The 54691-nt window shown below is 47.0% G+C and overlaps 2 protein-coding genes and 1 pseudogene across 4 annotated transcripts in view; all 3 read left to right on the plus strand.

Moving 5' to 3' along the window:
• The first annotated feature begins 1403 nt into the window (after positions 1-1403).
• LOC146050860 (5S ribosomal RNA) lies at positions 1404-1522 on the plus strand (annotated as a pseudogene).
• A 12604-nt stretch (positions 1523-14126) lies between these two features.
• On the plus strand, positions 14127-37662 carry SPATA7 (spermatogenesis associated 7). Its single transcript, XM_083167685.1, has 11 exons — positions 14127-14371; positions 17431-17505; positions 19228-19320; positions 24914-24961; positions 26246-26376; positions 31151-31578; positions 32293-32347; positions 34937-35028; positions 35350-35427; positions 35512-35569; positions 36547-37662. Exons 1-11 carry the CDS (start codon positions 14299-14301, stop codon positions 37321-37323), a joined length of 1908 nt encoding a protein of 635 aa, XP_083023811.1. The 5' UTR covers positions 14127-14298; the 3' UTR covers positions 37324-37662.
• Positions 37663-52036: 14374 nt separating this feature from the next.
• Positions 52037-54691, plus strand: part of KCNK10 (potassium two pore domain channel subfamily K member 10) — an 87612-nt gene continuing 84957 nt past the window's right edge. The window contains exon 1 of one of the 3 annotated variants that reach the window (XM_083167743.1): positions 52037-52516. In XM_083167743.1, coding sequence (XP_083023869.1) covers positions 52390-52516 — 127 coding nt within the window. In that variant the 5' untranslated portion in view covers positions 52037-52389. Of the gene's footprint in view, positions 52517-52629; positions 52868-54691 lie in introns of those variants that run through there. The other 2 variants (XM_083167742.1, XM_083167744.1) reach the window with 2 other exon arrangements.

Raw genomic sequence — 54691 nt, forward strand, 5'->3', positions numbered from 1 at the left:
CTGCACACCTCATCACTTGCCACTTCTGACTGGCCACACTACATGTCAATTAACGGCGGCGCCCAATGATTGGCCGCAAGTTCCGTCATTAGACGGGCTTCCCCCTTCCCCTCCACGCGTCAGTGACCAAGCGTCAAGCGAAACACGTGTCTGACGCGTAGGACACACCTCCCCGAGGACTCCCTCGTCACCGTCCTATCCTGGACACACCGCTCCGGCACCCGCTGCGTTCCTGCTACAGGAAGGACACGCCGCTCCGGCACCTGCTGCGCCTTAACAGCAGGAAGGTAAAGCAGGCTCGAGCCTGCCAGCCCCCACAGCCAAGGGGGACATTCCCTGGTATCCCCCACCCCAGGGCGATCATCTGTCTATGCGCCTTCATTCCGGATAGCCGGCCACCTTACGGGCGGTCATTCCCCCCGGTAGACAGCAGTTATCAGTCCCAGTACTGATAACGTATGGAACTTACATTGTATGTAGTGATTAATACCTATGAGCCTCCAATACCAGTGCTTTTACATGCCGCTTCTATGCATACAATTGATGCTTGTTTAAACGGGGTAGATGTGCATTCTACTCCAGCAGAGCCGCAATCTGCATAGGCAACAGCTGATCTGTTGCCCTGATATCCAATTTTGGCTTATATAATATACATGGATCACGCATCTGATTGAATATTGTTGATTGCTTATTTTTTGTGTTTAACAGCTTGTCTAATTGTCACTATCTATGCCTATGAATATGAAATTTAGGTGACTTTGTATCGCCTGCTGCTGCACCTTAAACTTAACCATTCTATCCTGTGACATCACCGTATTACATGCAATTTAACCCCACAACAGTTTTTTTCTGTGAATCTGGTGGCTTAAGCAGTGCATATGTATATGCGGTTCCGGATTAGCATGAAGCCTGCATGACCAAATTGTGTTGACTGCTAATTCAGGTGTCCAACAGGATGTTTAACTGCCATTTTCTCCACTTGTGATTAAATGTGACTTTTTATCACCTGGTACTATATCTCAAACCTAAACCAACCAATCCTGTGATATTACTATATTGTTTGCTATTTAACCCCACAACAAATATCTTTTTGTGAACCTGGGGCCAGTATTGCATATTTAAGAGACTATCACAGGGTGTGGAGACTGTCTCAGGGTGAATACTACCCCCAAACAGAACCTCCTTTGCAGGAACCCATTTGTGGATCAAACCAATATTGTTCTGTTCAATAAACAGTGTGTAAACAAACCCCGGGGTGAACCAGGTGATCAGACCTTCCAATTCCTGACACCTAGAACACTATCTTTCATTGGACCGAGGGTACATTCATCCCCACCTCTCCCTCTCTCTCTTTTTTCACTCCTACGCTTACTCCCACCAGCGCTACTCTCTCAATTATTTATTTTTACAGCCATACCCCACTGAAAGCGCCTGGTACCATCCGAACCCAGAAGCTAAACAGTGGTGGGCCGGCCCAGTACCTGTCTGAGGAACTAACAGGGAAGAGTCGGTGCTGTAATCTATTCTATCGCTAGAGGTTAAAGCGCGGTGAGAGTTAAGCCCAATTGCTATTTCTTCTACCCCAGTTTCTAATTATATACCTGCTGTCCCCCATTTTTCCCTTCATTTCTTTAATTTTTACATCCTCAGAACACCTTGGGAGGTGTGTCCTGCGCCATCACAACTGTCACTTTCCTCCATGATTAACAATTTTCCAATGTCAATATTTTGCAATGTAAGAGGAACAGTTGATATATAATACGAAATAATTTTCGCTGTACGTATTTATAAACCCATTATCAGTTTGGGTTTCTTTTGATTTTTCCCTCGAAGTGGAGGGACCACATCTTTATCTTAAATGTTGTATCATTAAAAGTTACGTTTTAATATGTAGACACTATTACATTTGCATTATATATTATGTTGATTATTTACAAGTGTGCCCCAAAAAGCCTTGTCGGGTTCCCTTTTGAGTCACCTCCAGACTCCTTTCTTTCAGTTCTAACATTGAACTCTTCTTTTGGGAGCACCACCAACCGCAGACCACAGCCATAAAATCCTAGAGCCACGGTGTGCATGTTGGTCACTATAGATTCATACTGACCATTCAGTTCTAACTTTACCTGTGCCAATCCAACCCAACCCCACATGAGCTGCACAGCACCTAGTCAGCCATCAGCGGCACCACTGGTCATTGCAGCAGCCAGGTAGGTAACAGCATAAGCAGAGACAGTACAGTTATCACACAGGGAACACATACCCGCCAAGCTGCACAGTGCCTAGGCAGCCATCAGTGGCACCACTGGTCATTGCAGCAGCCAGGTAGGTAACAGTATAAGCAGAGACAGTACAGTTATCACACAGGGAACACCTACCCGCCAAGCTGCACAGTGCCTAGGCAGCAATCAGCGGCGCCACTGGTCGTTGCAGCAGCCAGGTAGGTAACAAATATGCAGAGAGTTCAGATATAGATTTTTTTTGCAATGCACTAGACAGGGGAGACACGGGGTTACATATGGCTGAGTGCACAAATGATTACCGCTTTTAAAAAACCCTGGAGATTTCTTACCAAATCTCTCACTTAGGGGGTTGTTTTGGTTCACTCTTTCTAACAAAATCCTTCTTAGATGGACAAAACCAAGTGCACTGCGGGTGGGGCAGATATAACTTGCAAAGAGAATTAGATTTGGATGAGTTATTTTGTTTCTGTGCATGGAAAATACGGGCTGCATTATTTTACACTGCAATATAGATCTCACTTCGATCTCACAATATAGATCTTACTACTTGTGTAGTAAAATCCTACACAAATCTAATTCTCTCTGCACAAGTTACATCTGCCGCCCTGCAGTGCACATGGTTTTATCCATCTAAGAAGGAATTTGACAGAAAGAGTGAACCAAAATAACCCCCTCAATCTCCTATTAATCCTATAAAATTTCCCCCATGTATCATATATTCTACTAATGCTTGAAAATAAAAGGAGTACTTTCATATCATGACATTGCACCGTTAATCAAGGTCTCAGGCATACAGTAGATGTTCACAGGAGAGTCGCCTGAGAGTTCACAAAGAATATACCATTGGGTCTGTTTCATTGAGTAATGTATTTTCTGCCTTAGACATAAGGGAAATGTGGATATGTAACTTTCCCATGCTGCAATTTTTTTTTTTCTTAGTGTCTCTACTTCTCCAGCAGATACTCAGAGTTGTAATGTTGGGGGTGCTGTGTCGATCCATGTCTGCAGCATGGCCTTCCTCACAACAGCGCAAATTATTAAAAGCAATATTCCACCCGCTGTCCCTCCAGAAGCATTCCAAACAATGCCCAGGAATCCCCAAATGGAACATAGTTCACTAGGTGTTCCAGTGTATATTTCCTGACCTTAAGCTAAAAATCTAGTTTATCTCTTTTTAAGGCTAAATACACCTGCCCCACTATTTGCAGTGTTGACCCTTTTTCAAGACCTTTGCAATGTGCAAGCTGTCAATCACCTTCTCAGCCACATACTGACCGAGGGCCGCCCATTCTAGGCTAATCAATGCTTGGTGTTTGTCAGAATTTGTGGGGTTTTGTTTGCCCGCCCGCCTCTTGAGGATCAACCACAAGTTCTCAATGGGATTAAGTCTCGGGAGTTTCCTGGCCCAAAATTTCAATGTTTTGTTCCCCGAACCACTTAGTATGCTGGAGAAGGCATATTCCTCACCAAGCTGGTCTTGAATGGTTGGGAGAAGTTGCTCTTGCACCATTCTTTATTCATGGCTTGTTCTAAAGCCCTGTACACATGCTTAGATTTGCTTTAGATTTGATGTTAGATTCGATTTTCTATTAGATCTGGCATTAGATCATCCCATTCGATTTGGCATTAGATCTGTACTTTTGCATTCGATTTCACAATGTAGGTACAATGTACTCATTTGATTTACTGGATCGAATTTGAGATTTCCTTGGCTGCACAGTAGATTTTTCTATTCGATTTTGAGAAAACGGGAGCGCGCATCGAATCGAATGCAGATCGAAAGTGTCCTAAAAACCATTCGATGTGGATTCGATTTTGCTTATAGAAGCAAAATCGAATAGAAAACAGGGAAAAATCTAAGCGTGTGTACACAGCTTTAGGCAAGTTGACTCTATTGAAGTTCTTGATGATTTGATTTGCTAAATGATTGAGGTGCAATCTTACTAGCAGCAATACCCTTGCTTGTGAAGCCCTTTTTGTGCAAAGCAATGGTGACTGCACGTTTCCTTGCAGGTAAACATGGTTAAATGATTTCAAGCACCAGCCTCCTTGTAAAGCTTCCAGTCTGTTATTATTACTCAATCAGCATGACCGAGTGATCTCCAGCCTTATTCTCATCAATACTCTCACCTGTGTTAAGGGGGAATTACTGACATGATAGCTGTTTATTTTGTGGCAGGGCTGAAATGCAGTAGAAATATTTTTGGGATTATGTTCATTGTCATAGGAAAGAGGGACTTTGCAATTCATCTGATCACTCTTCATGACATTCTGCAGTATTTGCAAATTACCATCATAAAAACTATGGCAGCAAACTTTGTGAAAATAAATATATTTGTGTCATTCTGAAAACTGTTGGCCATGACTGTACAGGATGCTGTGAGGGAAACACCCTGGAAACATGTGTAGACACCCTTGCCCCGTGTCTGTGCAGAACCCCTTGGGCACCCCCAATTAGGAATTTATAAGTCCAATTAGGATAATTTTGAAAATAATGAAATCATTTTTGGGAGTATAAAAAAATAAGTGGGCTCAGATTACGCCAAAATCAACTTTTTTGTTAGAATATGTGCCCCACATTTAGCGAGAGCACATTTATGGGAGCACAATGGGGCAGATGTATTAAGCCTGGAGAAGAGATAAATTGGAGATAAAGTGGAGATAACTTGGAGAGTTAACGCACCAGCCAATCAGCTGTGTTTGAAATATGACAGTTGGGATCTGATTGGCTGGTGCGTTATCTCCTTCCACTTTATCTCCAGTTTATCTCTTCACCAGGCTTAATACATCTGCCCCAATGGGAGGGTCCTTAGGGAGGCAAAGAAGTCTTAAAAATGTTAGAGCCGCCCCCTGATTTAATTACAGCTGTAATTCAGTTCAGGAGCACATAGCATACCTCCCAACAGTCCAGATTTTAGCGGGACAGTCCCGATTATCAGGGCCTGTCCCGCTGTCCCACCCGCGGGCGGCAGTGTCCCGCGGTGTGGGGGGGCTGTTGGGAGTCCCCCTGTCAGCTGCTAAGCTGTGGGGAATAAACGCTGTGCACAGCCAGGGGGCTGGGGGCATGGCTAGAGGCTCACAGAGCCTCTGAGTCATTCCCCCATAGCGGCAAAATGGGGGCGTGGCCTCGCGGGAGAGCCGCAAGTATAGGCCACGCCCCCAAATTAGCCCCCGAAAATTTCGGCGCGCAGCAGCGTCCCGCCTGCTAAGCTGCCAAAGTTGGGAGGTATGACATAGGGTTTACATTATTAAACCGTGTACACACTGCAGTGGTGTTTGCTGAAATCGCTGGCAATATGGTCGCTGGTGACCATATTGCCAGTGATGGGAGTGTGCCCCGGGGATAAATCGCCGGGTGCGCGCTCCCGTTTTCAGCCCCGTTCTAATCGCTGGTCGCAGGAGCATGCTCCTGCAACCAGCTGATTACCTCTGTGGCACTGCCGGCAGAGATTCCTTTTCATCAGCGACCATCTCTGGTCACCGATGAAAAGGGGGCATTGAGCGATATATCACTCGTTGATATATCACCTGGCGATATATCGCCCCGTGTGTACGCACCTTTAGAGTTTGCAAGTGTCTCTCTGATGGGGGTGAGATGCACAGTTTGAACCCAGTATAAGTAATTGAAGTGCCCACACATGGTGCGTTATGGGCTTGCGATGTGGGCTCCAGCACACATCACAACGCAAAGAAAAAAAGTATGTGCATCATGTACATTCTCTTTCAATGGTTCTGGTGACACAGCTCAACACTGGGATGTAGGAGGGTCCGAAGGAGCCAGGCACCTATCCTAAAGCTTTTAGTGGGTAGGCTCCTCCCCTACTGCATCCCGGACTCTTCAGTTCGTGTTAGGTGCCCACTGGAGTGGGTGCTATTCTAAAGGGCTGCGGGAGCAGCCGAAGAATTAGAGTAGTTAGGGTATTTTTATTATTTTATTAACTTTCACTCTAGCTAGGTAGGGTGGTTGGCGCCAAAAGTCACGGACCCCGCAGCAGCAGGGACTTGGTCTCTTCCCTCACTCTGTTTTGGCGCCATTCGAAACGCTTGCAGCGGAGCTGAGCTGGCTTACAGATCCTGACAGAGTGTTTGGATTTCCTGGGCATCGTTTCCCCGCATCTGAAACCAACAGACAGATAAGTGGCTGGGTGCATTGACTCTGTATAAGCGCTGTTGTACATTGTATGCACTGTGTGGTTACTTTACATCATGTCTGAGCAACAAGCTGTGGTTTTGGGGGAGGGAGCCCTTAATACACTGAGCGCTTGTAATGTTTGTACACAAAAATTTGTACCTGAGCAGATGGCCAAGGGGGGTTTGTGTATTGCTTGCGCTGCTGTGAGACCCATGGGGAGTTAACCCCAGAGGGCAGAGCAGATTGAACCCACGTGGGCTAGTGCCCTGGGCAGGTCGGTTAATGCTTTAGTGCAATTGCTGGACAGACAGGGTGATGCCTTGGTAGAATCTCAGAGACCTATGTCATCATCTCAGCAGTCCTCTGGCTCCTTGCCTCTTACCCAGGCAGATCCTGCCTTCATACAGGTGATGCAGGATACTGCAAAGGGGATCAACAGGTTTAGTGACTTGCTAGACAAAATTGATGTTGATGCTGTAGGGACCCCTAAAAGGTCTTACTCTGTGCCTTTATTGGTAGATGAAGAGGAGGGAGCATATGCAGACATTCCCTGGGAGCAGGGTGATGATTCTGAAGATTCCTCAGCCGCAGGGGTGGAGGATTTGATTACAGCTGTTAAACAGGCTTTAAAACTTTCAGTGGAGGATAAAACTCCTGCTAAAGGTGTATTTATACGGCAGCGTAAGGAAGCTGTTACTTTTCCTTCTGATGAAGGTTTACAAGAATTGTTGGAAGGGGCTTGGAAAACCCCTGATAAAAGGCTGCAGATGCCAAAGAGATTCTTAAGTCTGTACCCCATGCCAGAGTCTCATGCGGAGCTCTGGGAAAAAGTGCCAGTAGTCGATGCTTCTGTGGCGCGTCTGTCAAAAGCTACTGTATTACCAGTGCAAGGGGGCGCAGCTTTTAAGGATCCTGTGGACAAAAAGCTGGAGGGTAATCTCAAAGCTATATTTGAAGGGGTGGGATTCACCCTACGTCCTTATTGCTTCAGCCTGGGTCTCTAAGGCCATGATTGAGTGGGCCAATGATTTATGCACCATTTTACATGCTGATCCTTGTGTGTTGTTGCTGGCGGAGAAGCTTAAGGCAGCTGCAGAGTATGTGTTGGAAGCGGAAGAGGAAGCTCTCAAAATGGCGACCAGAGTTTCCACAGTGTCTATCAATGCCAGGAGAGTACTCTGGCTTAAGGCCTGGGAGGCAGATAATGAGTCTAAGAAGGCCTTAGAAACATTAGCTTTTAAAGGAAAGCTATTATTTGGATCTGAATTAGAAGAGATTATTAAGCAGGCCACGGGTGGCAAGAGTACCTTCCTGCCTGCCCCCGCAGCCAAGCAGACATCAAGATTTTCTGCTTTTAGGCCGTCCTTTCGGCCCTCCCCTAGAGGTGGTGCGTCCTTTCGAGGACAGTCATTTAGGGGAAAGTTTCAGTCCTCCAGGGGTAAGGCCCCAAAGTCAAAATTTGGTTCCTTTCACAAGAAACCTATCACCAAGGGAGAGGACAAACCCTCCGCATGACTGTCAGGGGATTTGCCCGGCAGTGGTAAAGGTGGGGGGTCGTCTATCACAGTTCAAGGAAGCATGGGCTTCTCTAGACCAGGATTCCTGGGTGTTAGACATTATAGCCCAGGGCTACAGAATTCCCTTCAAAGGTCTTCCTCCGAGAAGATTCATTCCCACAGCTTTACCAAAGGAAGCTCAGCTCCGTACAGCTCTCTTAAGAGCAGCTCACTCTCTGTTAGAGAAGGGGGTGGTAATCCCGGTTCCCAGGGCAGAGTGGAAGAAAGGCTTTTATTCCACTCTGTTTCTGGTACCCAAACCAGACGGGTCTTTCAGACCAATACTGAATTTAAAGTCACTAAATGTCCATTTGTGGGTAGACCATTTCAAAATGGAGTCTCTACGGTCAGTGCTGCTAAGCCTGGACCAGGGAGAAATTTTGGCGTCCATGGATGTCCAGGACGCGTACCTTCATGTCCCTATACACCCAGAACATCAGGCCCTGTTGAGGTTTGCGATAGGAGACCTGCACTTACAGTTCCAGGCGTTGCCCTTTGGTCTGGCCACAGCACCAAGGGTATTCACCAAAATAATGTCTGTAATGGCGGCTGTGCTTCGGCAGAGGGGAATCACAGTGATACCTTATTTGGACGACCTGCTGTTCAAAGCAGAGTCAGCAGACAGGTTGCAGAGTCACTTGGCAGAAGCCATCAGTTTTTTGCAGGCTCACGGCTGGCTTTTAAACTTACAAAAGTCTCAGTTGGTGCCGTCACAGAGACTCCAATTCTTGGGAGTCATTCTGGATACCCATCTACATCGGGTATTTTTTCCGGAGGCAAAGGCCAGGGATCTGGTTGCCTTAGTCCAGGAGATTCTCAGCTCTCGGAGCACATCAGTGTGGAGGTGCCTCAAGCTGCTGGGGAAGATGGTGGCGTCTTTCGAGACGCTGCAGTTTGCCAGGTTCCACTCTCGGGTGTTCCAGTGGAACATTTTGACGGCTTGGTCAGGAAACACACAGACCATGAAGTCAGAACAGATAGTGCTGTCTTCGGAAACTCAAACCTCCCTGAAATGGTGGACAGACGTGGATTCCCTTCAGTGGGGTCGGTCACTGCAGTCCTGGAGCTGGCTGGTAGTAACTACCGACGCCAGTCTCAGGGGCTGGGGGGCAGTAGTCTTGGACCTGCGGCTGCAGGGCTTGTGGACTCCAGAGGAGTCTGCTCTACCGATTAACATCTTGGAACTGAGAGCTGTCTGGAAGGTGATTTCTCTGGCGGGAGACAGGCTACAGAGACTCCCTTTAAGGATTCAGACCGACAACGCCACAGCTGTGGCGTATCTGAATCACCAGGGAGGCACACGCAGCAAACTGGCCATGTGGGAGGTGTCCAGAATCCTCCTGTGGGCGGAACAGAATGTTCCAGCAGTATCAGTTATATTCATACCAGGAGTGGAGAATATAGAGGCCGACTTCCTGAGCAGGGAGGAGCTGAAGGAAGGGGAATGGAGCCTAAATCCTCAAAATATTTAATCAGATTACCTTGAAGTGGGGAACTCCGGATGTGGACCTGATGGCATCCAGGTTCAACCATCAGGTACAATTTTGAAACAAGAGAAATTCTGGGCTGAGTTTTTTTCAATTAACCATTTGGCTGAATTCACAATACACAATACACAGATATAGATATTTTAAAAATATATTAATTTTTTATTTTTGAATAGCTAATATTAAAACTTTTCTACATGTATATCACTATAAAATAAGATTAAGAAAATATACAATTAGGTGGCCACCTTAATTCAATACATTTACAAAAACATATATATAAAAAATACAAAGAAATATTCAATACGTTAAAAATATTTTTGTGTATATTAATATTGGTAGACTGCTTTAGATTTTGCCATACAACCTGTACCAGGATAGATCTCGTATACTTTCCAAATAGGGTCCCAATGAAGAGAGTATTGTGATTTTGATATTCACAATATAATGTATGTAGTGGTCGATCCGGACACCACTAGCCGGTTGTAATTTGTATCCAGAGTCACAGTAATAAAGGATATATGATATGAGAGTATTGAGCGAACACCACGTCTCTCACCCGCGGTGTACTCACTCTCTTTTCTGTCAAAATGACGGTTGTACTGTCCACCGCTGTAGACGAGCCGGGTCTATGGATGTTAGATGGCAGATGGATAATGCGGCTCTCACCCGCAGTGCCGTGACACTCGATATCCCCCGATCGAAATACTTCCCACTCGAGGGGTGCTCTAGTCGACAGGCTGATGTGGACACAGTAGTAGATGTTACAGTAGCAAAGTAACAATTTGATTGTCCGTGGCTGTGGATGAGCTGGATCTGAGTAGTGCCGGGCAGCAGTTGGAATATGCGGCTCTCACCCGCAATGCTGTACCCCACTCTTATCTCTGACCTTGTACTTCCCACTCGTGGGGCGCTCTAATCGACAACTCTATAGTGGACACGATGATGAATATTGCGGCAGCGGATTGAATTTGGCAGATCACGCCCGCAATGCCGTTGTGCTCGGTAGTCTGATACTTGAGTGTTAGACGCTGTTGTCTCCTGCGTCTCTCACCTCAGTGTTGATAGACAGGTGTGTCTAATCTCCTCGTGGGGATCCGCCAAATGGAATAGCTGTGGATATAAGCAATCTGGTAAAATATGATGGGTGCCTTGTATTCCTTAGGTATATGGCCGCAGTTTCCCAATATATAGATAAATGATGCTGAGCAAGACCCCTAACGCGTTTCGCTCATCTGCTGAGCTTTTTCAAAGAGTGATCAACCATCAGGTACCCAGGTTTTATGCCAGGACAAGGGATCCACTGGCAGAAGCAGTGGATGCCATGACTATCCCCTGGGAGGGGAATCTTCTTTATGTTTTTCCGCCAGTTCCAATGCTGGCGAGAGTGTTGAAAAGGATACAGGCCCAGGCAATCCCAGTGATCTTAGTGGCCCCAGATTGGCCAAGGAGGTCCTGGTACTCGAGGCTTCAGAGATTGTCTGTGGACTTGTGGCGTCTACCTCTGAGGTCAGACCTTCTAAGACAAGGACCGTTCAATCATCTGGATTCATCTCGATTAATTTTGACGGCCTGGCTGTTGAGACCACCATTCTAAGGAATAAAGGATTCTCAGAGGCAGTGGTTAACACCATGATAAAAGCCAGAAAGTCAGTGTCTTCGGCAAATTATTATAGGGTCTGGAAGACCTATATTCGATGGTGTGAGAGACGGAAGTCACATACATCACGTTTTAAATTGACAAAAATGATGGAATTTTTGCAGGATGGTTTTTCCTCTGGGTTAAGCCTTCAATCTCTAAAGGTGCAGATCTCGGCCTTGTCCATTTACTTCCAGAAAAGGATTGCATTATTGCCGGAAGTACAGACCTTCCTACAGGGGGTGTCTCGGTTGAAACCTCCCTACAAACAACCAGTAGCACCTTGGGACTTATCACTGGTTTTGGAATGCCTTCAAAAGGCACCTTTTGAACCATTAAGGTCGGCTGACCTTAAGTTTCTTACATGGAAATTGGTATTTTTGTTGGCAGTGGCATCAGCAAAGAGGGTGTCAGAGTTGGGAGCATTGTCATGCAAGTCTCCCTTCCTGATATTTCACGATGATAGGGCGGTTCTTCGGACGGTACCCCAGTTTTTACCTAAAGTAGTCTCTGCTTTCCATCTAAATCAGGAGATAGTTCTGCCTGAGTTTCAACCCCCAGAGGGTTCGAGAAAAAGGGACAAATTGAGGAATTTGGATGTTGTGCGTGCCTTACGCATTTATGTGGACAGAGTTAAGAGTGTCAGAAAGACTGATACCTTGTTAGTGTTGTATGATATACACAAAATTGGTTGGCCTGCATCTAAGCAGACCATTGCTAGGTGGTTGCGCTCTGTTATAGCGTTTGCATACACTAAAGTTGGTAGGCCTGTTCCGGCCAGGATTAATGCGCATACCACCAGGTCGGTTGCCACCTCTTGGGCGGTTCGACATGGGGCAACAGCTGAGCAGGTTTGCAGAGCTGCCACTTGGTCATCTGTTCATACATTTGCCAATGTCTATAGGTTCCATGAGTTCGCGTCGGAGGACGCATCATTCGGGCGAGCAGTAATGAGAGCTGCAGACCTGAGGGTACCCACCCAAAGGACCGGCTCTGGAACGTCCCAGTGTTGAGCTGTGTCACCAGGACCATTGAAAGAGAAAAAGGGATTTTTGTAAGAACTTACCGTTCGAATCCCTTTCTCTGATATGGTCCTGGTGACACAGCGATCCCTCCCTTACGCTCAGTAAGTATGCCAGGTTCATGATGTTTCATGTTATTTGGTTAAAAGTTATTGTTGAAAAATGTGCATATAATATGTGCAGGCGTTTGTACTGAGTTAATGTATTCCAGTGGCTTTAAAAGATTGAACTGAAGAGTCCGGGATGCAGTAGGGGAGGAGCCTACCCTCTAAAAGCTTTAGGATAGGTGCCTGGCTCCTTCGGACCCTCCTACATCCCAGTGTTGAGCTGTGTCACCAGGACCATATCAGAGAAAGGGATTCGAACGGTAAGTTCTTACAAAAATCCCTTTTTTGGCATGGTGGCTGTCCCTGTCCCCCTGCTGCAGCCTGGTCCCCCTGCTGCGAGCAGGTCTGCCGGCTGCCGTGACCTGGTGCCTGGCTGGTCTGCCTATTGCCGTGGCCTGGTGCCGATATGGTCTACTTGTTGCTGTGGCCTGGTGCCTGTCTGGTATCCCTGCCATGCCCTGGTGCTTGTTCAGTCTCCCTGTTGCTGAGGCCTGGTGCCAGTCTCCTTGCTGCTGCAGATCGTGTCCCCCTGTTGCCTTGGTCTGGTCCTGTCTATCTGTTGCCTTGGCCTAGTGTCTGTCTGGTCTCTCTGATGTGGCCTGGTGCCCGTCAGGCCCCCTATTTCCATGGCCTGGTACTAGTCTAGCCCCCTTATAGCTGTGGCCTGGTGCTGGTCAGACCCCCCCCCCCCCCACCTTTGTTTTCCTGGCTTATTGCCGGCCCGGTCTCCCTGTTGCCGTAGCCCGATGTCTGTCCGGTCTTCTGTGTCCCTGCCTGGTACTGGTCTCCCTGTGGCCTGGTGCCAGTCCATTCTACCTGTTGCCGTGGCCTGGTTCTTGTCTGGTCTCCCTGCTGTGGCCTGGTGTCTGTCCGATCTGCTGAGTCCCTGCCATGCCTGGTGCTGGTTCGGTTTCCCTGTTGCCATGGCCTGGTCTCCCTGCTGTGGCCTGGTGTCTGTCTGGTCTCCTGAGTCCCTGCCATGCCTGGTGCTGGTCTCCCTGCGGCCTGGTGCCAGTCCTCCTGTTGCTATGGCCTGGTGTCTGTCCGGTCTCTTGAATCCCTGGTTCTGGTCCTGTCTTATCTGTTGCCATGGCCTAGTGTCAGTCTGGTCTCCCTGTTGCTGTGTCCTGGTGCTGGTCTCCTTGCTGTGATCTGGTGCAGATCTTATCCCCTGTTTAGCTGGCCTGGTTCTGGTCCTGTCTTATCTGTTGCCATGGCCTAGTGTCTGGCAGGTCTCGCTGATGTGGCCTGGTGCAGGTCAGGCCCCCTGTTTCCATGGTCTAGTGCCGGTCTGGTCCCACCTATAGCCGCGGTCTGGTGCCGGTCCGGTCCCCCTTGCGCCGTGGCCTGATGTCTGTCTGGTCTCCTGAGTCCCTGTTATGCCTAGTGCTGGTCTCCCTGTGGCCTGGGGCTGGTCTGGCCCACCCTATAGCCGTGGCCTGGTGCCGATTCGGTCCCCCTCTTGCCGTAGCCTGGTGCCTGTCCGTTCTCCTGGTTCCCTGCCATGCCTGCCTGGTGCTGGTCTCCCTGTGGCCTGGTGCTGGTCCACCTGTTGCTGTGGCCTGGTGCCGGTCCACTTGTTGCAGTGGCCTGGTGCCTGTCTGGTTTCCCTGCTGTGGCCTGGTGTCACTGTCCAGTCTTCTGAGTCCATGCCATGCCTGGTGCCAGTCCCCCTGTTGCCGTGGCCTGGTGTCTGTCCTGTCTCCTGAGTCCCTGCCATGCCTGGTAGTGGTCACCTTGTGGCATGGTGCTGGTCCCACTGTTGCCATGGCCTGGTGCCTGTCCGGTCTCCTGAGCACACAATGCATAGTGAATATTATTTTTTTCCCCTAATAATAAAAACACATTTCATGTAATAAAAATCTGGGTGTGTGGTTGGAAGTGGGCCACAGAGATATCAGTATACCCGGGCCCCAAGATTTCTGTTGACGGCCTTGCTGCCTGTTGCCGTGGGCTTGTGCCCGGGATTTGGGAATGATAGAGAAGCAGAAGCTGGGAGCATGGAGACGATCCCGGGTCCGGCCGCCAGGGGGAGTCTCCTGAGCATCCGACGCCTTTCCGCCGGTCCCGGCACAGCAGGAAGCAGAGAGCCGGTAACCAGGAGACGCAGCAGCCATGCGGCCCCCTCCGTCCTGCGGCCCCGGAGAGCGCCCGGACCCCCGCAGCCCGAGCGCCGGGGAGCGCAGCGGTGAGTGTGTGCTGTGTATATACAGTGTGGGTTGTGTGTATACAGTGTGTGTTGTGTGTATATATATATATATATATATATATATATATATGTGTGTGTATATATATATATATATATATATATATATATATATGCAGTCTGTGTGTGTGTTTATATACAGTGTTTGTGCTATACATATATATGTATGTGTCCTGATGACAGCACTCTAGCAGCCCAGAAATGTTGGTCTCCTTAGTGATTTTCCATCACTACGGAGACCTGGAGGGCAGCACTTTGTGTATGTATGTATGTATGTATGTATGTATGTATGTATGTATGTATGTGTGTGTGTCCAAACACTATTGTCAGTATGCAGTGGCACCCAGCCAGCAACGTCAGAGCATGGACACCCCCCCAGGGCTAGGGGGTTGCATAAGCTGCCTCACCTCTTCATTGCACCGTGTCCCCTCGCCACAGGTTCCTGTTCCCAATTGGTGCCACGTAAACAGTCGGCGGTCCGATAGATACACGCGGTGCTCCCACACGTTACACGCAGGGTTCATAGCCACTTTCACCCGCACCCCCTTATTCAATTCATCTACAGCACAGCTTCCCAAACTCACTCCTCAGGGGACTAAGTAAAAACCGGACCCGGATAAGACACCGGAACGCCGGACCAGACATCAAACTCTGCATTCCGGAGCTTATAGTGTCTGGTCCGAGGGGTGTCCCATGCGGGGGGTGTCTTGTCCGGGGGGGATGCCTGTGATTGCTCACACCAGGGACATGGGGAACGGGAGATTACAGCCTCCCCGTGTGGTCTGGACCGTTCCAGTTTTTATTACACCCCCGGACCATGCAGTGAGGCTGTATTCTCCCCCCTCTCCTCTCCCAGGTGAAAGGTGCGAGAGCAGCCTCATCAGATGGAGCACCCCCGGACAGGACACCCCCGGACCGGATACTACAAGCTCCGGAATGCAGAGTTTGATGTCCAGTCCGGCATTCCGGTGTCTTATCCGATTCCGGATTTTACCCATACCCCTCCTCAGGGAGAACTAGCAGGCCATGTTTTCCAGATCACCTGTGGTTGTGCCCCTGCTGAGTGATTTGTGTGGGTTCCCGTGGACTGAATTTGGTAACCACGGACCTGTGTCATCATATCACCAATGTCCTATCAGAACTACCTGTATTAAATATGAAACCACAGAAGAGTTGCTACTGTTTATTATAGCATGCCATTAGCGTTACACGTATCTGTATGTATGGGGCTCAGGGGTGCGCAGTGCCCACACTTTACTGACCCCAGAGCCTGACCTGAATGAAATCAGCATCTGTTTGTGTGTCTGGAATGTGTACATGTCTGCAGGCGTGTGCATGTTCGTGTCATGTTCAGGGCATGGAAGTTGCCATAGATCTGGTATTAGCGTGTAACCAAAGGTGCACATGAGGACGGATGCGGATCTCGACCTGTATGAAGAAGTGACCGTGCCCTCTCATATGAGGCTGCCCCCTATACATCCCCTTGCAAGAGCTATCACGATCCCTATCTGCACCTGCCCCAGCAGGTATAATCTCATATTGCAGTACATTCCTGGGTGCTAATCTTGCACTAATATTGTTATTGATAAACCGGCGCCTAAAACACACCCCAATTTTCAGGAGCGTTATTTCCTGCTTGGGCATGCCAGCTTTCAGTAGTAACAGCTGTTCCCGCAAAGCGCGGAGAGAGATAAAGTTCCAACCAATCGGTAGTGTTACGAGGTGTGTATGAGAAGTTATAATTGGGTGCTGATTGGCGTGCACTTTATCTCTCTCCAATCTTTGATAAGTCTCCCTCAAAGCACCCAAATTAAAAACCATTCAGTCCTTTCGGTTTCATCCGTGTTCTTCTGTTGCCGGACGTACGACCAGGACACGTCCTCTGGATCTGCTTGGCCGCTGTGTAGAGAAGGGTAAAATAAAGTCTTGGGCAGAGTATAATCCGTACAGGGCTGTGGAGGGAGGTGTTGCGGTGAGGACAGATGGGGATTTCATGGTGAATCAGGGCCGTGTATGGAAGATTAGCTGCTTACTCATTGTGTGTACTCTGACAGGTTGTGTCTGACACCCTCCTGCACAGTTCTGCACCACACATAGCCGCCTTTATTATTTATATCGGTAACTCGAGCCGCTGTCAGGGCACCATGCGCCAGCATGCTGGGATACAGCAGGAGAACTGGGAACTGCTGGAATATTTGGTAATCAAGAATTTATGGGGGTAATACGAGATGGAGCAATGTGGCAATGGATGCCTGCGCTGTATCCGGCTATGCACATTGCGGTTTAAGGCAGGAAAACCGTGTTTGATGTGTGACCATTGCGGTATTACTCTGCCCTCATTGCTCTGATTCCAGATCCCCCCCCCCCCCACATCCGGAGTCCTAAATTATTCCAACACCAAGGACAGCGTAGGAGACTTATTCAGTGGTAATCCATTGATTGGCACGGACAGCCCCTCCTGTGGCCCCCAGCTCCAATGGGCCCCCAGTGTTCTACTGCTGCAGAAGTCAGAGTTGAGTGTGATCGAATCTGGTGCATCCACGTTATAGCAGTGGGGGTGCGCAGGAAATCCTGACTCACCGCAAGGTTGTTATTAATAAGTGGTATGTAAGTGTGCATTAGTGATCATCAATTGTTAATTACTGTTGCGGTCACGTGTGGTCCTGGTGACGGGCATCCCTGCTGTCCGAGTGGCGTTTTGTGACACGTGATGTAAATACACTCAGTGTGGCTCTGCAGACAGGACAGGCCAACATATGTGTCTCCAGCTGTGAAACTACAAGTTCCAGCATTTCCTGCCACCGTTTTAGCTAAGGTAATAAAATAACTATGCTGGGAATTTGTAGTTTCACAACAGTTGGTCAGGTCCCAGCTAGGAAATAAAGGTTGTAAGAGCTTATCTATAATGTCCCATGTCACCAACTTGGCTTACTGAAGGTAAACCTATAATTATATGTTTATTCTGTATATAAAGGTTTCTCCAGGTGGAAATGCTGCTGATAAATCCATCACATATCTCACACATCTTCCTCTTGTTTCAGTGTCCCGGGCTCTGTCCATCCCCCGGTGCGGCGTATCAAGTCCATTTAAAGGACATTTAAGTGTTAAGAGCAATGGTAAGTGATCACAAAGCGTCTGAATCTGATTGTACCTACTCCCTGCGGTACTTGTTTCCTAGCACGGCGCCCCCGATTTTGATCAAAGTGCATCTCATCGCATCGCATGCAAAATAGTGGCATGCGATGTGCTTCGATTTTTTATTGTACAAGCACCCTGATGGGTGCTTACAATGTTAAATGCACCCCCATTGTAAACGCCACCCCCACTATCAATGCCAACCCGAAGCGTGGCGAGCCCAATAGTGGCGGCGGTACGCGTCCTCCGACCTTTTCATACTCCCACTATCCACGTCGCCGTGGAGTTGATTTTAGATAGTGTGGCGAGCCACCGAGCCCGAAGCGTGGCGAGCGGACACGGATTACTTTACATGTATTCCGCGTCCCCTCGCGGGGCTCGCTGCGCTCGCCACACTATATAAAATCAACTCGACGTGGATAGTGGGGGTATGAAAAGGTCAGACGCGTACCGCCGCCCCTCGTGGTCTCGCTGCGCCGTGCTAGGAAACAAGTACCCTCCCTGCTGCTCCACGTCTCCCCCAGTCACTCACAGACCACACTTAATGAGACCAGAAAGTCACAATGATCACATTAGAAGCCTTTAGTTATTGTGATGGGTTCTTAGTATCTTATTTTTGGATTTGCAGCTATTTTACATTTTCTTCACTAGTAACAGCCATCACTTTTACTAAGCGGTGATGCACCCGCCATCTTTGAAAACCCATGCAGTTCCTCTTCCCTGCCTGGGGTGTCACTGTCTGCTGTAGTGCTTCTAGCACAGTGTGGTCTCTATAAAAGCACTGATATGCAAACCAGACCTGTGCTAGAATCACCACAGCATACAGCGTCACCCCAGGCAGGGTGCTAGAATGAACACTATAATAGATGCCCCCCCCCCCTTCTGATTCTGTCCTGATGCACCCTGCCCCCCTGAACGCCAGCCCACACCCTTCTCATGGACATGTCATTCTTTGCTGGTGTCCTCAGAACACATTCTCGTTACCCTGCCGCTAACGACTGCCACTTCCCACCTACTAATTTCCTCCAAATTATTTGCCTTTTCTGGAATGTAATTACATCGCCTGTATGTGTAGCCATGGAAGCTGTGCCCTGATTGGCTCTTTAGGTTGAATGCAATAAAGAAGGAGGGACCTGCTCATGCAGGTGCTGGAGCCCATCAGAGCATGGGGTATGAATGACGGCAGCGACCGCTCCTGATGGAAATGGATCTTCACCCCCAACCACTGTCTTCATTGGTGCTCTCTAACTTCTCCAGCTCTCCCTTCACCCTCTTTGACCTCCATCTACTTTTCATTAGTCTCATCTACTCCCCATGCCCAAAACCACTGTCTCCAGCATCAATCTCATGACCCAATGACTAGTCCTTACTTTATTTTCCCCTCCCTGCCACAACCAGACGGCCCACTTCTACAACCTCACCCTCCCCTCCTCTCTGAACTCTGCTGCCCCATCTCTATTCTGCCATTGCAAACCCTAGCACACCTGACTGACCCAGTCCTGCTAAAATGATTGCGCCACACTGACAAAGTCTGGAGGAAATCTCGCTCTCTTCCCACAGCTCCACTCTCTCCCTTCCTAAGGAATCCTTTTTCCAGTCAATCTCCTCTCAGTCCTCCAATCCCCATTGCCTCTTTTTTACTATGTTCACTCATGTTATCTCCTTGCAGAGTGTATTTAACGAGCTACGTTTTTATCTTGTAGCCTTTTACATCGGACCCAACAGCCGGCTGAGCGACCAGTATCGGATCCGAGACAACATGCGTGTTCATTACAATAAGATCCTCACTGCTAAAGGTACAGACTCACGCTTGTTGAAAAGTGGGGGCAGGAGGCCTGGGCCTGCAATGGGATTAGTGTTGTTATAGTTGCAGGAAGGATCATGGAGTGTTTACTTACTCCAAGCCTATCACTCGTTCCCTGATTGCCCTGGACATAAGAGACTTCCCAGCTCGCTGCCTGTAACGTCTTTCTGTATGTGCCGGGCAGGAATGTGGGTGTTACACTACGGGAAATGTTACAGGAGGGATATTGTGGAAAGCCAGGGGGTCCATAGTCTGGGGTATGTTGTATTCTCATAGTGTAGGATGGGCATGAGGACCTGGCATTGGTGTAGGATAGGCATGTGTACCACACATCAGTGTAGTATAGGCATGAGGACCTGGCATTGGTGTAGGATAGGCATGTGTACTGCTCATCAGTGTAGTATAGGCATGAGGAACTGGCATTGGTGTAGGATGGGAATGAGGGCCAGGCATCGGTGTAGGATAGGGCGTGAGGACCGGGCATCGGTGTAGGATAGGGCGTGAGGACCGGGCATCGGTGTAGGATAGGGCGTGAGGACCGGGCATCAGTGTAGGATAGGGCGTGAGGACCGGGCATCGGTGTAGGATAGGGCGTGAGGACCTGTCATCGGTGTAGGATAGGGATAAGGACCTGCTATCGGTGTAGGATAGGGCGTGAGGACCGGTCATCGGTGTAGGATAGGGCGTGAGGACCGGTCATCGGTGTAGGATAGGGCGTGAGGACCGGTCATCGGTGTAGGATAGGGCGTGAGGACCGGTCATCGGTGTAGGATAGGGCGTGAGGACCGGTCATCGATGTAGGATAGGGCGTGAGGACCGGTCATCGGTGTAGGATAGGGCGTGAGGACCGGTCATCGGTGTAGGATAGGGCGTGAGGACCGGTCATCGGTGTAGGATAGGGCGTGAGGACCGGTCATCGGTGTAGGATAGGGCGTGAGGACCGGTCATCGGTGTAGGATAGGGCGTGAGGACCGGTCATCGGTGTAGGATAGGGATAAGGACCTGCTATCGGTGTAGGATAGGGCGTGAGGACCGGGCATCGGTGTAGGATAGGGCGTGAGGACCGGGCATCGGTGTAGGATAGGGATAAGGACCTGGCATCGGTGTAGGATAGGCATAAGGACCTGCTATCGGTGTAGGATAGGCATAAGGACCTGCTATCGGTGTAGGATAGGCATAAGGACCTGGCATCAGTTCTGCTATTTGCTACATGTATTATTATGGCTTCCATCTCCGTTCGTACAGAACGTTCCCAGAATTCGTGCGTCATTCCATAGAGATCAGATTGTCTTTTTCTTCTCCCTGAGGAACAGACTCAGATGTGCCCACAAATAACACTGATTCTTCCAATTATCTCCTTTCCACTGATATTATAACATAGGAGCGTACTGTACTCCCATAATGCAGATGGGTTTTATACTAGCATAGGATCGTACTCCCATAGTACAGTTGGGTATTATGCTAACATAGGAGGGTACTCCCATAATGCAATGGGGTATTATATTAACATAGGAGCATACTCCCATAATGGAATCGGGGTATACTCACATAAGAGCGTACTTCCATAGTCGAGAGGGCTGTTGACTAATAGGAGCGTACTCCCATAATGCAGTGGGGTATTATACTAAAATAGGAGCTTACTCCCATAATGCAGTGGGATATTATACTAAAATAGGAGCGTACTCCCGTAATGCAGCGGGGTATTTTACTAAAATAGGAGTGTTGTAAGATTTGCTTTTTCAATCAAAATTATACTAAAATAGGAGCGTACTCCCATAATGCAGTGGGATATACTCACATAGCAGTGTACTCCCATAATGCAGTGGGGTATTATACTATAATAGGAGTGTACTCCCAATATGCAATGGGATATACTCACATAGGAGCATTCTCCCATAATACGGTGGGGTATTTACGAACAATGGAGTGAACTCCCATAGTACGGTGGGGTATATACAGTGCTATTTTTGTAGGAAAATAGGTTCAGGAACTGTGGGCGGGGGCAGAAAAATGGGCGGTGATGTGGGAGGAGCTACAAAAGGGGCGGGCATTACAGTAAGAGAAAAAGAAAAACATATAATTCCTCCCAACAGTGGCAGTAACATAACAATCCCCAGCAGGAAAGTGGAGAATATGCGCGCGCCTAAGGCGCGTGCCCAAAAAACAGGGCTGTAGTCTCACTGCAAGGGGCACAGCATTGCAGGAAAAGACTACTGTATACCGCGGTTTTGCAACCTGCACGCAGAGAATTGGCCCATTATACATATGCCACACACCGTAACGCTTATTATACATATGCCACACACAGAGATTCCTATTATACATATGCCCCACACGTGATGCTCCATTATACATATGCCACACACTGTGATGCCCATTATACATATGCCACACACTGTGATGCCCATTATACATATGCCACACACTGTGATGCCCATTATACATATGCCACACACTGTGATGGCCATTATACATATGTCACACACTGTGATGGCCATTCTACATATGTCACACACTGTGATGGCCATTCTACATATGTCACACACTGTGATGGCCATTATACATATGTCACACACTGTGATGGCCATTATACATATGTCACACACTGTGATGCCCATTATACATATGCCACACACTGTGATGCCCATTATACATATGCCCCACACAGAGATGCCCATTATACATATGCCCCACACAGAGATGCCCATTATACATATGCCCCACACCGTGACGCTTATTATACATATGCCACACACAGAGATGCCCATTATACATATGCCCCACACCGTGACGCTTATTATACATATGCCACACACAGAGATTCCTATTATACATATGCCCCACACGTGATGCTCCATTATACATATGCCACACACAGAGATTCCTATTATACATATGTCACACACTGTGATGGCCATTCTACATATGCCCCACACGTGATGCTCCATTATACATATGCCCCACACAGAGATGCCCATTATACATATGTCGCACACTGTGATGGCCATTATACATATGCCCCACACTGTGATGGCCATTATACATATGCCACACACTGTGATGCCCATTATACATATGCCACACACTGTGATGGCCATTATACATATGTCACACACTGTGATGGCCATTATACATATGTCACACACTGTGATGGCCATTATACATATGTCACACACTGTGATGGCCATTATACATATGCCACACACTGTGATGGCCATTATACATATGTCACACACTGTGATGGCCATTATACATATGCCACACACTGTGATGGCCATTATACATATGTCACACACTGTGATGGCCATTATACATATGTCACACACTGTGATGGCCATTCTACATATGTCACACACTGTGATGGCCATTCTACATATGTCACACACTGTGATGGCCATTATACATATGTCACACACTGTGATGGCCATTATACATATGCCACACACTGTGATGGCCATTATACATATGTCACACACTGTGATGCCCATTATACATATGCCACACACTGTGATGCCCATTATACATATGCCCCACACAGAGATGCCCATTATACATATGCCCTACACAGAGATGCCAATTATACATATGCCCCACACCGTGACGCTTATTATACATATGCCACACACAGAGATGCCCATTATACATATGCCCCACACCGTGACGCTTATTATACATATGCCACACACTGTGATGCCCATTATACATATGCCACACACTGTGATGGCCATTATACATATGTCACACACTGTGATGCCCATTATACATATGCCCCACACAGAGATGCCCATTCTACATATGTCACACACTGTGATGGCCATTCTACATATGTCACACACTGTGATGCCCATTATACATATGCCCCACACAGAGATGCCCATTCTACATATGTCACACACTGTGATGGCCATTCTACATATGTCACACACTGTGATGGCCATTCTACATATGTCACACACTGTGATGGCCATTCTACATATGTCACACACTGTGATGGCCATTCTACATATGTCACACACTGTGATGGCCATTCTACATATGTCACACACTGTGATGGCCATTCTACATATGTCACACACTGTGATGGCCATTCTACATATGTCACACACTGTGATGGCCATTCTACATATGTCACACACTGTGATGGCCATTCTACATATGTCACACACTGTGATGGCCATTCTACATATGTCACACACTGTGATGGCCATTATACATATGCCCCACACAGAGATGCCCATTATACATATGCCCCACACAGAGATGCCCATTATACATATGCCCCACACAGAGATGCCCATTATACATATGCCCCACACAGAGATGCCCATTATACATATGCCCCACACCATGAAATAATCCCAGTGGTAGAGCTGTAATTACACGCCATCCCTGAACCCCACCACGTTGCCCCCCACAGTAAGGCTTCTAATAAATTATAAATTACCTGCTTGTTGCCAAGGGGGTTAATGTCAGTTGCCAAGGGGTTAATATGCATTGCCAGGGGTTATTGCTTGTTGTCAAGAGGAGTTAATGTCCATTGCCAGTGGTTCTTGCTCGTTGCCAAGGGGGGTTAATGTCTGTTGCCAGGGGTTATTGCTCGTTGCCAAGGGGGGTTAATGTCCGTTGCCAGGGGTTCTTGCTCATTGCCAAGGGGTTAATGTCCATTGCCAGGGGTTCTTGCTCATTGCCAAGGGGTTAATATGCATTGCCAGGGGTTATGGTTGTTGCCAACGGGTTTATATTTGTTCCCAGCGGTTATTACTCATTGCCAAGGGGGGTTAATGTTCGTTGCCAGGGGTTCTTGCTTGTTGCCAGGGGGGGGGGGGGGGGGTGTTAATGTCCATTGCCAGGGGTTCTTGCTCATTCATTGCCAAGGGGTTAGTATGTGTTGCCAAGGGGTTAATATTTTTTGCCAGGGGTTAATGCTCGTTGCCAAGGGGGGTTATTTTCCATTGCCAGGGGTTCCAGCTCGTTGCCAAGGGGTTAATAGGTGCCCAACCCCCGTCAGCTTCTGCTGCTGCCCCTGCCTTACCCTGCCTTCCCCTGTGCACAGAGAGACAGACGCTAGAAGTAATTTTTCACATCCAGCGTCTCTGACAGGGAGCACAGCCCGGCAGCGTTACCAGGAAGTGCAGAGCTGTGCTACCTGTCAGACGCTAGAGGTGAACTATGACTTCTAGCGTCTGTCTCTCTGTGTGCAGGGGAAGGAAGGCAAGGGCAGCCGCAGCTGACGGGCGGGTGGCCGGATACATGGGCGGGTGGTCGGGCGGGCGGACACTGACAGGGAGCAGGGAGCGGGCAGGCGATGCCGGGCGGCCTGGAGCAGGTTCCGGAACGCCGTTCCTGATGACATCATTTTTAATTTGAGCTTCAGGAACGGCGTTCCGGGCCGTTCCGGCTGAAAAATAGCCCTGGGTATATACTAACATTAATAATGTAGTTCTAACAGGCTAACATGACAAATGGGCTGTTGGGCGGTGCCTCCAGAGGACATGAACCAGAAAGTGGGTCTGTCTCGTGTCCACTGCATAGATCAGTACGGGAGTTATGTGCTGTTCACCAGCTGTTATCTCTGTCTCTTCTAGCTGCTGTCGACTGTTCGGTTCCAAAGAGCATGACCAAGAGTATTAAATGTACGTATGTATGCCACACGCACCATCACGTGCAGACACATAATAATGTACATATATGTCACATGCACCATCAGGTACAGCACATAATGTTTTTGATGTCACTGGCTCCTAGTCACTAGATGGGTTGCACTCTCCGCAATGTCACTGGCTCCTAGTGACTGGATAGGCTGCCCTCTCAGTGATGTCACCGGTTGCTAGTGACTGAGTAGGCTACGCTGTCAGTTATGTCACTGACTCCTAGTGACTGGATAGGCTGGACTCTGTGATGTCACTTGCTCCTAGTGACTGGGAAGGCTGCACTCTCAGTGATGTCCCTAGCTCCTAGGGACTGAATAGGCTGCGCTCTCAGTGATGTCACTGGCTCCTAGTCACTGGAGAAGCCGCGCCATCAGTGATGTCACTGGCTCCTAGTGACTGGATAGGCTGCGCTCTCAGTGATGTCACTGACTCCTAGTGACAGCGTATGCTGCATTCTCACAAAGTGGAAGACAAAGTTACTTTTCCAATATCAGGAGTAGTCAGTGCCGGGATTCAAAAGCTGTTTGCAATCACATCTTGTGTCCGGGTTGCGATCAGTGCTGTAATCCCTCCTTTTCATAGAAAGGATAAACTGAAATGACAGGGGAAAAAAATCTTTATAATTTGGTTGATCCTATAACAAACAATGTTTCATTGTATCTGCACTGATGCCAAGCACCCAAATTTCCTCTTGCTTATAATATAGATATATCGGGCACTCTTGGTGGTGGAATGCATGCATAGGTCCATCCTCTGACTTCTCTGTAGTGTGGAATGTTCACATCGCCAACGTTCCTAACTGTGTCATAACGGTGCTGTAACTCCAATCATGCTGCAAGTGACTGGTAACACCCCACCCTGTTCTGCAATCTAAATAAATCCTAATGTCCATTTATTTAGTAAGTCCCAAAAGCTGGTGACCTTTGATTTGACACCAACGTCCTACACCTGCTTGGTAATGTCTGCGGTCCATCCCAATGCACCCAATGCTCTGCTGATATATAAGCACCGAGCCATTCTGACATGCAAATCTGCACACAGCCTGCTTATTAAATGTATCATTATAATGCCTGAAACCTGTTATTGGGGGGCTTTATGGTAGACGTTCCACATCTGCCTGCTGTATTATTTCCCACAGTCCGTGTCCCTGTCCCCTCTGTTCTACTCCGAAATGTCTACACGTCCAGCTCCTAAGGACTGGTAATTAGGAAGTTGTGTAACAATCAAGTCCCCGTGTTCTGCTAACGGCCCCGGTGTTTTCCCCAGACAGCGACCAGCAGAGAAGGGAGAAGATGAACAGAGAGGTGGCCCGGTTGGAGAAGGAGTCTTTACATTATGGGTCCTTCTCACGCCCTTATTCTAGAGCAATTGGAGAAGACTCCATAGCGCATGGAAAGGTGAGAAGGTCACAGTATAATACTTGGTGGAGTTTGTGCTGCTAGAACCATTCTCTCCAGGTTCTGTAGTAATAGACACTTCTGATGGAACGGCACCATCGTAATTTGGCAGTTTCCATGGCACCTTTCCTTCTGGAACAGGAGCTGAGGCTGTGCCCACCTAAATGTGTGGAAGGGTCTCTTCTGCCAGCCCACAGAGCCCGGGACACAGTACATGATGCCGGTGTATGATGTGTTCTCAGCCATAGGCCCTTATTCAGATCTGATCGCAGTACAAATTTGTTCTCAAAAAGGGCAAAACCTTGTGCACTGCAGGTGGGGCAGATGTAACGTGCATAGATAGTTAGATTTGTGTGAGTTATTTTGTTTCTGTGCAGGGTAAATACTGGCTGCATTATTTTTACACTGCAATTTAGATTTCAGTGTCAACACACCCCATCCAAATTTAACTCTCTCTGCACATGTTACATCTGCCCCTCCTGCAGTGCACATGGTTTTGCCTATTTTGCACTGCGATCGGATCTGAATAAGGGCCATCGTGTGCAAGAACATGCAGTGCTTTATGTTGTGGTATCTGACTTCACGTATACAGGGGGGGGGGGTGGGGGTTAGACAGTGCGCGGTTATGCAGTGGTGTTAGAAGCACACAAACATCTGCCATGTAGAGGAACCGCTTAGCCTCTGTGTTTGTAGCCTCGGATAATGGAGACTGCGATCCATCACTGACACGTTATATATGTATATATAAATGACTTCTGCAGGGTAGGACTGACGTTCTACTTTGCAGCTTTACAGGGAGCAAAGAAATTAAATAGTATGGGGAGGCGGGGTTTACACTGCAGAGAGGGGGGTTAGGTTTAGGCTTAGGCTTGTCAATAGGTCACCCCAAAAGGTCTACATACAATAGTGTGACAGGGTTAAAATGTCGACACGAAAAAGGTAGACACCTGAAACGATTGCTGTGCTCGGCACACTGTTATATTCTCCCTCTGCCAACATGGATGGTAATGTAAGAACAAGCGGGTTTAAAAAAAAAAAAAAAGGTACTTATGTATTAGCAGGGCGCCCATTACGTAGTTTGCGTAGTGGTGTATTGAGAATACCAATACACCACTATGCTGGCTACGTAAACTATGTAACTTACGCAAAGGGGCGTGGAGCTAATTTTAGAAAGTGTGGCGAACCACCGAGCCCGAAGTGTGGTGAGGGAACAAGGGGCTCGCTGCGCTCGACACGCTTCGGGCTCAGTGGCTCGCTGCACTCGCCACACTTATTAAAATTAACTCCATGCCCGCGTGGACACTGGGGGTATGTCGTGGATAGTGGGGATATGATTGTGTTAGTGGGTGTTGTGTGTGTGTGGTGTGCATTATACTTCCCATCCACGATGTCCCTGGCGCCTCCGGCACTCGGCTTCCCGCATCGCAGCAGCAACGTACGCTAATAGCGTAGTGCCGCTGGGGGAGCAGGGAAACCATGTGATGCTCCCCCAGCGGTGACTACGCTAATAGCGTACATTACTGCACCGACATATGTATGTTCCCCCTCCGCCAGGCCGCCGCTGAATCCCTGATGCCCGTCCCGGATGCAGTAAGTGAAGCCCCTCCGCTCGGCCGCCGCTAAATCCCCCTCCGCCCAGCCCCTGCTGAATCTTTGCCGCCCGTCACCTATTAGCCAGGCGCCCGCCAATGGCTACGCTGACAACGTAGCTGGGCGCCCGGCTAATACATAGGTACCAAAAATAAAAAAATTTAAACTCATGTTGACCTTGTCAGGTGCCTACCTTTTTCATGTCATAATTTTCACCCTGTGGACCTATTGTAGGTTGACCTTTTGGGGTAGACCTATTGACTGTCTATTAAGACACTGTAGTTCTAATCAACCATAACCAATTTGTAACACCTTCAATATATGTCCATGTCAGTTCCGAGTTATTGCACTAGGGGGCGCTGTATTAGCAGCAATGCTTTTTAGGGCAGGGAATCACACGCTACTTGCAGCAACTACATATACACCCGTGCTAGCAATTAATATTGCTGTGAAAACAGCACAAAACAATAGGGCGCAGATGGCCGATAAAAGAGTAATTTTTCTGTGTTACTCAAGTTGGCAACTAAGTTATTTATATTTTCCCTATTTCCAAGGAATCCCACTGAGTTGTGAGATTGGAGGCTAATTTACTAAGGCGTAAGAATAGAATGATGCGTCGGTCCCGGCCCAGCCGTTGGGGCGAGCACATTGTCAGCCTTTAATACTCGAGCAGCAGGGGGGGGGGGGGGGGGGGGCTAATATTCAGTCTGTCAGAATATATCATGTTTCCGTGGCAACCTGCTACAAGGGCATCTATTTTAGAGATGATCCCGGTCTTTCCATTGTGTAAGAACTGCAAAAAAAGAGACTTGTGGTCTGGGCACCGTGCAATTATCCAATCTGAGCTATTTCTGTGTTTTACGGTTTCGCGAAATGGGAATTTGATGTTTTTACTAATTCTCAGAGTCCTAATTATTTCTCGCTAACAGAACACGGGGGGGGGGGGTTAATTTGGGATGGGCTGCACCCTACAAGCTGCCAGAGCTATTCCTCGCTGTAGCGGGCACATTTGTCTCCTGCACTATACCACAAACACAACTGTGGTCCGCAAAATGAGAGCCCCCCATAGGTGTTTTCTGCTTGTTGCCATATTTCTTGCAGTCACTGACTCGTTGTAAATAGTTAATAGTACAAATTATTTTTCTACAATTGTAAATGTAATTATGCAAATAATGTAATTTCTGCTTAATTGTATAGTGATCAGGCTTGATAAATAGACCCCTTATGCTCCGCACACACTGGGCAGTATTTGTAGCAATTCTGCTGGATCAGAATGACAAAATGTGAAATATCGTCCAGTGTGTATGCACAATGTACTGCCGATGCGTACTTCCGCATGTCAACAGTGACATCCCCCGTCTTCTGTACATGCAGGGCACTAGTGAGAGCCAAGACCCCCAATCCCTGCCTCCTCCGTCGCTTGTCGCAATTGGCATCGGCAATTGTGAATACACTTGTCTATGCATCCACAACTGCAACAAGATGTCGCTTGCTATACGTATCATCTAATGCAGTGGTTCCCAAAATTGTGTGCCGTTGCTCGCTGGGGTGCCTTGAGACACTTGCAAGGGTGCTACGGGTTGGTGGTCCAGGACCAATTAAAATTATTTATGGTTAATTATTTATGGGCAAAACCAGTGCTGGTGGCTGCCAATCATAAAATGTGTACAAACAGAAGCAAATCCTGGGCCTTATTCTAGTTCACTCTTTCTGACAAAATCCTTCTTAGATGGACAAAACCATGTGCACTGCAGGTGGGGCAGATGTTATTTGTGCAGAGTGAATTGGATTTGGGTGAAGTTTTACTTCAAAGTGAGATCTATATTGCAGTGTAAAAATAAAGCAGCCAGTATTTACCCTGCACAGAAACAAAATAACTCACCCAAATCTAATTCTCTCTGCACATTTTACATCTGCCCCCCTGCAGTGCACATGGTTTTGTCCATCTAAGAAGGATTTTGTCAGAAAGAGTGAACTAGAAGAAGGCCCAGGATTTGCTTCTGTTTGTACACATTTTATGATTGGCAGCCACCAGCACTGGTTTTGCCCATAAATAATTAACCATAAATAATTTGAATTGGTCCTGGACCAGAACTAGAATAAGGCCCCCTGCCCTTTACCACATAACTGACCCTAAGAATCACATTTAAACCCAATCTACTTGATGTTATATTTATTCTGCTTTTTTGGGGGGCCTAGGGGTGCCCTGAAAAAAATTCTGATACTCTAGGGTGCCGTGATTCAAAAAAGATTGGGAACCCCTGGTCTAATGTTAATGTTAAGTCTGGGTCCGTATAACCATACTGGTTCAGTACATAATCTCCCATCTCTTACATCCATCTAGTGATCCAGGTTGTGTCCTCTGGAAATTTCAGGTATAACTTCATGTTCACCAGCTAAGATATACATACACTGTCATTTCTGTAATCCCCACACCGCCTCCTGCTACAGTTGTCGGCTTACAGTGTTTTGCAGCCTGTTCCTCCGGTAACTCCTGCAGAGCGATTTGTGTGAAGAGAAATCTGAGCGGCCAAATGCTTTTCCTATTTCTGTGGAACACAATAAGCAGAAGCGATTTGTAGGATGAGGACGGAGTGTACATTGTGGGCATAGAATTTGCAGTAATTTATTTCCACGCTCGGTCACTTTCCTCCGCGTTCTTCTTGGTGTCGTCTGCTGGAACTGGAGGATTTTCTGTAAACCCGTTTTTATTTTATTTTTTTAGAAATCACCGGTGTTGTACAGATGGGTATGGATAATAGGGTTGACATAGACAAACGGTCAACACAAGTAAACGGTTGACGGACACCAGAAAAGATCTTCATGTTTTTTTTTTGGTGTGTCAATTTGTACATTTGAGCATGCGGAACAATTAGTATATGTTACTCCTGCGATCGGTAGCTTTACCGTTTCCAATTGTTGTTCACGTGGATGGTAAAATATGAAAAAATGAAACAAATAATCATGAAAAACCCCGGTTGACGTTTTCATGTCGAAAACTGCCACGTCGACCTTTTGCTTGTCAACATTTTGTTTGTCGACCTTGTGCACGTTGACCCTATTTTGTTGACCTATCATCCAGTTTCCGTACAGATGACCAATTTTTTTTAGACCATGTACTAGACAATGCTAAGGTTACCTGAGTGCTGCGCATCTCATACTGCTTGTGATGTTTGTATTACAGGAAGCTTATGATGGGTACAGTAATAACGCACGCCAGTCCCCGTATTCAGACCGCAGAGCCGTATCTTCTGCACTGTCCTACATCTCCTCTCCGAGTCCCTTGCGTTCTCCAGAGCGAACCGCTGAGCCGCGCAGCAGGAAGTTAACGTTCTCCAGAATGTCTGCTAGAATGCGCAGCGGCCTCTCCGACTCTCCGGGATGGAGCAGCAGCGCCTCGTGCCAGTTCCGGGACAGCCTCAAGAAAACCTACAGCGGGGACCTGTTGGAGAAACACGCACATTACTTCTCCAGCAGGCAGCAGCCCCACACCCCACGCACCCTGAGGACGCGGGCCAAGTCGGTCATTGCTCAGTGCCGCTACTACACGCCGCCCAGGAGGAAGAGGAGAGAGAATATGGCGGAGGCCGAATCCCAGGCTGATATCAGTTGGTAACGAATATTTCTGAAGGGATATTTAGGAATTAGTGTTGTGTCACATTCTTAATTATGTTCTGTGTACTGTGCTCCGTCTCAGTGCTGTAAATGGCCGTTAAGAGTATGCAGACAATTTTTGTTTGTCTTTTGAAAATCGTTTATTACTTATTATCTGTACCAGTCCTCTGTGAGTTTACCTTACCCACACACCACGTGGCCTGTGTCCTCTACTACCCTCATTATACCCTTCAGCCTCCCACACGGCCACAGATGGAACTCAGTCTAGCTTAAAGCAGAAAATGAGATCCGGGCCAACTAGCCACAAAGCAGTGAGGAGCCGTAGGGAGGCCAAATGCTTTTTGTCCATCACTGACATAAATCCCCATTGCAATCCTGTATAACACATCCTACCTTCTGCATTATGTTCTGTGGGCCTCATTCATGTTGGTGAGTAAAGCAACTTTGTGTCTGGAACACACCATGTTTGCTGTGCAAGATAAATACTTGCATGTAGCTGCATGTAGGAAGCTTTAATCTTACACTGCAATTTAGATTTCAGTTTGAACGTATCCCACTCAAATCTAACTCTCTGCACATGTTACATCTGCCACCCTGCAGCGCAGTATGGTGTTGCCTAGTTGTTTGCTTTTTACGTTCCTTACGCACATGAATTGGGCCGTATATTCATTGTACTCTACCACCCATCTGACATGGTCATTTCACCTACAGCTCTCAGGAGTTTGGTCAAGCACAAGAGGAACAGCTCGCACCAGACAGAGAACAGGTAACAGAAGACAAAGCTTTCCCTGCAGACCCAGTAGGTGGCGCTATTCAGTGGTTATGTACTGCTTACTAGCACTAATTCTACACCAATTTCACAACAAAACTGAGACTAGTTTATGGTGCTATTCTTCCCAGTATCTGATACTAGGTTACTGTGCTATACTTCCCAGTATCTGAGACTAGGTTACAGTGTTATACATCCCGGTATCTGAGACTAGGTTACGGTGTTATACTTACCGGGATCTGAGAATAGATTACGTTGCTATACTTCCCGGCATCTGAGTCTAGGTTAAGTTGTTCTACTATACAGTATCTGATACTAGGTTACGGTTTTATGCCTCCTGGTATCTGAGACTAGGTTACGGTTTTATACATCCCGCTATCTGAGACTAGGTTACGGTGTTATACATCCCGGTATCTGATACTAGGTTACGGTGTTATTCTTCACGGTACCTGATACTAGGTTACGGTGCTATACTTCCCGGTATCTGATACTAGGTTACAGTGTTATTCTTCCTGGTACCTGATACTAGGTTACGGTGCTATACTTCCCGGTATCTGAGACTATGTTACGATGTTATACTTCCCGATATCTGAGACTAGGTTACGGTGTTCTACTTCCCGATACCCGAGACTAGGTTACGCTGCTATACTTCCTGGTATCAGAGAATAGGTTTCAGTGCTATACTTCCTGGGATCTGAGAATGGATTACGGTGTTATACTTCCCGGCATATGAGACTAGGTTACGTTGTTATACTTCCCGGCATCTGAGACTAGGTTACGTTGTTATAGTTCTCGGGATCTGAGACTAGGTTACGCTGCTTATACTTCCCTGAAGCTGAGGTTAGGTTACAGTGCTATACTTCCTGGTATCTGAGAATAGGTTATGATGCTATACTTTCCAGCATCTGAGTCTAGGTTACAGTGTTATACTTTTCAGCATCTGAGACATAGTTACATAGTAGTTAAGGCTGAAAAAAGACTTGCGTCCATCTAGGTTAACCTTGGTTTATTAGCTTAACCCTTGTTTTATGTAGTGAATACTGATATTTTAGACAGATTGTTATTTTTAATTGTATCCCTGGATTTTTTTAGCCAATAAATGTTTTTCTAACCTTATTTTAAACGTATTTATTGTTCACCAGGCAGAGAGTTCCATAGTTTGACTGCCCTGACCATAAAATATTTTTCCTTCTAAGAGAAGAAATCTTTTTTCTTCTATTCTGAACTCGTGTCCTAGAGTCCTTCCTTGTAGTAAAAAGAGCGCTTGACAGTTCCATAAATTGGCCCCTGATATATTTGTACATGTTAAGCATGTCCCCCTTAAACGTCTCTTCTAGCGTAAATAATCCCACTTTGCTCAATCTGTCCTTGTAGCTTAAATTCTCCATTCCCTTTATTAGCTTTGTTACTCTTCTTTGGATTTTTTTCCAGTTCTATGGTGTCCTTTTTATAGTGCGGGCCCAGAATTTTACTCCATATTCAAGATGTGGTCTAACCAAGGCTTTGTACAGTGGCATAATTACTTTTGAGTCTCTAGTTTCCATGCCCCTTTCAATACGTGCTAGTATCCTGTTGGCCTTGTTTGTTGCTATAGGACATTGAGCACTACACCCCAGTTTGTTATCTATTTGGACTCCTAGATCTTTTTCAAGTTCTGAATTACCCAATGCCTCTATCTAGACTAGGCTACTAGTGACTGGATAGGCTGCGCTCTTAGTGATGTCACAGTTTTCTGCTACAGGATAGGCTGCACTCTCAGTAGCTCCTAGTGACTGGATAGGTTGCACTTTCAGTGGCTCCTAGTGACTGGATAGGCTGCACTCTCAGTAGCTCCTAGTGACTGGATAGGTTGCACTCTGATGTTACTGTTTCCTAGTGACTATATAGACTGCACTCTCAGCTATGTCACTGTATTCTACTACTGGATAGGCTGCACTCTCAGTAGCTCCTAGTGACTGGATAGGCTGCAATTTCTGCAATGTCACTGATTCCTAGTGACTGCTGGATAGGTTGCACTCTGGTGTCACTGGTTCCTACTGACTATATAGATTGCACTCTCAGTGATGTCACTGGCTCCTAGTGGCTGGATAGGCTGTGCTCTCAGTGATACCACTGTTTTTTCTACAGGATAGGCTGCACTCTCAGTGGCTCCTAGTGACTGGGTAGGCTGCGCTGTCAGCGATGTCACTGGCTCCTAGTGACTATATAGATTGCACTCTCAGTGATGTCACTGGCTCCTAGTGACTATATAGATTGCACTCTCAGTGATGTCACTGGCTCCTAGTGGCTGGATAGGTTGGTCTCTCAGTGATGAGTTATGTTCTGTGTACTGATCTGCAGGTTCCTGCATCCTCACTGAGTTACATATCTGTCTCAATGCTGTAAATGGCCGTTTAGTGTATGCAGACTCTTCCCCTTCCCCCCAACACACACACACAGTATGTGGGGACAGGTGATAGCTAACCAGCATGGAATAGATAAGGCCTTCATTTTGCTGTGAACTGCCTGGCGCCCTAGGCTGCAGCCTAATCAGCCTATTGGTTAATCTGGCACTGTCGCTAACCCATTTGTCATCCCACGATGTAGGATGAACACACCGCGAATCTGAGTGAAGAAGAGAAAATCGATCACCAGGTCTCTGAGAAGGAAAATGAGCGTCGGCAGCGTCGGCTTTCCAGGTACAGTATATGTCTTATCTCTGTGCATGGTTTCACTATGGGGCTTATCATAGCATGGTGCAGAGAGCAGTGATGTGCTGTTACCCATAGCAACTGTCTGGTATGTGTAGGATAATATCCCCGGGGACAGGTAAGGGGCAGTAACCTTACATAACCCCTGGGATTGCGGGTCTGTGCGCCACTGCACCTTACCTGTCCCCAGAATGGCGAGTCTCTACCATCCTGAAAACAGCCAGCAGTCACACTGGCGCTGATGTGCCACAGAAACGCCTCTGGCGGATGAAAGCACTTGTCTGTAAATCCTTGTGTCCGTCCTTGCAGGGAGGAAGAGCTGGCTTATCTGAACTTTGTGGTTACTGTGACCAATGAGATCCTGACCCTCGGTCTGTTCTCCGATAGGTGAGTTGCGGCTGGATGATGTGGGGGTGGGGGGGCTGCACAGGTCTCTGGTCACGCATGTAATTAATATACTCTGCCATTTAGAGTCCTGGAGCGAGTATTTGAGCGACATCTCCAAGAAAACAAGCATCATTTAGATGTGGTAAGAAACCCCTAAATATGTATCCTAAGCTACTACAGAGACAGTCATTCCTCAGAGACTCCTAACAAAGCATATTTTCCAGATATCCTCAACATCCTAGTGAAATAATTAGCAGTACCTGTAGTTTTTTATTTTTTACCTCAGCCAGTAATGAGTACACCTGCGCACCAGCTGGGAGATCAGCAACATATGCACTGTATCAACTGAGTTGTATGATCACCAAGGAATCCACCATGAGACTTTAGAGCAGGGCTGGCCAAACTGGTCCCACAGCTTATGTCTTCCAGGCCCCCTAGCTGGTGCATAGGTGCAGTCATTCCTAACTGTCACATATCCCAGGCCCCCGTAGCTGGTGCACAGGTTCAGTCATTCCTAATTGTCACATATCCCAGGCCCCCTAGCTGGTGCATAGGTGCAGTCATTCCTGTCACATTTCCTAGGTCCCTATAGCTGGTGCACAGGTTCAGTCATTCCTAACTGTCACATATCACAGGCCCCCTAGCTGGTGCATAGGTGCAGTCATTCCTGTCACATTTCCCAGGCCCCTATAGCTGGTGCACAGGTTCAGTCATTCCTAACTGTCACATATCACAGGCCCCTATAGCTGGTGGGCACAGGTGCAGTCATTACTTTGGTCACATTCTCAAACATTCATTCCTAACCGACATATTCTACATATCACAGGTGGCCAGGAAACATAGACTGTTGGTGGAGCAGTTTGGCCATCACTGGTGCAGCATTACCCCTAAATTATTTACATAAACATGCATACACCAAAAAACTAGATACGTTAAGTCATTGGTCAGAATGACAACTGCTTAATGTCGACAGTACATGTCAGCATGTCAATCCACAATGTCCATTTATATTTAACCTGTTGGCATCTAACCCTAACTTGTAACGCTGATGACAATGTTTTGACTATGCCAATGTCATATGCTCAAATATTTTGTGCTTTTCATTCCGTATTTGTATAGGGCAAAATGCGCCAACTACTGGACATTCTCAAAGCAGACTTGAACTGCAAGGATGAGAGCAACCTTCAGTCTTTCACAGACCATCTCCCAGACACCAGGGAACATCTCACCGTTCCACTTGCTCATCAGGATGTGGTTAGAAATGGAGGTTCTAGGTCACAGGACAACTTTTCCCAGCATAGTATAGACTACAGCCAACGGCTGCGGGCCGACTTACAAATATACCTAGATGACACAGACTCTGAATCCCACCTCATTGATGATCTCCTTAGCTTAGACAAAATCAAAGCTGACCATGAGCCAGGAGATGATCATCTGATGTCTAGAAAAGGACATATTCCACAGAATGAGGTCTTAGCTGGACGAGATGACCGAGACTCTCAGTCTCCCGATGGTCTCCTGTCTTGTATGGATGGCCGAGAATCTGACCTTCTCCAGGAGAGCCACCATGGATTTCAAGATGACCGAGGAGGTAGTGACCACGAATTGCAGGATTATCGAGGAGAGAGTGACCATGGATTACCGAGTGATGGTCTCCTTGTGTCAGAGAGATCTTCTGATGAAGACCATCATCTTCTGGAAAACTCTGATGTAGACCCAACCGGCAGTCACTCAGACAGGTCTCATACTTCGCCTGACTTGCCAAAGAGCAGCCACCACTCGAACGCTGATCAACTGAAAAATCTTGAAGACCTGGAACAAAGCTTTTCTGAGATGGTCCATGTGTCCGGCGGAAACTACGGCTCTGATCCGGGAGATGCGGCAGAGGGATTATGAGACTATCTGTGATCAGAGTGACATAGAGGGCAGCTGTGTAATAAAATAGCCAGCGACCTGCTGCTTACGTGCACTGTATGTGTGCGATACGGGTAATGACATACTGTAGGGCTGCCATGACTATCCCCCCCCCCCCCCCCCAAATACTTGTGTTATAGGAGCGATAGCCACCAGAGCATTGATCAGGGCTGTATAAGCCAGCAATTGTCATTGTATGTCTATATATAAAGAGCTGAATGCTATTTCATCACTACAACATCTACATACAAAGTCAAAGCTGCAGGTGCACAAATCAAACTCCCAATTTAATGAATATTGCAATAAAATTTTGCATTTTTAGCGAGGTTCTTCGCTTATTTATGGCCATAAGTAACGGCTTGCCCACCGCGTCCAGGTGACCTCATTAGTCGGGCAAGTCCCTAACATTTTGGGGGGTACAAATCTAGGGCACAGGGCTCCCCAAAACGATGCAGCCGAGTGACCCCAGGTCAACACAAGACTGAAAGAAATATATGGTGAAAAAAAGTGAGGAAAGGTTAGTGAGAGAGGCTGCTAAAAATAGCAGGGGTAAGTAAGTGAGAGGTGAGAAATGATAGATAAAGTAGTGAGAGGTAAAGTAGTGAGGTGAAGGTGAGAAATGAATTACATTGAAATAAAACACAATAGGGATGAAAGTGAATATGAAAATAAGTGTTCATTTGTGTTGCTCCTGAGGCCAAACTGCCACATCAGTCCAGGGGGGCCCACAACCCAGAAATGCACCCCCCCCCCCCCCCCATCTGATAATCCATTGTACATTTGTGCAGGTCTCACCTAAGAAATGTCAGGAACCTAATTAAAACCAATATATAGGACAGGTGGGCGTGGGTGCTACCACCATTCAGAAGGGGTCTCTGGCCTTCTATTGTGTATGTGAATACACGGAATTAGATATACAGGGGTGGGGTCCTGGGGTGCGACCATGCGGAGACCTTTCAGTAGAACTGCATACAAAGTCAAAGCTGCAGGTGCACAAATCTGCTTTGACTTTGTATGCAGTTCTACTGAAAGCTCTCCGCATGGTCCCACCCCTGTATACACTACAACTCGGGTAGCCAACCATAGTCCTCGAGAGCTACCAACAGTGCATGTTTTGCAGGTCTCCTCACAGAATCACAAGTGAGATATTTAGCTCCATCTGTGTATCTTTTAAAATGTGTCAGTGATTAATGAGTGCAGCTGTGCAGCAGCTAGGTTGTCTGGAAAATGTGCACTGTTGGTAGCTCTCGAGGGCTAGGGTTGGCTACCACTGCACTACAACATGTAACTTATACCCTACCACCTGCTGCAGTATATTATTATATTATAATTATTATAAGAGCCTGATCCTTGTTCTCCAACAGTGCAGCGATAAAGAAGGCGATGTATCAGACATAGATGTTGCTCTTAGCAACCAGTCAACTTCTGTAAGTGTGTAGACTGTGCTGGGTAAATTATAGCTAGACGCGACTTCTCTTCTTTATCTCTCGCTCAAAAGCTTCAGACATATCCCTCTAAAGATTGATACGTATCCCCCTGAAGTGCGCAGAACTAGAAATGGAGCAGCCAGAGGTGCAGCACAATTGGCTATGAGGCCGGTTATTCTCCATCGTATAAAGACCAGGGGAAGCTGTCACATGACCACTATATATAGGGAACGTGATCAGTTACTGGCCTAAAGGAATATATACTTGCAAAATGGTCCAAAGAACCTATTCAGTTGTTGCGCATTGCCAGCTCCTGTACTTCAGCTTACACGCCTGCGCCACGTGCATGAAAACAATGACCCGTTTGAGCGCTCTTTTTGCACCGCGCCTGTTTGTTTGATCGGCTTAATAAAAAGGCAATTGAATATCCCCTGTAATCTCCTGTCACTTAAGACAGGAAATCAGGGGTTATAAACTATTTACTTCCCCAACAGAATAGAAATGTTACTCATTTCCAAACAGCAATCATTGTAAATTGATAAACCACTTTCCCCCCTCCCCTATCCTTCTGATGGTAGGTGATCGAGAACGTTCAGCTGGCTGAAGCCACCTTTTGTAGAGTGGCTGTTGGTGGGCAGTACTAAAGCAGCCAATCAGAGCACTGTACTGGGGGATAACTGATAAAATGATCTGTTATTCTGCGGGATTCGAGTGCAGTAGTTGTAGCGATAAAAGTCTCAGCTGGCCTATAACTCGCGGATCGGCTGATCAAGGTCCCATTGTAGTGTCACATGCCATCAAATATCAGTGTTTGCATTACCATATTATTAATAATGCTGCTGCTTCCATGTAAGCCCCTCTAACCACATGTGAATCAGACCCACGGTAAGCGAACACATTGGACATTTTTGGATTAAATCCAGCAACATAGCCGATAACTCCAACCAGTACATCCTACAACCTAGCGCTCTTTACAATAGATTTGACCCCTTGTTACACATGGGAAGCTGTTCCCGTTAGCTGGTTACTCTGCCAAGTGTGGCTACCGGTATTCTGAGTCCCCGCTTTATTATTGTTTACTGTATATTCCCTTATACCTGGTTATGTTCCTCCCAGTAGCCTTTCTCATGTCCCAGCATAATTGAGGTTTAGACCGTGGCAAGGAGTTAAGCCCCGTACACACGGGGGGAGATATATTGCTCAGCCATATATTGCTGAGCAATATATGGCTGAGCAATATATTGCTCAGTTTCTCCTGCGACCAGCGATCACTACAGGGGTAAAAATGGGAGTGCGCACCCGGCGATATATCGCCGGTGCACACTCCCATCGTGGACAATATGGTCGCTTAGCGACCATATTTCCCGCGATATTATACAAAATAGCCCCCGTGTGTACGCACCTTTGGGTTTGATCCTGAAACCATCCCTACAAAAAAACAATGTCATCAGGACATATGTGACATCACCTAGTTCCATTAATTGGGCCAGACTGAAAAGCTCAGCTAGATCTATATTATTAAAAGCAACATTTTATTATAAGTGGGATCCTATTCCCAATGTTTTCTCAGTGAGAGATTTTGGCCAGTGAACACATACAGGCGGCCTCTTTTCTGCTGGTACATTCTGTTTAAGAGAACTGGGAAACAGAAGATGCATTAAATCTCCCTGCATCTGACGTAATGTGTTGATCGCAGCAGCTCCCTGTGGCCAGAAGAGGGCGCTGTTGGATGCAGCCCATTCGAGGTGTCTGGTGATATCATACATTGGACTGATGCGGGTATAGTATACTCATTACATGTGTGATTTATACAATGCACTGACAGAACTTGTTTCAGTAAACTTTATAATTCTAACAAGTGTGTGTGTTTAATCCTTCTCTATCATATGTCTACACAATACTGCTACATTTACACCGATGTGGAATGTTATTTAGCATAATTTATACAAAATGGTTTCAGTATACCCAGAAACAGGCGCATGCTCATGGGACTATGCAAATTTTCCCAAATATGACACCTGCATACACCTGTTACTGTAGAGGTGGAATGACGCATACAAGGACATAAATCCGCACAAGAAACAAGATATAACATTGGTCTCAATAGGAGAAAGATAAAACATTGGTCCCCATAGTGAAACATTGGGTGGAGCTTCTATGTCCCTGGGTTGTGGGTGATACAGAGTGTAGGGGGCTGAGGAGCAAGGAGTGGCGTTTTTATCCCTGACTTTGCCAATGACATGTATGGACCCCCCCACCCATACAGGGATTGGACTGGGGAGCAGTGCCGGTAGCAGGTGTACTGACGTAAGGCACAAGACATGAAGAAGCTCAGTATGAACAGCAAGATACAGGGTAAGGTATACCAAACAGGACTAAGGAGGTTATTCTGGTTGATACGCCCGCATGTGAATTTTCACGCAAGGCGGATTTTAGCAGTGCGCATATGCAGGTTTCATAGTTCATGCGCGCTCGCACAGAAATACGCTTGCGAATGAGCCCTAAAATGAAGGCGTGATGTGGGTTTTTCTGTGGGCATGGCTTATCAAGAGGGGAAAAATGGTTGAAAACCTGGGCGTACACAGTGGGAGTTGACCACAAGTGCTGGGGGGTGGCTTCGCAACCTTGCGTGTACACTTGCAGTGCCCGTACTGAAAACCATTTGCAAGAAAAGTGACTCGGGTTTTGCGGGGCTGCAGCTTAGTGGACCAGCGTTCACAACACCGATCAACATGCACAATTGCTCATATACATGCACCTGCACACAGTGGCGTAACTATGAAAATTGCACCCCCTCAAGAAAAGTTAAACCCCCCCCCCCCTGCCTTACCCGCTGCCGCTTGCCGACGCTGCCTCTGTAACCGGGACACGCATATCTACTTTGTAGTCCCGGTGCTCCTCGTTGCTTGGCTCCTGAGTCCCTTACAGCAGACCATTTTTTTGGATGCTAGAGGAGGCATCTTCTTGCTTAATGTCAACACACAAGTGTTACTGTGCATTTTAAGAATCTCCTAGGACTTTGAAAGGATCTGTATAGTAAGGAAGGCATGTCCAAACTGTGGCCCTCCAGCTGTTGTGAATCTACAGATCCCAGCATGCCTTTCAATAGTTTTAGCATTCCCTAATAGAAAAAGTGTGGCACAGCATGATGGGACTTCTAGTTTTGAAACAGCTGGAGGGCCATAGATTGGACATGCCTGCAGTATTGAGACTAGGGCAGGCTGGGAACAATACCCAATCAAAACCGCTAGAAAGGACAAGCCCCCTTAATGAGGAAAGTCACTACAGGTGGGCAGCCTGACACACAAGGCAGAGCACTAATGGCCTAATTATGTTACAGGTGAGACTGCACCCACCAGAGGTGGCTTGTACTGTGCCTGGAGATGAGAAGTGGTGGCGGCGAGGCCAATGTCATGTTGGCATGTAGAACCCATACGCTATACACCCCAATGTCTTCCTAACTATATAAACGTGCAATAATTGCAAAAATGTGTGTGGAAAATATAAATGCAACTACCAGGGTAGTGGAACGAGAAGCCACTAGTGAGGATAGTAAGGGCTGTGTACTGCCGCTACACTGTAGTGGGTGGAGGAGCCACCAGTGAGGATGGTAAGGGCTGTGTACCACCACTGCACTGTAGTGGGAGGAGGAGCCACCAGTGAGGATGGTAAGGGCTGTGTACCACCACTGCACTGTAGTGGGAGGAGGAGCCACCAGTGAGGATGGTAAGGGTTGTGTACTGCCGCTGCACTGTAGTGGAAGGAGGAGCCACCAGTGAGGATGGTATAGGCTGTGTACTGCCGCTACAATGTAGTGGGTGGAGGAGGAGCCACCAGTGAGGATGGTAAGGGCTGTGTACCACCACTTCCCTGAAGTGGGAGGAGGAGCCACCAGTGAGGATTATAAGGACTGTGTACTGCCGCTGCACTGTAGTGGAAGGAGGAGCCACGGGTGCGGAGAGTAAGGGCTGTGTACTGCTGCTGCACTGTAGTGGAAGGAGGAGCCACCAGTGAGGATGGTATGGGTTGTGTGTTGCCGCTACACTGTAGTGGGTGGAGAAGCCACCAGTAAGCATGGTAAGGGCTGTGTACCACCGCTGCACTGTAGTGGGAGGAGGAGCCACCAGTGAGGATGGTATGGGCTGTGTACTGCCGCTGCTCTAAAGTGGGAGGTGGAGCCACTGGTGAGGATGGTGAGGGCTGTGCATTACCCCTGCACTGTAGTGGGAGGAGGAGCCACCAGTGAGGATGGTAAATGCTGTGTACTGCTGCTGCACTGTAGTGGGAGGAGGTGCAACCAGCGAGGATGGTAAGGGATTCATACCGCCGCTGCACTGTAGTGGGAGGATGAGCCACCAGTGAGGATACTAAGGGCTGTGTACTGCCGCTGCCCTGTAGTGGAGGGATAAGCCACCAGTGAGTATGGTATGGGCTGTGTACTGCCACTGCACTGTAGTGGGAGGAGAAGGAGCTAGTAGTGAGGATGGTATGGGCTGTGTGCCACTGCTGCCACAGCACTGTAGTGGGAGGAGGAACCATCAGTGAGGTAGGTAAGGGTTGTGTACCACCATTGCTGCTGCACTGTAGTGGGAGGAGGAGCCACCAGTGAGGATGGTAAGCACTGTGTACCGCTGCTGCACTGTAATGGGGGGATAAGCCACCATTGAGTATGGTATGGGCTGTGTACCACTGATGCTGCTGCACTGGTACAAATACAGAGCAGGCCAGTCATGTATTGCAAAGTTTGACTCAGAAAACAGGAAATTCCAACGTGTCTAAATGGTATCTGAGTGTACATAGCATCTATGTCGACAATATGTCTACACCATATGTTTGACATGCATTACATCAACAGCATGACATCAACAGATAAAAGGTCATCAGTACTTAAGGTCAAGAGTTTCAAAAGTCAGACCTGTCCAACCGTAACGCGCAGGTGTCCTAAGGTGAGCTCAGGGAGGACAGAAACCTCCCATGGAGCAGAAGGGCAAGTGATGAACACATTTTGTTTAACATGTGGTGAGCACAACCAATGATGATTACAAGATTTCACCCCCAATATGCAAAACAATCGTTGCCCGTTGTCATTTCATTTTTTTTACCCTGTCGATCTTTTGTTCCTGTTGACCTAATGCAACGACTGAGGATCCTCTATTCGGCACCCGTGTCAGCTGTTATGTAGGTTCATGTAACAAATCACTTTGCACTTTGTGGTATTAGCAATCTGTTAAGCAAACAATGTGTCAGATGATTTACACCCTCGTTATCCCGTAATGATCCGGAGGTTTCAGCTTAGTGTCATGTTACACTGCCGACGCTCGATTCCGCAGCTGCTGGATTCACTGCAACTGAAATCCTCATCGTTCTAACGTCAGTCATTGCGCAGTTCTACATCCTCGTACTACATGCTCCTGGCAATTCTCCACAGTGTATAAGTCGAGCACTATTGGTTGAGACGTGAAAAAGGTGGACATGGTCAAAAGGTCAACATAAACAAAATGTCGACATGGAAAAAGTTCAACATTAAATTTTTACGTTTTTTATTGGTACTTGTTTCCTAGCATGGCGCCCACAATTTTGATTGTATTGATCGGGTCGGAAAAATCGCGTCGATCGCATCGCATGCCAACCAAATCGGAATCAATGTAAAATGGTCCCTGAGACCCAATTTTACATTGATTTCAATGTAAAAAGCCCCAAAACTCCCACCATTTTAATAGCAAACCCCCCCCCTCATGGATGAAATGGCCCTCCATTGTTAACGCCACCCCACTCTTGACTCCATCCCGAAGCGTGGCGAGCGCAGCTAGCCCGCGAGGGGCGGCGGTACGCGTCCTCCGATCTTTTCATACCCCCACTATCCAGGTCGGCGTGGAGTTGATTTAATAAAGTGTGGCAAGCGCAGCGAGCCACCGAGCCCTGAGCATGGCGAGCGGACGCGCATAACTTCACAGGTATACGCGTCCCCTCGCGGGGCTCGCCACGCTTCGGGCTCGGTGGCTCGCTGCGCTCGGCACACTATATAAAATCGACTCCACGACAACGTGGATATTGAGGGTATGAAAAGGTCGGAGGATGCGTACCGCCGCCCCTCGCGGGCTCGCTGCGCTCGCCACGCTTCGGGTTGGCATCAATAGTGGGGTGGCGTTAACAATGGGGGGGCATTAACCATACTTTATAACCATATACAATGAGAAATGGGCCATATTGGCCCATTTCCCATTGTTCCCTATGTAAAATCGCGTTGATCGCATTGCGGGCCATTATAATGCGATTTTAACTTTTTTTTTCAATAGAGTAATTTTATTATTTTAAAGAAAGGCATTTACATTTCAAAAAAGAATAATAAACAAAGACATCAAGAATAGTTATCTTATGGATAATTCAATGTTATCATAACAATGAACAATATTACTGTAAAAAAATATATATAAAAAAATAAATAAATCATTTATTAAATAATTTATTAAATACATAAATAAATCAAATATATACTGTCCCATCCAACCCTGTTCCTTAAAATGAGAAATATCATCAAGAAAGAATATTTTCCTAGTGAAGTCATATAGTTTTGTAACGAACGACTATTCGGCATCAGTGGCTGCAAATTTAAATAGACAGTTGGACATTAGAGTCATTCAGAATGTATCGGAATAAATTGAGTTAATCCATCGATGCCATACTTTATCATAATTAGACAATTTGCCCCTTAACATATATATATATTTTTCATGCTGTAAAGTATAATTGACCAACATCTTCCATTCTTTAAATAATGGACCTGACTGTGCCATCCAAGCGCGAGCTATACAAACCTTTGCTAGGGCAGTCAGGTTAATGACATACATAGTATCATCCCTATAAAGTAATTCAGCATCCCCTGCACCTAACAGACATACCCTGGGGGTAAGATATTTTTAACTTTAAAAATCATTTAACATTATTCTCTATGGGAAAATCGCGTTGATCGCGTCGGTCGCATTGCGGCCCGCAATCAACGCGATTTTCTCTTTTACCGGCAAATAAACTGGTGATTGACAGAAAATCGGGTCCATTGCGTCGATCACATGCCTTAAGTACCTTAAACTTAAGGCATGCGATCAACCCGACGGGCACCGTGCTAGGTTGACACAAGGAAACAAGTACCTTTTTATTTTTATTTTTAAAACCGACTTGTTCATACTTTATCATCCCAGTGGATATATGTAGAGTGAGGAGGTGCCCATGTCGACATAGACACCAAAAAAACCCATGAAATATGTTGAACTTTTCCCAGGTCAACCTTTTCCATGTGGACCTTTTCCTTGTGTTGTCCTATTGACCATGTTGAAATTTTTTATGTGTCGACCTTCTGTCGGACAGGATCAGGGAAATTGTGCTGACGCAGGACGTTCCCATGAGGTTGTGTTAAGAGCTGCTAGCCATGTCCCCATCCCCTCTCTGTAGTGAATAGATGCTGTCGGCATGCGCCCAGCATCTATTCTCTGCAGAGCAGGAAGGGGCGACTCACAACTGCCCCCCCCTCTGGTTGGACACTGGACCATTCCCAAAAAAAGGAACAGTCCTGCGAAAATTAGGACGGTTGAGAGGTATGATTTGTGTATGGATGTGCGGGTGGATAGCAATCTCTGATCATTTTGCATGTGGCGGGTTTTCTTTCTGTTTGGGCGGCAGCTATCTACTCGCAGTTATCTGACACTCTGCAGATGATTGATCAGGTCTGAATCAGTCCTATGAACTGTGACCACTGTCCATGGTACTGAATCGCCCTGCTCTCCATAGTCACTGTAATCACTGCTGACCATCTCCAAGGTGAGTGTATACTTAGTGTAGTTCACCCTTTGGGTGCAGGGGATACGGCATTAGGTCGACATGACTGAATGTCGACATGGGGTTAGGTTGACAGGGTTATTAGGTTAACACAAACATTAGGTCGCATTGGGAAGGTCCACATGAGGTTTTTCACTTTTTTTTTTAGCCGACATGTGCCAACAGACGGTATTTTATGCCTTACCATCCACTAGGGCATGGTAGGAGAATAAAATAGTGTGCCGAGTGTAGTGAGCCATGCGACAGGATAAGGTGCTACATTTCAGTGTCCATGTCGACTGTGTTGACATTCAGGACAAAAAAGTGAAAAAAAACCTGTCGACCTTTTGACTGTCAACTTTCTCCATGTTGACCTAATGCTTGTGTCAACCTAACCCATGTCGACCATTAGTCATGTCTACCTTCATGCGTGTTGACCTACAGTAGTTGCAGGAAATCATACACTGCACTCTCGCAGACAACTTCCCGCGGTGCAAGTACTTTAGTCCTTGTTTTATCTTTTCTCTGATTATGCAGAACAGACTGACTCCACACTGATTCTGAGGGGTCAATTGCTTTTAGTCTCCAATAAATTGCATCTTTGTCATTTGGACCAGTTCTGGTCCAACATTACACATGAAAACCAGCACATTAGGCTTAAATAATCACTGTGGTAATGCCACAGCCGGGGGTGAATAAGGCATGTTAGTACCTTTGATTCCACCAGTAAAACGAATATTACAATGAAAACAATATACGCACACTATACGATGTGCTTTATTACACACTTGCACACTCCACTCCCATACATACTGACACTTACACACCATTACCTACATCCCCCCGGTCCCTTTCTCAAGTACAAATCTATAGGTCACCAGTAAAACAAAATAACCATGCTCTCCTACTCCAGTGTAGATCGGTCCTCTTCAGTCCAGTGATTAAAAAAGCGCAAATCACGATCCAGGTGGACATAAGAGAATCCGTGTGTAAACACACGGATTCTCCTTCCTGAATGGTGGACCTCCACATGACATCTGTCACTGGGAACCCACCAGCTCTTCCTCACAAATGCTGTAGCTTATTATAATAATTGGGCTGTAGCTGGAAGACACTGCTAGTGGACGCTCAGATGGAGAATGATAAGGAGTGAATGACATTTATCTCAGGGGTAACTGATGGACATAGGTGTGTCTCCATCTCCAACCATCTACTCATCACATGTCTCTCAGCCTCATCCACCCTGTGTCTCTCCATCTTCAGCCATCTACTCATCTCCTCATGTCTCTCAGCTCCTTCCCCCGTGTCTCTCCATCTCCAGCCATCCGCTCATCACATGTCTTTCAACCTCATCCACCCTGTGTCTCTCCATCTCCAGCCATCTACTCATCTCTTTATGTCTCCCAGCCTCATCCACCCGTGTCTCTCCATCTCCAGCCATCTACTCATCTCATTATGTGTCTCAGCTCCTTCCCCTGTGTCTCTCCATCTCCAGCCATCCAATCATCTCCTCATGTCTTTCAACCTCATCCACCCTGTGTCTCTCCATCTCCAGACATCTACATATCTCCTCATGCCTCTCAACCCCTTCCCCCATGTCTCCCCATCTCTAACCATTCGTTCATCTCATGTCTCTCAGCCTTATCACACCCGTGTCTCTTCATCTCCAGCCATCTACTCCTCTCTTTATGTCTCTCAGCTCCTTCACCCGTGTCTCTCCATTCCAGCCATCTGCTCATCTCCTCATGTCTCTCAGCTCCTTCCCCCATGTCTCTCAGCTCCTTCCCCCCCATGTCTCTTCATCTACAGCCATCCAATCATCTCCTCATGTATCTCAGCTCCTTCCCCTGTGTCTCTCCATCTCCAGCCATCCGCTCATCTCCTCAGGTCTCCGAGCTACTTCCCCCCATGTCTCTCCATCGCCAGCAATCCGCTCATCTCCTCATGTCTCTCAGACTCATCCACCATGTGTCTCATCATCTCAAAGCATCCACTCATTTCCTTATGTCTCTCAGTTTCATACCCCCTGTACTCTTAGTCTCAACCCCCTGTACCTCTCAATTTAAAACCATTCACTAATTTCCCCATGTCTTTCAGCCGCACACTCTGTGCCTCTCATCCTCATCCTACTGTGTCTCTCCATTTCCAGCCATCCGCTCATCTCCTCATGTCTGTCAGCCCATTTCCCTTACTGTGTCTGTCAGCCCCTTTCCCTTACTGTGTCTCTCCATCTCCAGCCATTGGCTTAAATCCTCATGACTCTAAGTCTCATCCACCCTGTGTCTCACCATCTCAAACCATCTACTCATCTCCTCATGTCTCTCAGCTCCTTCCCCTGTGTCTCTCCATCTCCAGCCATCCGCTCATCTCCTCATGTCTCTCAGCTCCTCCCCCCCGTGTCTCTTCATCTCCAGCAATCCGCTCATCTCCTCATGTCTCTCAGCCTCATCCACCCTGTGTCTCATCATCTCAAACCATCCACTCATTTCCTTATGTCTCTCAGTTTCATACCCCCTGTACTCTTAGCCTCAACCCCCTGTACCTCTCAATTTAAAGCCATTCATTAATTTCGGCATGTCTTTCAGCCGCACACTCTGTGTCTCTCATCCTCATCCTACTGTGTCTCTCCATTTCCAGCCATCCGCTCATCTCCTCATGTCTGTCAGCCACTTTCCCTTACTGTATGTCTCTCCATCTCCAGCCATTGGCTTATATCCTCATGACTCTAAGCCTCATCCACCCTGTGTCTCACCATCTCAAACCATCTACTCATCTCCTTATGTCTCTCAACTTCATACCCCCTGTACTCTAGGAGTCTCAACCCCCTGTACCTCTCCATTTTCAGCCATCCACTAATTTCCCCATGTCTTTCAGCCGCACACTCTGGGCCAGGTACACTAAGCTTCAAAAGTGATAAAATGGAGAATGATAAACAGCCAGCCAATCAGCTCCTACCTGCCATGTCACAGACTGTGTTTGAAACATGTCAGGTAGGAGCTGATTGACTGGTTGTTTATCACTCTCCATGTTATAACTTTTGAAGCTTAGTGCATCTGGCCTTGTGTGTCTCTCATCCTCATCCTACTGTGTCTCTCCATCTCCAGCCATCTGCTTATCTCCTCATGTCTTTCAGCCCCTACTCACTGTGTCTCTCCATCTCCAGCCATCTCCTCATGTCTCTCAGGCATATCCCACCGTGTGTCTCTCAGCCCCTTCCCCCGTGTCTCTCCATCTCCAGCAATCCGCTCATCTCCTCATGTCTCTCAGCCTTATCTAGGTCCATATATACACATTACGCTGACTAGGCTGAAGCCTAGGGGCCCCAAGTCACTGTTTCCTGTGCCCTAGGGCTCCTATGGATAAATGCACATTGCACCACAGCAGCACAGACTCATAGTTAGCTGAGATTTATTTTCAGATAATGTAGGGGACAGACACCGGACCAATAGTGCACTAGTGCTATTTCAGAAGAGAGAGCGATTGCGCTGTGAGAAGAGCAGGCTCTGTTTCCCTATGTCATTACAGGAATGTGCTGCGTTTGGGCTCCTGATGGTGCAGACTGTTACATCCTGCTGTACATTTGGAATCCTGCAATGTGATTCTGGGTGCTAATATCAGGCCCAGATGGCATTATACATATAGTCCTTCATAAATGGGCCGCAGAGTGAGAAAGAACGTGTGCATGTTCAGTATGGGGCTGTGTGTGTATGTATGAAACATAGAAACATAGAATTTGAAGGCAGATAAGAACCATTTGTCCCATCTAGTCTGCCCCTTTGTGTGTATGCATGTATTTGTGTGAGTGTATGTCTGTATATTGGCTCTTATTCTGGTTGGCTCGCTCGAGTGCAAATTTGCACAGGGACCGATGTTTTGCATATGCGTATGTGCAAACTTTGCGAAAAGTCCATGTTTCCATGAAAACCCTGGGCGTACACATGCTAATGTGTACGTGACACACGTGCGGTGGGCGGACAGCTGACATAAACGGATGTCGGCTGCCCGCCCAATTCCCTGCAATTCTACACGCATATGTAAGGGTGGTCTGGACCACTCTTACATATCCGTGCGCCTTCACCATCAAACGGCGACCATCAAAAGAGTGACAAGAAAAAGAGATGTTCCCTCCACTGGCGCCCTTAGACGGATAGGAGTACGTCCCTAGATCAGCAGGGGCGATCCTCTTCTCCGAATGATTTGTGAGTCTAAGCAAATAGTTAATAACCATACGTTCCTACTGTTAAGACAACGTGTCCTCTTCTCCAAACACGACTATTTCATGGGAAACAGGCCAAGAAACCTTAGATCTCCCCAGTATTCAAATGGTTCCCGATACACTCCCACGGCAATAAAAAGGAGAGAAAAGGGGCATATGGTGCAATACCACCTTTATTCACATAAAAACAAATGCACATCAAATCCCATACAGAAAAGAAATGGCTAATTACCGAGTGAGATGGAGAACACAAAATAAATCTGTTCTCATCAGCGCATGGAAACAAAAGATGATAGTCCGGAATCAATCATCTCATTGTGGGCCACCCCGGCAAAGAGTCCAAATCTAATACTGTACGCACCAAGTCCTCCAAACGCATTTTCAGTCCCACTGGCATGCGAATGGATGTTCATGTAAAACATCTGATCGTAAGCTTGGCGAACGCATCCTGTATGCGAATGGGTGACGGTGGCTAACCATTCGCAAGGCGGGTTAAGAGTAACTCGCAAGGATATGAATTTGCGCCCCAGAGCGAGTCAACCAGAATATGGGCCATTGTGTGTATGCATGTATTTGTGTAATGTAGGGTACACACCAGGACGACCCGCTCACGATGCACATCGTGAGCGGGTCGTCAGTGTCTCGTCCGACCCGCTCACGGTGACGCGGGGGGGCACGACCCGCTCACGATGTGCACCGTGAGCGGGTCCGATCCGATGGCGACCCGCACCCGGCTGTATGGTCGTCATTGAGATCCTACCTGCAGCAGGTAGGATCTCAATAACAACCGACCGACCCGCAGGACCGCGCATCGGATCGGTATCGGTCCATACCAGGTCAGAAAAGGGCCCAATCAGCACACAATCTACATCCAATTGGTCGGAATTGGATCTAGATTGTGGGGATCGGGCCCTAGTCGTCCTGGTGTGTACCCAGCATAAGTGTATGTATGTATGTATGTATGTATGTATGTATGTATGTATGTATGTGTTTAAGTATGTATGTATGTGTGTGTATATATATATATATATATATATATATATATATATATATGATTGTGTGTATTTATGTATATAAGTTTAATATGTGGATGTTTGTGTGTATTTATATGTATGTTCATGTGTGTATGTGTACATGTGTGTACATCATCATGTGTGCAGTGTTCTGCTTATGAATGTGGCAAAGGCTGTATATGCAGGGTACAGTGACCCGGAGCTGTCAGACAGAAGATGTCACAGTCAGGGGGTGGTGGATAGCTGGAGAGCTCCGAGTCCTCGGTCTCCTTTGTACATACTGCGTAATACAGCTTTCTGCGTCTGAGGAGGGGCTTATCCTGTCGTGGTAACGGGAAAGGCAGCGGGCTGATACCTCCTGATACCTGCACCTGGCCGGATACCTGCACTGGGCGCTCACCTGCACCTGGCCGGATACCTACACCTGGACGCGCACTGAGCTCACACCTGCACCTGGCGGATACCTGCACCTGCGCACACCTGAGCAGGATGCAGAGCAGGCGGGGGCCATGTGCGGGCACAGCTGGCAGGGGAGGCCGGGGTGCAGGCTGGGGTCCCTGCTGCTGCTGCCATTGTGTGGCACATGAATATGCATGCAGCAGGGGGAGATGCGCTGCAGCAGGGACTTCCCATGTTTCTGCCATGTGCTGAGAGTCATCCAGGCGCATTAGTAGCCGGGAGCAGCAGCTACGAGCATCCTCTGGCAGCCAGTAAGTACCCTGTGTGTGTGTCACCCTCACCCTCATCCTCTCTGGTCCCCAGGCTGGGAGGAGACCTGCTCTCCCCCACTGCAGGCACCAGGCATGACGTTATATCAGATGCTGCTCCTCTCATTACCATAATGCATTGTGTGTCCGAGAGCAGCTGGCACTGCCACCTCTAACCATAGGGATGCTGCAGTCTTCTCCAAGCCAGAGGGCACCACTGGTACCACCCGGGCACCACCATCCAGGATTGCCTCACCTGCCCTCTGTCTGCTCCCTATAGAGGCTACACCCATCCAGGAGACATGAAATTCCCCATAGAGAACCCGCGGAAGCAGGTGTACTGGGACCCGCAAGGTGGGTTCTACCTCTCTGTGCCCATCCAATGCCCACCCACATGGTGGTCTTGTTGTGTGGGTGGCTAGGCTCAGGTGTGCCTGTCTAATGCCACCACTGGGTAATGCCCTATGTGTGCCTGCTGCTGCAGCCCATAGGGATCCCCAGGGTTCCCCCAATTTCCTTATCACTCTGTATCAAGGACATTTCCTGCGGTTATCCTTCCCCAGAGCCTGAAACTTCCCTCCTATAAGTAATGTGTAATAGTGTGCCACCCTCAGCCTGGCACACCACCCATCGCCTGTTATTCTGCATGTGCCCCTTATCTTAAACCACCTACAGTTGATTGTAAGCTCTTCAGCACATTGTGTTCCCTGTCTTACCTAATGTAATGTAATGCACAAGGCCAAATGTTACATTACCCTATGGCAGATTTTGTGATATTTATTTGTAAGTATTGTTATCCTTTATTTACTAACATCCCTGTGGGGGAAACTCAGTATATATAGCAGTGTATATAGTTACATTGTAATATCAGTGTATATATCATACAGTTACATAGTAATATAAGTGTATACATATATTATATAGTTACATAGTATCAGTGTGTGTATTATATAGTTACATAGTATCAGTGTGTGTATTATATAGTTATATTGTAATATCAATGTGTATATTATACAGTTACATAGTAATATCAGTGTATATTATACAGTTACATAGTAATATCAGTGTATACATATATTATATAGTTACATAGTATCAGTGTGTGTATTATATAGTTATATTGTGATATCAGTGTGTGTATTATATAGTTACATAGTAATATCAATGTATATTATACAGTTACATAGTAATATCAGTGTATATTATACAGTTACATAGTAATAGCAGTGTATACATATATTATGTAGTTACATAGTATCAGTGTGTGTATTATATAGTTATATTGTGATATCAGTGTGTGTATTATATAGTTACATAGTAATATCAATGTGTATATTATATAGTTACATTGTGATATCAGTGTATATTATACAGTTACATAGTATCAGTGTGTGTATTATATAGTTACATAGTAATATCAATGTGTATATTATATAGTTACATTGTGATATCAGTGTATATTATACAGTTACATAGTATCAGTGTATAAGTATATTATATAGTTACATAGTATCAGTGTGTGTATTATATAGTTACATAGTATCAGTGTGTGTATTATATAGTTACATAGTAATATCAATGTGTATATTATATAGTTACATAGTAATATCAATGTATATTATACAGTTACATAGTAATATCAGTGTATATTATATAGTTACATAGCATCAGTGTGTGTATTATATAGTTACATAGTAATATCAATGTATATTATATAGTTACATAGTATCAGTGTGTGTTATACAGTTACATAGTAATATCAATCTCAATATATATATAATCAATCAATATCAGTGTATACAGCATATATGTATGTATGTATGTATGTATGTATGTATGTATGTATGTAAGTATGTTTGTGGATACAGCATAACTCTGGAATGTCTGGAGCAATTTACACCAATCTTGGTACACATATGATTTACAATCTGGAAAAAAATACTATGGGGGTAAGACACCCCTAACACCCCCATGGGGTTCCAGGGGCCCAAAAAGGGGTCTGGCCACTGCACAAAGTGGGTCAGGGAAGCAAAGTTGCAAAACATAGAGGGGGTAGAGGATATTTATTGGGTTCAGATTAGCTTCACAGACACTAACACCCGCAATCCCTACACCGCCGGGGTCCCGGGGGCCCAAAAAGGGGTTCACCCACAACACAAAGTGGGTCAGGGATGCAAG

The sequence above is a fragment of the Crinia signifera genome, chromosome 12 (assembly GCF_055691185.1).
Source record: "Crinia signifera chromosome 12, ASM5569118v1, whole genome shotgun sequence".
Lineage (NCBI taxonomy): Eukaryota > Metazoa > Chordata > Amphibia > Anura > Myobatrachidae > Crinia > Crinia signifera.

Excerpts from the sequence above, each read along its gene's own strand:
- SPATA7 (XM_083167685.1), top strand. The coding sequence starts at position 14,299 with ATGCGGCCCCCTCCGTCCTGCGGCCCCGGAGAGCGCCCGGACCCCCGC. Across the intron at positions 26,377-31,150 it reads ACTCCATAGCGCATGGAAAG|GAAGCTTATGATGGGTACAG; the intron begins GTGAGAAGGTCA and ends TTTGTATTACAG. Across the intron at positions 32,348-34,936 it reads TCGCACCAGACAGAGAACAG|GATGAACACACCGCGAATCT; the intron begins GTAACAGAAGAC and ends CCCACGATGTAG.